General features: G+C 47.2%; 1 protein-coding gene and 1 pseudogene across 4 annotated transcripts; both read right to left on the bottom strand.

Moving 5' to 3' along the window:
* Positions 1–2,182: 2,182 nt before the first annotated feature.
* AEN (apoptosis enhancing nuclease) lies at positions 2,183–27,328 on the bottom strand. Of its 4 annotated transcripts, none has more exons than XM_053581687.1 (4): positions 26,421–27,328; positions 7,879–8,467; positions 4,792–4,992; positions 2,183–4,221 (listed from the first exon to the last, which is right to left on the bottom strand). In XM_053581687.1, exons 2-4 carry the CDS (start codon positions 8,401–8,403, stop codon positions 4,000–4,002), a joined length of 948 nt encoding a protein of 315 aa, XP_053437662.1. In that variant the 5' UTR covers positions 8,404–8,467; positions 26,421–27,328; the 3' UTR covers positions 2,183–3,999. The 4 variants fall into 4 exon arrangements, with proteins under 4 accessions (XP_053437662.1, XP_053437663.1, XP_053437661.1 ...); XM_053581688.1 differs by lacking the exon at positions 26,421–27,328 and adding an exon at positions 15,568–15,588; XM_053581686.1 differs by lacking the exon at positions 26,421–27,328 and adding an exon at positions 13,450–13,550.
* Positions 27,329–46,830: 19,502 nt separating this feature from the next.
* On the bottom strand, positions 46,831–48,330 carry LOC128569010 (keratin, type II cytoskeletal 8-like; annotated as a pseudogene).
* Positions 48,331–52,240: the final 3,910 nt, after the last annotated feature.

Raw genomic sequence — 52,240 nt, forward strand, 5'->3', positions numbered from 1 at the left:
TAGTTGTCATTATTGTGTTTAGCAGGCCTGGTCTGGGTTCGAACTCCCACTCCCAGTGTTATGTGGCCAGCACCCTAACCACTGAGCTACAGGCACCGAGCCTACAGTTGATGTTTGAACAATGGATGAACTGCTTAGGTCCACTTATATACAGATTTTATTTTCTTTAGGGAGGGGGGAGATGGAATCTCACTGTTATCTCGGGGTTGAGTGCGGTGGTGTCCTAGCTTCACAGCAACCTCAAACTCTTGGGCCCAAGCGATTCTCATGCCTCAGCCTCCCAAGTAGCTGGGACTATAATAGCCTGCCATAATGCCCTCTATTTTTAGTAGAGATGGGTGTTTTACTCTTAGTGAGGCTGGTCTCCAACTCCTGAGCTCAAGCAATCTGCTCACCTCAACCTCCCAGAACGCTGTACAGATTTTTTTCCCCATAAACTGGAAAACTTTTTGGAGATTTTTGGCAATTTGAAAAAACCTTGGAGATGAACTATGCTCAATATTACTAATGACCAACTAGGGAAATGAAGATTCAAACCATATTATCACCTTGTACCCATTAGTATAGCTACTCTCAAAACCTAGAAAATAACAAGTATTGGCAAGATTGAATTGACATTGAAACCCTTATGCTCTACTGGTGGGAAGATAAAATGGTATCACCACTATGGAAAACAGTATGGTGGCTGGGCGCTCATAGCTCAGTGGTTAGGGCGCTGGCCACATACACAGGGGCTAGCAGGTTCCAACCTGGCCCAGGCCTGCTAAACGACAACTCCAACAAAAAAATAGCCGGGGATTGTAGCAGGTGCCTATAGTCTCAGCTACTAGGGAGACGGAGGCAAGAGAATCTCATGAGCCCAAGAGTGTGAGCTGTGATGCCACAGCACTCTACTGAGGTCAACGTAGTGAGACTGTGTCTCAAAAACAAAAACACCAGTATGGTGGTTCCTCAAAAAACTGAACATAGGGGCGGCGCCTGTGGCTCAGTCGGTGAGGCGCCGGCCCCATATACCGAGGGTGGTGGGTTCAGGCCCGGCCCCGGCCAAACTGCAACCAAAAAATAGCTGGGCGTTGTGGCGGGCGCCTGTAGTCCCAGCTGCTCGGGAGGCTGAGGCGGGAGAATCGCTTGGGCCCAGGAGTTGGAGGTTGCTGTGAGCTGTATGAGGCCAGGGCACTCTACTGAAGGCCATAAAGTGAGACTCTGTCTCTACAAAAAAAAAAAAAAAACTGAACATAGAATTACCATTAAATATAGAAATTACCTTACTGGGCATATATCCAAATGAACTGAAAGCAGGGTCTCAGAAAGGTATGTAGTATTTGTACACTCTTGCTCATAGCTGCATTATTCACAATAACCAAGAGGGGGAAGCAGTCCGTGTTGTTCACCAACAGATGAATGGAAAAACAAAACATGGTATTTACAAAGGGTTTTTCAGCCTTAAAAAGAAAATTCTGACATGCTACTATATGGATGAGCCTTGAGGACATCATGCTAAGATAACCTGGTCAGAAAGAGACATACTGTGATTCCATGCATGAGCTATCTGGTCAAAATCACAGAACAATAGAACGGTGGATACCATGGTAAGGGGTGGAGGGGATGGGGAGTTTCAGTTTCACAAAATGAAAAAGTTCTAGAGATCTGCTGCACAAATATGAGAATGTACTTACCACTACTTAACTGTAAACTTAAAATCAGTTAACATGTAAATGTTATGTGTATTCTACAACTAAAACAATTCAGTGAGTACAGCCCTCCAGAGAAAAACAAGAAACTTGTGCTCTATAATAGGGTAGTTACAAAAGATAAATTATTTATTTTTTGCCATGTGGCAGTGCACCATCTTTGAAGCTGCCCATCTCAAAGGCCAAGGCACCCAGAGAGGCTCGGTGTCCCAGGCCTCCACAAGTCCCCAACAAGCCACCCTCCACCCCAGCTTGAAAATTCACAGAAAGGGGCGGTGCCTGTGGCTCAAGGAGTAGGGTGCCAGTCCCATGTGCCGGAGGTGGTGGGTTCAAACCTAGCCCCGGTCAAAAAAAAAATAGAAAATTGGGGCGGGGCCTGTGGCTCAGTCAGTAAGGCGCTGGCCCCATATACTGAGGGTGGCGGGTTCAAACCCGGCCCGGGCCAAACTGCAACAACAACAACAAAAAAAGCCGGGCGTTGTGGCGGGCGCCTGTAGTCCCAGCTACTTGGGAGGCTGAGGCAAGAGAATCGCTTAAGCCCAGGAGTTGGAGGTTGCTGTGAGCTGTGTGATGCCATGGCACTCTACCGAGGGCCATAAAGTGAGACTCTGTCTCTACAAAAAAAAAAAAAGCAAGAAAAAAAAGAAAATTCACAGAAAGGACTTCACTCACTTTTCTAATCGAATTTTATTCCAGAGCAAATGGTGTTACAACAAGGCTAACTTTAAACAGCACATTTCCTCACAGGGAACAGCTCCATCTTCCTTCAACCCTCTGACCCAGCTTTGAGTTTGGCATCACTACAGACTTTTAAGGAACACAGAACAAAGTCTGGGAGCCAGGCCAGAAGTGGTGAATGACTCAGCCAGCTCCTCAGCGTGCCCCCAGGGCGGGAGCCAAGGACTGCAGTCTGTGCAGAGTAGAAACCCTGGCTGAAGGGCGGGGCAGTGTGATCCCAGCAGTGTCCTCATTATCCCTCTTTACTTATTGTCATCGCCTACAACACAGTGCAGGACCCTGACAAGAAGTCTGTAGGTGGCGGCCACAGACAAGACACAGGGATAACCCTGAACCTCCCTGCTGTGTCCTCACCCCAGTCCACATCCCACCTACTGAACCACCAGGCAAGCACAGTTTTGCCAAGGCCATGGCTGCTCAACCTGAGGGCTTGGGCAGTGTTCAGGTGTTATCCTGAAGAGGCCAAAACTAGTCCCTGGAGTGCCAAAAGCAGCCCGTACTGGCTGTACCCCCATGTGCTCGGCACAGGGCCACATGCTTGCCTAAGGTCTCAAGCTAAGTGGCAAGCAAAGATGGGGCTTACAATTCTGTGTAACCTGAGCTCTTGGTTCCCCCCAAACCTCAAAACTACCCCTAAAGAAACAAGGAAACAGAACCTTTTCAGAAATTAGAAGAAAACCCAACAGCCATAGTGATCGTCAAAGAGCTGAGGGGGCAGCACATGAGGCTCAGGGACCCAGCACAGCTGACAACGCCCTGCCCCATTCCCAGGGGACATGTGGAGGCTGCTCCCCTTAGAGATCAGTGGCCGTACTCTTAATAAATAAATAAAAGTCAGGCCCATTTCTGCACAGGGGCCATGAAATTCCAACCATTGTCTTGTTTCCCAGGCTTTTGGTTAACAGAGCGTAGTGCTGGGTGGACAGGGGACATCTCCTGATTTGGGCCCAAACAAATACAAGCTTTCTTACCCAAAGCTTATCTGCTTTCCATCCTTCCTGACTTCTGATACTAAGTACATGAAGGGGCCAGCTCCCTACCGGGGCCCATGGCCTCTGTTATTCCATCATAGCCTAGCAGAGGTGAAAGGCCACATAGAACATCAAGTTCCCACAATGGTAGGAACCTGAAAATGACTCTGGAGGAAGAGGTAGGTAGCACAACATGAACAGAACTTTACCAAGTCACTGAGTTAAGGGAACCCCAGGATACTGACACCCCACCCAATACCAAAGGCGGGGGGCATTATCCTTTTAGATAGCACAGCCTATGACTCAGGTCATTTGGGGTGGGGAAAGCCAGTGACAACCTGGGACAGTCTGGTGGGTCCTAAGAAATAGTCTACCTGACTTCTCCATGGAACTTATAAAGTGCTATTAGCAAAACCACAGGTGTCAGGAGACACAACCAACAGATGATCCTAACGCCTCTGGCCCTGGGGCCAGCTGTCTGTATCCTACCCTGCCCAGGAAGAAGCACCCAGGACTCTCCTGCCAGTATCCACCCCACACACACACTGGGAAGGGCAGCCAGAGAGCTCCCTGTCCTTTCACTCCCTTTCATCCTGGTCCTATGTCTGCCTCCCTCCTCCACCACTGCCTAGGGCCAGGTCCTCAGGCCAGTACTGGTCCTCCATGTACTGCTCCATGTCTGTGCTGCTGTCAAGCTCTCTGTCCTCTGCGTGGCCCCAAGGACGGCTGGCCTCCTGCTGTTCCCACTGCACTTCCACCAGCCGGTAGAGCTCCATGGCTGTGGTGGCATCTTCCACAGATGAGTGCCCGTGCTGGCCCACCTGCGGATGAGAGCCGGCACACATCATTGCCTATAGTCCTGGTGAGAGGGATGTCCCCCCAGGAAGCAAGGCCTAAGAATTCCTACCCGAGGATGGGGGTGAGAGAAGAGCTGGGGCCTCAGCTGTGCACCAGAAGAAATCTAGCTTCTCTAAGCCTGTTTTCCTTGAATGTAAGAAATACTAAACACCATCTCTTGCTCTGCAGCCTTGAAGAGCAGGCGAACAATGAATGTGACAGAGGGTAGAAGAATTACAGGCTCCTTCTGCTTCAAGGCTCTGACTGGTTGAAGAGATGGGGGACCATTCTACAGGGACGTGGGGACAGAGCCTGGACTTAGGGGAGCAGACCTAGAAGCAATCAGGCTGGGAGAATGTGGCCCCGGCAGTACACACTGGGGAAGACGACTGTGGGAACAGCCAGGGCTGCCTGTGCCAGGGGAGTACTTTATGCAAGGTCCTTGGACTGGGGCAGGGAGAGTGACAAGGAAGCTGGAGGCACAGCCCATTGCCCTGCCCAAGGACCACTCGGCTTGGAGGCCACCCCCTCCCATCTGCTCTCATCCCACACACCTGGATCTTCTTGTGTAGTAGCTGCAGGGCCAGGTCCTTCAGAGAGACCCGGGCCCGGGTGTGGGGGCCTGGTGGGCTGAGGAGGTTTGGAACGTAGGTGGTATCCCGGGTCTGGCTCCGAGGGTGGACATACTTGAGGGCCTGGAAGTCATTGTGCAGCGCGTGCCCTACCACCACCTTGCCCTTCAGGAGCTTAAGGATCTGTAAGTGGAGAGAGGAGTCAGGAAGGCCCCACTGTCAGGCTGGCAGGAGAAACCCCAAGTTCCCTGGCCAAGAGTTGCACGGATCCCTCTGGAACAGTGGTTCTCAACCTTCCTAATGCTGCAACCCTTTAATACAATTCATGAAGTAGCAATGAAAATAATTTTATGGTTGGGGGTCACTACAACATCAACTATATTAAAGGGTAGCGGCATTAGGAAGGTTGAGAACCACTGCTCTGGAGGAACAGAGGACCATGAGCTCCACGGTGCACATGTTGCCCCAGGTTTGAACCCACACCCTTCCATTGAAGTCCCCCGCACCTGTAGGGGACTCACAACAGCAATCCACAGGGTGGCTGGAGGATTACAGGAGGTCCCAGAGGGACGAAGCCTACTAGCTACCAGACATAAGCAACTCTGGTGGCTCAGGCTCTGCTCCCAGCTTAAGGATTGTTACCAGCCTTCCCTCACCACCCAGCTCCTCATGCTGCAGATCTCAGCTCCACTGTCACCCCCTCTGGACGCCTCCCCCATCTATGTTAGGACCCTATCCTCAGGAGACTCATCACATTTTCTAAGTGCATAAGACCTAGCTACCCCCTCCCCTGCTGTAAGCTCCACGAGTGCAGGGACCATATTTGACTTGGTTAGTGATACTCCAATGATAGCACTTATTGATAATAATTTATCGATCCAGAAGGTGATTAATAAAAACCTGTTGAATGAAGTCAACAGAACCATGCTTGGCACAGGTAGACAAACCTTAAGTGGCAGCTCTTATTAGTATTAAGGGACACAGTCTCTGCCTTCCAGATTCTGTCCCTTTGTGCTCTGCATACCCACTAATCCTTCTTACCTTCTAAGCCTGCTTTCTTGCTCAGCTGGCACATTCCTCACACCCCATAGGAGGCCATGTCCAGGGCCATGGGCCCACCCCCTCCCCCAAGCCCTGTTAGCTGGCCTTGGGCTCTCCTTATCACCAGCTGCTGGTCTCCAACTCCTACCCCTGCTGGCAGCATACAGTTTACTGCGAGCCCAGCTTTTGTAGCAGATGAGTAAGATAAGTTAAGACTTTATGATCGGGACATGACACACAGATCACACGCCAAACTCCCTTCCCACCAACCATAAGAGACCAAGCATACTGGCTCAGAGCCTGGACAAAAAGTGGCCCTGCTCTCCAAAGCACCACCTGCCAGGCCCACAGAAGGGACAACAGACACTTCTCCCCCCATTCTTTCTATTCCTGACTAGCCTGCTCGATAAATAATCTCCAAGTCATTTCAGAGGAATACTTAGGCCCTAACATTATGTGAAAAAGTAGGACACATCATGATACATACCATGATTTCCCAAACTTGCCAAACTGCAAGAATCCAGAATTATTAAGAGGCAGATTTGTTATGACGCTTGTTTTGAAAATGCACATTGTTCCATGCAATTGATTTATTAGGACATGGGCGGCACCTGTGGCTCAAGGAGTAGGGCGCCGGTCCCATATGCCGGAGGTGGCGGGTTCAAACCCAGCCCCGGCCAAAAACCAAAAAAAAAAAAAAAAAAAAAAAAAGAGGTGATTTATTAGGACATAATTTGAGAATAAAGCATATTTCACCTTAGCTTAGGTATGATTGCATCCTTGGGAAGCATTGAGTAAATCCAGACAACTACCCCCAGCTGACCTGAGCCAAGTGGGAACACACAACACACACCCCCCCCCCAGACTTTACCCAGCAACCTCAGAACACTCATGCAATGAGGCACCCCCACCCCCACCTGGCACTGCCACTGTCTGACTTCAGGTAACTCTCCTTCCACAACCTCACAGTTACTCAGGCTGCAGCCATTCTGACTCTTGCTTCCACAAGCAAACTTCAGGTCCTTTTCAAGCTAATATGCCACACTTACTGGTGTCCTCTGCATTTCTTAGCAATTTAACATGTGCAACACTGTGCTACCATTTTTATTAGGTTTCTACCTTTTTTTTTTTTAGAAATAGTCTTACTTTGTCACCCTCGGTAGAGTGCCGTGGTGTCACAGCTCACAGCAACCTCCAGCTCTTGGGCTTAGGTGATTCTCTCGCTTTAGCCTCCCAAGGAGCTAGGACCACAGGCACCTGCCACAAAGTCCAGCTATTTTGTTGCAGTTTGGCTGGGGCCGGATTTGAACCCGCCACCCTCAGTATATGGGGCTGATGCCCTACTCACTGAGCCACAGGTGCTGCCCGGTTTCTACCTTTTTATATTTAGAGTGTCACCAACAAAGTCTCTTAAGTGTGGCCCCCGTACCTCATTTCCCCTTCAGCCCTGTGATTTTATGGTGCGAGTCTGCTGAGTACAAGTTTTAGGAAATCAGAGCTCTCCCCAAACCTACAGACCTACTGGATCAATCTCCAAGGAGAAATCTGGGGATAAGGACCCTGGACTGTTAACAGGGTTTTAGGTGTGTCCTATGGTGAAGCACATTTGGCAGTTCTTGGTATGTGAGTGTGGTCCCAACTACTAATTAATTTTCGAAGCACTGAAAAACAAGAAAATATGCCAAAACATTAACACCGGAAGGTGACATGATTGTGGGCCTTACAAATTTTATACAGACATGGAAAATTTTATAACAGAAAATAAAATTTTAAATGTTAGCTGTTTATCACCTGACAGTTGGCACAGTCTTTCTATCAACATCATCTTGTGTTAACGCCCCAGCAATCATCATCCGGAGGTAGTCGAGATTTTTATCCATCCTATTTTATGGAGGAGGAATTTACTATTTGGAGCAGTCAACTGACTTCTCGGGGTTTCCTCCCCACAGGGGCAAAGTGGCAACTCTTCCAGGGCTGCTTGCCCCAGCCTACCACACCTTCCAAACAAAACCCCAACCCTGCCCTCACCTCTTTCTGGGCCACCTGGAAGGGGATGGCCTTGCGCATGTGCTGCCGAGTGATGCCGCTCCAGCGAGTGCGGTAGTCAACGATGGGCATCTCAGGCCGGATGTACTTGTCATAGAGGACATCACCGTGGTAACTCACCACGGAGCAGCGGGCCAGCTCGCTCACTCGGCCTCGGGGGCCTGTGCCCACCATCTCACAGTCGATAGCCACGTACTTGCTGGGCAAGGGCCCTGAGGCTTCCCTGGAGACAGGACTCCTGCCGCACTGGGGGCTGCCAGACTCAGGCCTTGGATGCTGCTTCCTGCTGCTGGCAGTGACCCCTGACGAGGTGGGCAGTGGGGAGGCCCCTGGCTCTGGAGGCATGCTCAGCAGCCCCTGCTCCTGCAGCAAGGCCTTCCGGGCCATGAACCGCTGGTGCTGTCGGCTTCCCGTCTTGTGCCGTCTTGGAATGACATCCTTAGCATTCAGGCTGGCAAGAGTAGAGCATAGGCACTGGGCAGACTCGGGGGCTTCCCCAGGTACCATCCCACTCAGTCCACTGCTTAGGGCAAGGGAAGCCAGGTAGATAATCTCTCAGCTGGGCAGCAGCCTGGAGAGAGAACACACAGGTGAGGAGTGTGACAGGTCACCTCTCTGTGGTACTTCACCGTGGGGCTGCAACAGAGCCCTGCATTGTAGCTCAGGGCTCTCAGGCTGTCCAGGGCCCACTGCACTAATAACTGCACTCCTGACCATAAACACCACGTGCAGGTCACTGTTGTGCTACATGGACTCGCTCTACTTTCCCAACTGAGACAGGGTCCTGGCAGGCACTGCTTTAGGTACTGCCTTGGACACTGCTGCAGTGCTACCTACCTGAGTCAAGAAGTCTGAGTTTGAAACTGCCTTCATCAAAACCGGATGGCACAGGGCAAGTTCCAACGGGTTAGAACCAAGATGGCGGAGGAACACATCCCTTCCCTGAATATTCCAATCCTCATTTAACCTAGTTAAGTCTTGTTTAATAGGAAGACCAATAGGAACCAGGGGCCAGTTCTCTTTTGCAAGAAGAACATGCCTCTGCTGTCTGTGGAGTAGACAATCTTTAGTTTCCGAATAAATCTCACTTCCACATTACACTGTCAGGTTGCTCCTGAGTTTTTTTTTAGAGACAGAATCTTATTTTGTCGCCCTCTTAGAGTGCCGTGGCATCACAGCTCACAGCAACCTCCAGCTGTTGGGCTTAGGCAATTCTCTTGCCTCAGCCTCCCGAGTAGCTGGGACTAGAGGCACCTGCCACAATGCCCGGCTATTTTTTTTGTTGCAGTTTGGCCGGGACTGGGTTTGAACCCACTACCTTTGGTATATGGGGCCGGTGCCCTACCCACTGAACCGTAGGCGCTGCCCATTCCTGAGTTCATTCTTGCACGAAGCTAAGGACCCACTTAGACTTCTACTTCTCCCAACATTGGAAGCCACTTTTCTATATGACAATGACCTCAACAAAGTATTACTCCCATTTTACATGTAAGACCTCTGAGGCACAGAGAATAACAAACTTGCTCAACTAGTTAGTAAGACACAAAGGTTGCTCCAAATTCATCCAGGTTTTTATGAAAGATTAGAAAAAAAGAGAGAGAGAGAGACAAAGGTTGAAATGAACCCAGAGTCCATACTCTCAACCTCACTTTTGAGAAAGTTATGATTATAAGAAAATAAAGGTAACCGAAACTGTATACCCCTTAAAAAATCCCTATATAGGGCAGTGCCTATGGCTCAACAGAATGGAGCGCCGGCCCCATATGCCGGAGGTGGCAGGTTCAAACCCAGCCCCAGTCAAAAACTGCAAAAAAAAAAAAAAAAAAAATCCCTTTATGAAATATGAAGGCATAGATCCTCAAAAGAACCTAGAGAAAAAATTTCATAGGCCACTCACAATAGTTGTAGTTTTTGTTATGTGTTAACCAATGAGGTAATTTATTTAAATGACCTTGTAATTCACTCAACATAACAGCATCTACAAACATTTGAAAGTCCTGATCTAAAGCACCCGGGCAGATTTTTGTGGTGCCCTCCCACCCAGCTGACCACACCTCTCCTGAGTGTGGGATGAGAGGAGATTCTCACGCACACCACTGCTTCAGCTGCGCTGTCCGTGGGAGTCTGCAAAGCCCACATAATAAGGTCATCACCCAACAGCAGAGGCCACCCTTGGGAAAATCTTATCTCACTTGTTATGATGCCAAGCCAGTCTATAGTTTTTAACAGTTCAAAACCCCAGAGCTTTGGCTTAACCCTACTCTTCCTGAGTTACCCTCACTTGCTCAGTCTTAGTTTCTCCAGTGTGCAAAATGGTCCTAGCATCTCCCTTCCTGAGTGAAGAGGAAATGATACAGCTGGGATCTGGATACGTTATCCATAGCAGAGGGCTCAGTAACTATCTGCTCCCTTCCCCACAAAGAGGTTAAGACTCTTGCCTGTGGTTGGTAACCAGCTCTCCCAGGCCAGAGCAGCCTCTGCCTAGACTCTCCCCTCTCCTAATCACAGGCCTTTCCCAGCCTCCCTTTCCACCTACACCCCTACTGCCCTTTCAGACATCAGCTAGCGTTCAAAACAGCCCCTACTGGAACATCTTATCCCACACTGGCTTGCATCAGGCCAAAGCCACACTGAAGCTCTCTGGGTTTCCACTGTGCCAGGTGGGGAGGGAATCCTAGATTCCAAGAAGTTTAGTCTCACCCCAGAGAACGAAAAGGGAAAAGCACAGCTGGATCAGAGGTGCTAGTGAGGCAGAGCAGTCTGGACAACAGTTTTCCCTGGAGGCTTCCCTGAAGAGGCTAAGTCTTTGTGAATGCAAAATAGTGACCACACCCCCCAAATGGAAGGGAGAGAAATCAGTGTCCACAGGACAAAGGACTGATAAAGGAATAACTCAGGGCCAGAGAAGAGCCACCCCCCATGTTGCTTACAGCTGAAGGCACTGCTTCCTTCTCCTTTGTTCATCCTCTGCCCCCAACTCTGGTGGCCCTTCCACAAACCACCTCTATCCCAAGCTGGTGTCCCCAGACAGGTTTCCACTGGTCAAGTGAGTTTAAAGCCGCGGAGGCACCTAGGAAGGTCACTGAGATATCCCACCATAGCCCAGACCCAAGACATTGATAGTCTAGCTGGGAAGCAAAGAAAATTCACTCCTCTGTACTCTTACAGTACAGAGGACTCTAAGTTACCTCCAGTACAACTCCGGGCTCTCTGAAGGCAGAGACAGAGCCTTGATTATCTCTGTCCCTTCCCCAACAGCCAGCAAGAAGCTGGCACCCAGCATGTCCTCCTCATGAACTAGGCCTGCTGTGTGCCAGACTGTTGGGATTACAAAGCCAGAGTGACCATCCCCAGGGATTCCTGGTTCCATGGAGAAAGGTGAGTAGTCAGAAAATTGCCTGCCTCCTTGGGGTCTGCTCAGGATAGGAATGATGGACTAGGGGAAAAGACACCAACTTGGTTCAGACAGGTTCTGGGACAGGAGGAAGCACTGGGCTAGAAATAGCAGGCACAAAGCCGAGAAGGCAAAGCATGTCCACTGAGTAACTGAAAGGCAAGGAGACAGCGGTGAGGACACAGGTGGAGGGGAGAGCCAGAGAGAACTGCTCCTGGGTGGTGGGTACAAGTCTGGACTTAATCCAGAGATGGATGCGGAAGGATCAACAAGTTTTAGGGAAAGGATGAAAGGATGAAAACTCCCTTACAGGAAGAGCTCTGGAGAACTCGAGCAGTAGCAGCAGATTAAGAGAAATGGGAAGGGAGGGAGGGGTAAAGTGAAGCGTCAGGTTTGGTGGTGGTAGCATGAGGATTCCCAGTACCCTGGGCCAGGGTGAGGCACCAGTGACCCATCCTGACTCATCCACTCTGCTTGCTCATCCTATCCCTCCTCAAGACACCCTCCCCTTATTAACAAGTCACATCTTAGTGGCTCCAGTCTATAATCCTAGCACTCTATGAGGCCCAGGCAGAAGGATCACTTATCCCAGCCTGAGCAAGAGTGAGACCCTGTCTCTACTAAAAAGCAGAAAAATTGGCCGGGTGCCTGTGGTCCCAGCTACGCTGGAGGCTGAAACAGATGGTTCACTTTAACTCAGGAGTTTGAGGTTAGATTGATGCCATGGCACTCTAGCCTGGGCAAGAGAGTGAGACTCTGTCTCAAAAAACCCAGTAAAACTTAAAACTGAAAAATTCAGAACCTCAAGTTATCTTAGCCCAGCAGTGGGAGAACAAAGCCTAAGACAACCAATGCTGACCCCTCTAATAACTGAGGACAAGAGGGAGGCTTTCCCTTCTCAAGGCCCCTTCTCGGAGGCTACAGCCAAGGTAAGGTTGAGTGGCTTTCCTGACTCTGCTGGGAAAGTTTTAAAGCCAGAAATTGCTGGGTGTGGTGGCTCACTCCTGTAATTCTAGAACTTCGTGGAGGTGGAGAGGAAGACTTGGGGTCCAAAGTGACAGGGGGGGGTGGGGGGGGAGGGCTAGAAATGAGGTTCCCTGAGAAAGGGTTTCTGTGGCCACTTGTTTTGTGACATAAAAGCAGCCCTTTTTCATATTCCCTGAACTTGCTGACAAGTCAGAACCAATTATCAAGGGCACACCTTCCCCATCTTGGGGACTCAGTGGAGCTCAGGGAAGCTGGGGAGCTTTGCTCAAACAGCACAACCCTTTCAACAAGGACAATGACAATTTCTTACCCCAGCCTGGACCCAAGCTGTGGGGTCACCACACCTGACACCAGGCTTTCAGGTAGGAGTTCCTGGCCTAAAGGAAGGGTCCCAGCAGCGCAGTTCACGGTACAGAGACCCCAAAGGAACCACGAAGTCAGAATCACCGGTGGTCAGGGCCACCACCCTGCTGGCCGATTAGGAAAGCAGCAAGGACCCTGCTCCAGCACTAAACAGGCAGATGGCCTGGGGCAAGTCACTGTCCCTTCGCCATAAACCGAGGGCTTTGAATTAGGTCAGGGCTTCCCAAAAACAGTTAATTACCAGAAACAAGACGGCTTTTCTGTTAAAAAGCCGATTTTCGGACCCACCCCGACACCGCCTTAACTGCCATTCTAGGCAATGGGGCCCGAGAATCTGTATTTTTTAAAAGAACACGCGACCCCCCCACACACACACTCAAGCCACGATTCTGCTAATCGCCCAAATTTGAGAAAACACTTCTCGATAAGGTGCCCTGTGGTACTAAATAAGTTGAAAGGACAAAAGTCCGCGGAGAGCCCGGCACGCCCTCTCCCTTGCCCCAGCCAGCGTCCTCCAAGCGCGAGGGACGGCCTGACCTCACTGGGAAGGACTCGGGGTTGGTTACCCACTGGCCGCGGCTGCCGGGCCGAGTTCCACAGCCCAACACCGCCCCCCAAGCAGACAGGGACGGGGCTGGAGCGGCACCCAGGGCCCGGCCCACACACCTGCCGGCCCGAAGAGCCTGGTTAGCAGAGCCCGGGCGCCCCCGCCGCAAGCCAAGGATCGCCACGGCTCGGCACACGCCGAACTAGCCCGCCCGACCCTGCAGTCCCGGAGCAGGGTCAGGGAGCAAAGCCCCGGAGCTCACCAGAAACCCGGCGCCTCTTCCGGCCCGCACATGGGGTCGAGAGTGCGCGCGGCTAGCACTTGCCGGGGCAAGCCCGGATCCGGCTGCCCGTCTATTGGCTTACCAGACAGCAGTGCCCGCCTATGGACTCCTTTGATTGGCTGAGCCTGCTTCGGTGCTGGTAGGCGGGCGAGAACACAAGGGGAAGGGCTCTTGCAAGGGGCGTGGCGTGTGCGCGTGGTGGCTTTTTCCCTGGGGAAATTTTAAAGAGGCCGGGAACCCAGGGTCTGGGGTCGGGAGTTGGGGGTTGGAGTGGGGAGCGAGGCTTCTTGCCCTCTCTGCCGGCACCCACCCCACCCAATTTCACTTCTTCCCGCTCCCTGGGTCAGGAGTGGGCGCCTGTGAGCTTCTTACCACCAAAGGCTGAAAATCAGAGTACACTCTGGTCTCCAGAATGGGAACAGTGACCCCTGCCTTCTTGGGGGGTTGTTCTGAGTATTCAGTAGGCACTAGATAAAGATTTTAAAAGTCTCAGAAGGCTGAGGCAAGAGAATCGCGTAAGCCCAAGAGTTAGAGGTTGCTGTGAGCCGTGTGACGCCATGGCACTCTACCCGAGGGCGGTACAGTGAGACTCTGTCTCTACAAAAAAAAAAAAAGATTTTAAAAGTCAGATTTCCTCCTTCGGCGCTACTATTGTTTTTTTGTTTTTGTTTTTTTGTTTGAGACAGTCTTACTTTGTTACCCTCAATAAGTACTGTGGCATCATAGTTCACAGCAGCCTGGAACTCTTGGACTTAAGGAGTCCTCTTGTTTCGGCCTCCCGAGTAGCTGGGACTACAGACGCCGGCCACAAGGCCTGGCTATTTGTAGAGACCCAGGGTCTCACTCTTGCTCAGGCTGATCTCGAACTCTAAAGCTCAGGCATCTTGCTGTGAACTAAGATGCTATGGCACTCTACCCAGAGTGACAAATTAAGACTATGTCTAGGGCAGCACCTGTGGCTCAAGGAGTAGGGTGCTGGTCCCATATGCTGGAGGTGGCGGGTTCAAACCCAGCCCCCACCAAAAACCAAAAAAAAAAAAAGAAGACTATGTCTAAAAAAAAAAAAAAAGAAGAAAAAAAGAAAAGAACGTTGCATATAATAATAAATAATTATAAATCACACAGTAAATGTGAACCGCTTACTATTCTTGCTCTTACCATGTTTTAGTGCATTGCCTATTACCCTGCTGCTGCATAAGGAACTCGAGGTGTTTAGTGCTTAATCTGTGTAACTCAGTGCCAAGCCTGCAGAATGAACTTAACACCTGGGAGTAAAGTATTGCAAAAGATTAATTTAAAAAGTAGCAACGCAGGCTGGCAGGTGTAGTGGCTTGCACCAGTAATCCTACTACTCTGGAAGGCCAAGGTGGACAATTGCTTGAGCTCAGGAGTTCAAGACCAGCCTGAGCAGGAGCGAGGCGCTGTCTCTAAAAATAGCCGGGGTGTTGTGTCAGGTGCCTGTAGTCCCAGCTACTAGGGAAGCTGAGACAAGAGGATTGCTTGAGCCCAAGAGTTTGAGGTTGCTGTGAGCTAAGATGCCACAGCACTCTACCCAGCGTGACAAAGTAAGACTATGTCTCAAAACAAACAAACAAAAAAAAAAAGAAAAGAAAAGAAAAAAGAATGTTGCACCTAGACAGCGCCCATAGGGTGCCAGCCACATACACCCCGGGTGGCAGGTTCAAACCTGGCCCAGGCCAGCTAAACAACAACAACTGCTACGAAAAAATGGCTGGTGTTCTGGCAGGCACCTATAGTCAAAGCTGCATGGGAGGGTGAGGCAAACAAATCACTTAAGCCCAAGAGTTAGAGGTTGTTGGGAGCTGTGATGCCACAGCACTCTACCAAGGGTGACATAGTGAGACTCTGGGGAAGGGAAGGGAAGGGAAGGGAAGGGAAGGGAAGGGAAAGGAAGGGAAGGGAGGGGAAGGGAAGGGAGGGGAGGGGAGGGGAGGGGAGGGGAGGGGAGGGGAGGGGAGGGGAAGGAAAGGGGCTTGGCGCCTGTGGCTCAAGCGGCTAAGGCACCAGACACATACACCCTGAGCTGGTGGGTTCAAATCCAGCCCAGGCCCGCCAAACAATAATGACAGCTGTAACCAGAAAATAGCCGGGCATTGTGGCAGGTGTCTGTAGTCCCAGCTACTTGGGAGGTGGAGACAGGAGAATCTCTGGAGCCCAGGAGTTGGAGGTTGCTGTGAGCTGTGATAGCACAGCACTCTACCCAGGGTGACAGCTTGAGGCTAAAAAAGAAAGAAAGAAAGAGAAAGGCACATAATATTAAATTTAAAAAATCCATGTGAGCTGTGATGCCACAGCACTCTACCCAGGGTGACAGCTTGAGGCTAAGAAAGAAAGAAAGAAAGAAAGAAACATAATATTAAATTTAAAAAATCCAGATTTAGTAAGGGGAGATTTTTTTTTTTTTGTAGAGATAGAGTTTCACTTTATCGCCCTTGGTAGAGTGCCGTGGCGTCACACAGCTCACAGCAACCTCCAACTCCTGGGCTTAGGCGATTCTCCTGCCTCAGCCTCCCAAGCAGCTGGGACTACAAGCGCCCGCCACAACGCCTGGCTATTTTTTTGTTGCAGTTTGGCCAGGGCTGGGTTTGAACCCGCCACCCTTGGTATATGGGGCCAGCTCCCTGCTCACTGAGCCACAGGTGCCACCCTAGTAAGGGGAGATTTTTATTGCAGGGGTTGGAGCAGGGGTGGTAAGGGAGACGGCTTTGGCTATAAAATCTATTCTATAAGCTCTCAAGAGTTAGGCAAAAAGGATTTTTCTTTTTTAGGGAAGAGTTAACCAGGTTAGACAAAACAGAGTGTGGTGTAGTGGAAGGAGCAGGAGGGACAGGAAGAGACAGCAGATCAGAGAATGTTTTATCCTGAGGCTAACCTATTCTCAAGAGTGCTGTTAAGAGGGGATTTGTGCTTGTTTAGGCAAAGGATGGGCCAAAATTCTGGGGAAGGACAAAAAGCTTAACCAAAGTTTGGTTACAAGCCACCTAAGTGATCAATGAGCCAAGCAGTTCAGCTAATCCCTTATGAGAAAAAGAATGGGAATTTGGAATGTCAGTATCTGGCCTTGTCTATTTCTCCTTATGACCACACTTCCAAAGCAAAAGTCCATTGTACTTCCACATAAGCCTGCAGCAAAGAGGAAGGGGATGACAACCAACACAAAAGTAGAAATAAGGAAGCTTTCTAAGAAAGGCCAGAGGCCCTCACTGGGAAAGCATTAGGCTTCAGTTGCTCAACTGTTGGAACAATTATTAATGTAAAGGATAAAATGAGAACAGTGGCACATGTGAAAGGCAGTGCTCCAATGAAACCATCAATTATTACTAAGCAGTATAGTGGATTAATCATTGAAATGGAAAGATTATTTTTGATTGGTTAGAAAGATCAAAATAAGTATAACATTCCCATTAGCCTAGTTTTGCTGCAACATTAGATGAATGTTAACCTTTAATATTCTGCTTTGAAGGTGGCGCCTGTACTCAGTGGGTAGGGCGCCAGTCACATACACGGAAGCTGGTGGTTTGCACCCAGCCCAAGCCAGCTAAAACAACAATGAGAACTACAACAACAACAACAACAAATAGTAGGGCATTGTGGTGGGTGCTTGTAGCCCCAGCTGCTTGGGAGGCTGAGGCAAGAGAATCGCTTGAGCCCAAGACTTTGAGGTTGCTGTGAGCTGTGATGCCATAGTACTCTACCCAGGGTGACTATGTTTCAAAAAAAAAATTCCGTTTTGAAATTTCATCTATCTCCTATCTAAACTGTGAGTTGTTTGTATGTTCTGTTTGAATTAAAAGCACACAAGTTTCTGTAACTTATTACAGTACAGAAACATTATTATTATTATTACAGTATTATTCTATCCTGTATTATTATTATCACATATGAGCCATTATAGTGCATTATTATTATCATTACCACGTATACACTTTTCATCAGGGATCTAAGTTACATACATCCTAAAGACATTCTCAGGAACATACTTTGTCCATAACCTGGGCACTGGCTTGTAATCGCAAACTGAATCTAAGGCCAAACAAACCAATGGTTAAATCATGCCTGCAGGCCATAGATTTACTTAACAGATTAGGCCAAGTCCAGGTTTCCTGAGCTTGTGTGTCTTCTGGCTATGGTTATGCACGTTGTCTCAGAATAACTTTTAAAAATTATTTTACAGGACAGCTCCTGTGGCTCAGTGAGTAGGGTGTCGGCCCTATATACTGAGGGTAACGGGTTGGAACCCGGCCCAGGGCAAACTGCAACAAAAAGTAGCCAGGCGTTGTGGCGGGCGCCTGTAGTCCCAGCTACTCGGGAGGCTGAGGTAAGAGAATCGCCTAAGCCCAAGAGCTGGAGGTTGCTGTGAGCTGTGATGCCATAGCACTCTACTGAGGGTGAGAAAGTGAGACTCTGTCTTTAAAAAAAAAAAAATTATTTTATAGAGTTTGGTTTTTCCATCAACAATCTAAATCCTGACCTTATGGACCCTACCATTTCCCCTTCTACATTTTCCTTTATTTTCATTTTTATTCACTTTGTCACCCTGGCTAGAGTCCAGTGGCATGATCGTAGCCCACTATAACTGCCCATTGTAACCTTAAATTTCTGGGCTCAAGTTATCCTCTTGCCACAACCTTCCAAGTAGCTAGGACTACAGGTGAGTGCCACCATGCCCAATTTTTAAAAATTAAAATTATTATTGTAGCAATGAGGTCTTGCTCTGTTGCCCAAGGTGGTCTTTTTTTAAATTTTAAAATACTAAGGGGGTAAACATGTTTTTGTTACATGTATAACTTGTATAGAGTTTAAGTCAGTGCTATTAGTGAGTCCATCACTGAATAGTGTTCATATCCCAGGCTGCTTTGAACTCTTGCCTCAAGTGATCCTTCCACCTTGGCCTGCCAAAGTGCTAGGATTACAGACATAAGCCACTATGCCCAGCCACCCTCCAACATTTTCATCTAGAAGCATTTGAGAAATACAGTTTGATCTGTTTTGCACTTACAAATAATTATGCCATAAAGTGGGCATTCTGCCTGCCATGTTTACCTGTTTTGAGGACTATTTGGGGGTGTTTGGGGATCCTTATGGTGCTGAAACTGGTGCAGACTTGAAACGGAGTGTTGATCTTCTCTATTTTTAGAGCAATTGTTCCCTAAGCCTGCTCCTAGATTAGCAGCATAGGTTGTACCTGGGAATTCATTGTACCTACTGAATCAGAAATTCGGGGTGTGGGGCAGCAGTATTTTAACAAGCTGATTAATAGCTGATTCATAGTTGATCCTGATGCACGCTCAAGTTTAAGATCCATTGTGTTAGAGAGTATGAGGCTGACAAAACTCTGGGTCCTAAATGTGAATAACTCACTCATTTTATCCAAGCAGCTGCTCCTCTGTTAGCACTCTCCATCCAACAGTGGCTGGACTTTGGACCTGCCAGGACACAGCCTATCACCAAGACAATTACAGCACCTTTATACCTTTCCCCAACCCCCAAACATTTCCAGGAGTCTTAGGCCCAGGTAAAGTCTCATACAGCTAATTTTTTTTTTAAATGGCATATTGCAGGGATTTGATCCAGGGTGATTTCATTCTCTGTCATTGCTTGTTCCATTCTAGACTACAGTTTCTTTCACATATAAATATAATCCCTAAGTAAGTTGTCCTCAGTCTTTACTGAATATTTGAAGCTTCTAAAAATGCAGCTGCTTGGATCACACCCTGAGATGCTGGTTTTACTGGTCTGAGGTGAGGCCTGAACCTGGCGATTTATTAACCTTTCCTGGTTTTATTAGTTTGTCCCGAATACGAGAACTGCACTAAAGCAGAGTTACCTACATAGCCCAGCAGAGGGCGCTGCCTCCCTGTTCATCCAGGGAAACAGGAGGGAACCTACTGCCTACAGTCAAGAAGTGTGGGCTGGAAATCAGGCTGCTGCATAAACCTGGGTGATGCAGTTAAGGTGAGGGGACCCAGTGCCCTGACCTTTGGATTGACGATTATTTTGTGTTCTGAGACTCCTAGAAATAGTGAGCAAGAGGTAAGTCACAACCTCTCCAGGCCTTGATCTTTCTTTTCTTTCTTTCTCTTCTTCTTTCTCTCTCTTCCTCTCCCTCTCTCTCTCCTTCCTTCCTTCCTTTTCTCTCTCTCCCTTCCTCTCTCTCTCTCCCTCCATCCCTCCCTCCTTCCTTCCTTTCCTTTTTTCCTTTTTTTTTTTTTTTTGCAGTTTCTAGCTAGGGCTGGGTTTGAACCTGCCACCTCCAGCATATGGGACCAGCGCCCTACTCCTTTGAGCCACAGGCACTGCCCCCTTTCCTTTTTTCTTTCTTTCTTTTTCATGAGCCCTAAATGAGAAATTGAGATTTCTGCATTTTTTTTTTAAATGGGGAGGGACTTCACCTATATTCATTCTTCCTATATGTTTTGAGCTCCCTGAGATGGGCAAGATTTATCTGGGGGAGGGGAAGGATAAACATTTAAATGGGATAAAACTCCTGCATGATTGAGGACACTAATAGAAAGATGGTGGTTTCCATTTGTTCTTACTTTAGGGACACAGACCTGTGGTTACCCAAGGCTGGTGAAGTGGACAACCATGAAAACTATGAAAGAAGCAAAAGAGACCAATATTGATTATGAACATCTGCCATTATGTATTGTGACACTTTGCCTGCCTGATTATCTAATGGCCTAGCAGGGCAGATGTGATTAATTCCCTTTTACAATTGAGGAATTTGAGGCTCATAGATGTTAAGTGACTGTTTCAAAGTCACATAAACTAGCAAGTGGTGGAGCCAAGTGAAGCCAAGGTATGTGTGACATACCAGGACTGCTCCCATCAGTAGGGTCTCTCTTACCTACCTCTCGAACCAGGAGTGTACCCTACTTCCCTCCATGATGTTTTCTTTTTTTTTTTTTTTTTTTGTAGAGACAGAGTCTCACTTTATGGCCCTCGGTAGAGTGCCGTGGCCTCACACAGCTCACAGCAACCTCCAACTCCTGGGCTTAAGCGATTCTCTTGCCTCAGCCTCCCGAGCAGCTGGGACTACAGGCGCCCGCCACAACACCCGGCTATTTTTTGGTTGCAGTTTGGCCGGGGCCGGGTCTGAACCCCCCACCCTCGGTATATGGGGCCGGTGCCTTACTGACTGAGCCACAGGCTCCGCCCCCTCCATGATGTTTTCAATGAAGTGGGGTCCATTGAGAGAGGGAGAGACCCTCATGAGCCCCAGCTTATGAGCCCCAGCTCCTCTCATGAGCCCCAGCTGCTGAGGGCTGCCTGGGAGAGACTGGACTCCCCTCCTCTCTTGTTCTCCAGCTCTGTTCCTCCCACCCATCCCAGGTCTCTCTCCCCCTGTGAAGGACAGACACCTGCTGAAAGACACCAATTTGCAGACTTTTCAAGTGTGAATGAGATTTCTAATAGGACTGGCCAGTCCACTGGCTTTAGGCAGGGTTAGGAATAAAGTGAAATTTTAAAAGGCTGGAAGAGAGAGAAGGGAGCAGATGAGGCACCCACAGCTTCAGCCATTAGGTGGAAGTAAAGGACTGACTTGGTTGAGCGAGGTCAAGTGCCTTGCCAGAGGTTACACAGCTAGTCAAAAGGTGGAGGCAGGGTGAGCTCAGCTAATGGTTGCATTTGTAGCATTCCCTAAAGTACAACTCCCAACCTGGTGTAAGTTTGTAAGGGGCTTTAGTGTTCTGCACTGTGTGGATGGAAAAGGAGGGTGGGAATATAGTTGGAAAAGAATAAAGAAGATATCTGAGTTTGTTGTCTGATCACTACTGCTGCCACAGAGGGGGATGGCCCCTAAGCACAGTCAGAGGACTGAGCTTTCCCCATTTTGGTGACACCTCTGGACCTAGCAGCACTGAGGCAGATTCTGGGGCCAAGAAGTTCCGTATACACAAGTCTACTCCCTCTGCCCTGGAGAACAACAGACAAGTTCCAGGCAGGCCAGAATCAGGTGTATCCTCCACCTTGCTGCCAAGGCACCATGTATCTGGGCACTTTGGTAATAAGTGGGTGTGTGTTTGTGTCTACACACCCTGGGGCTCTCTCCCGCCAGAGACAAGCAGTCTCTGAGCCCCTGGATATGGGGTCACAAGTTCATCCCATTATAGATGCCCAGAGACGGTTGTTGGGTGAACGAGTGAGTAATTTAGGGGATTCCCTCCCTTTCCCCTTTGCTCAGTGATATGGAAGCAGCGCACTGGACCCTGATGACAGAGACTGTGCTCCCCCTTCCCCTCTCACACTGTTGTCTGTCCAGGTTTCTGGAAGAGTCTGCCGAAGGATGATCGGGGTGGTTCCCTGAGGTGTTTTCTAGAAAACACAGAAGGTATAGAAAAGAACACCTGAAAGGATAGCCTGAAAGGGGGGCTGTCCCCCAGCTCCTGCACCCCGCTGCAGTGGCCGGCACCATGTGGCAGACTGGGACTTGTTGTTGAGTGCAGTAAGACAACAACAAAATCACTAGTCTTCCAGACGGGGCCAGCTGGTCCACTCCACATCCAGGCCAGTTCTGCAAGTTTGGTGACTACCACCCTCCTCCTCCTCCAGCCTTAGGCCTGCCAGCCAGTGTTTGTCCCTTCTCCCATTGTCAAGTCCATCTCCTCTCCCTCACCTCCGACTTCCCTGGAGTCTCCACTTGAGAGGAGGAAGAAATTATTTTCTTACTTTCTTTTTCTTTTTTTCTGAAGCATTCTGTTTTCTATAATGAATGTGATTCCTTTAACAATGGAGATATTTTTATTATTATGAAATCATAGCTGTGTACATTAATGTGATCATGAGGAAATTATTTTTAAAGAAAAACAGGCAGGAGGCTCATTTCTCTACCTTTTCTTCATTAATCATAAAGCACTGTACTATGGGGGAGAAGAGAAAGGAGAGAGTTTCAGGAAATGGTGACCCCTCCCTGCCAGGTCCCAGCCTCCCCACCCAGAGGTCTACAGTCATGGCTATAGTGAACATTCCCCCAGTGCTTACTGAGCCACAGCTCTGAATGAAGTCAGGTGAGCAGAATAGAAAAGAGAGGAAAAAAGGAAGTGACTGTGGGTAGGGGCAGGATGGCATTCTGGCCCATTGCCCCTTGCCCCCAGGCACAAGCCTGGGCTCCCGAGTTAATTTCTCCTGCAGTGTAGCGCTGAGGAAGGAGGGGTGAGACCCCTGCTGCCTGGGCCAGCCACTAATTGCGCTGGCAGGGCACATCCGCTCCTTAATTAGCAAAAGCCACAATATCCTGGTAGCTCGGAGAGCGCAGCCCTAATTGTATTTTGTAGCAGCTGAAGGATAATTACTCTTCCCTATTGGTGCTGCTTTCAATTCTTTTTCTTTTTAATTGCGAACTCTTCCTTTTGAGCCCAAGACTCCATCCTTTGGTTTGTTCTCTCCATCCAGAGCGGGGAAGACTTAGGAGCAGGACGCAGAGAAGACTGGCAATACCCAGCTCCGAGGCCCAGCTCCTTTAGCTGTCAACCTGAGACAGGGCACAGTCCAGAGAAACCCAAGAAACTCTTTTGTGGAGGATGTAAAGGGGAGGTGCCCTTCTCCAGGAGGCTGTTAAGACCCTCTTCAATCCACCCCCCAGGGGGGTGTGCTGGCTTTTCAACTCCAAGCTGCAGGGAGCTGAGGCCACCCACCTCACTCCATCCCGACTCTTTTTTTTTTTTTTGTAGAGACAGAGTCTCATTGTACCGCCCTCGGGTAGAGTGCCGTGGCGTCACACGGCTCACAGCAACCCCCAACTCTTGGGCTTACGTGATTCTCTTGCCTCAGCCTCCCGAGCAGCTGGGACTACAGGTGCCCACCACAATGCCCGGCTATTTTTTTGTTGCAGTTTGGCTGGGGCTGGGTTTGAACCCGCCACCCTCGGCGCCCTACTCACTGAGCCACAAGCACCGCCCCATCCCGACTCATTTAACCCATTAAGGAACAGAGATGGATTTGTTGTCTTCAATTTCTTTTAAAATAAGAACCCCATGTCTATTTGCCACTATTGAGAGAGAGCTTGTACATCATCTTTGATGTGTTGTTTCAGAGAAAAGGACCTGAGGGTTATATTAGAGAACAAGGCTAACTTTTGTTTTTTGTTTATTTATTTATTTATTTATTTTGAGACAGTCTCACTCTGTCACCCTGGATAGAGTGCTCTGGCATCACAGCTCACAGCAGCCTCAAACTCTTGGGCTTGAACAATCCTCTTGCCTCAGCCTCCTGAGTAGTTGGTACTACAGGCACCCGTCACAATGCCTGGCTAGTTTGTCTATTTTTATTAGAGAAGGGGTCTCACTCTTGCTCAGTCTGGTCATAAACTCCTGAACTCAGGAGATACACCCTCATCGGCCTCCCAGAGTGCTAGGATTACAGGCAGGAGCCACCACACCCAGCTGAAAACAAGACTAACTCGGGTACAAGGTATTAACAGGAGAGGTTAGCACCTTAGGCATTCCTTGCAAAAGACAAGTCTTTCTTAAGGAGCTTGCAAGTAAACTTCAGGTAGTAATAGACAAGCTAAAATGTATCAAAGAATTTGGAGAGAATGTTGGCATCTCTCTGGACACCACCTTGCAGGAGTGTCCCTGAGCAACCCTAGCTCTGAGCCTACCACCCAAGTCCCCGCTCTGCCGTGAGCTCACCGTGAGAGCAGAGACTTCCTTAAACTGGTTGGCAAGTAGGCAGAGTTCAAAGATACAGTGAGATTGTGAGGTATGAGCAGGATAAATCCTTTTCATTGGCTTTTCCTTACAGATCCATGAAGATAAACTTGAGCTGACTGTAGCCCCAATTTTCTTTCTTTCTTTCTGTTTTTTTTTTTTTTTGAGACAGTCCCACTATGTCACCCTTCGTAGAGTGCTGTGGTGTCACAGCTCACAGCAACCTCAAATTCTTGGGCCTAAGCAATTCTCTTATCTCAGCCTCCCAAGTATCTGGGACCACAGGTGCCCGCCAATGCCCAGCTATTTTTTTTTGTTGTTGCAGTTGTCATTGTTGTTTCAGCAGGCCCAGGCTGGGCTCAAACCCGCCAGCCTGGGTGTACGTGGATGGTGCCCTACCCACTGAACTATGGGCACCGTCTCTTTTTTCTTTTCTTTTTTTTTTTTTTTGTAGAGACAGAGTGTCATTGTACCGCCCTTGGTAGAGTGCCGTGGCGTCACACGGCTCACAGCAACCTCTAATTCTTGGGCTTACGCGATTCTCTTGCCTCAGCCTCCTGAGCAGTTGGAACTACAGGCGCCCGCCACAACGCCCAGCTAATTTTTTTTTGTTGTTGTTGCAGTTTGGCCAGGGCTGGGTTTGAACCCACCACCCTCGGCATATGGGGCCGGCACCTTACTCACTGAGCCACAGGTGCCGCCCCTCTTTTTTCTTTTTTAAAAGAGTATCTTAACAGCTCAGCGCCTATACCTTAAGCAGCTAAGGCACCAGCCACATACACCAGAGCTGGCAGGTTCGAATGCAGCCTGGGCCTGCCAAACAACGATGACAACTACAACCAAAAATTAGCCGGGCATTGTGGCAGCTGCCTGTAGTCCCAGCTACTTGGGAGGCTAAGGCAAGAGAATCACTTAAGCCCAAGAGTTTGAGGTTGCCCGTGAGCTGTGCTGCCATGGTACTCTACTGAGGGCGACAGCTTGAGGCTCTGTCTCAATAAATAAATAAATTAATTAATTAATTAAAATAAAAATAAAACAGTCTTAAGCTGTCACCCTGGGTAGAGTGTCGTGGCGTCATAGCTCACAGCAACCTCCAACTCAGGCTCAAGTGATCCTCTTCCCTCAGTTTTTCTATTTTTAGTAGAGACGGGGGTCTGGATTTTGCTCAGGCTGGTCTTGAACTCGTGAGCTCAAGCAATCCACCCACCTTGGCCTCCCAGAGTACTAGGATTACAGGCGTGAGCCACTGCACCTGGCCAAGTAGCCCCAATTTTCTAAAATTCTTCAACTCTGGACTCTATCTGAATGGGGGGAAGATGTAAGTAGAAAAGAAAGAAAGAAAGAAAGCTGCTATAGTCTTAGAGAAATGAACCTTGAGAAAATGACCTGCCCTTGAGCCTACTGACTCCCACTCCCCACTTCCAGTTCTTTTCCTCTGAATTTAGACCTGTCCCCTTAGCAACGCCTGTTTCCATGGTTTCCTTCATGACAATGATCCCCAAACTCCTCCTCTCTTTTGCCTCGTGACAGTAATGGGTGCTAGGGATCCTCAGTGTGGCCACTTCATGTATCCATGGTAACAAGGAACTGAGCCTTCATTTATCTTTTGTGAAGAGGGTTGGGGAATATGAAGCTTTTGTTTTGGGATGTGGAGAGAGGGCCCCAGGGCTAGAGCTGCCATTCAAATAAAGATGAAGTTTAGCAACTTGTCTTAATACTAGTCAGTGGGATTTAGCTTAAACATTTGTTGAGCCCCACTTTTAGTACAACTGAGAGTGGCAGAATCAAAGCCATACAAGACATAGCTCCTAATATTGATGGGAAAATCGTCTAGCATTGGGGCTCATGGGCCCAATGCGTACTCTGACACAGGTGGTCCCAATAAAGGAGGTGGCTCCTTTCTTTTTTAGAGACAGGGTCTCACTCTGTTACCCTGGCTCAAGTGTAATGGTGCGATCATAGCTCACTGCAGCCTCAAACTCTTGGGTTCAATCAATTCTTCCACCTCAGCTTCCTGAATAACTAGGACTACTAAAGGCACACACCATCATGCCCAGCGAATTTTAAAATTTTTTTGTGGAGCCGAGGTCTCACTAAGTTGCCTAGGTCACTCCTGGCTTCAAGCTATCCTCTTGCCTCAGCTTCCCAAAGTGCTGGGATTACAGGGGAGGAGATGGCTCATCATAGCACCATTAGATCAGGCATCTGTCCACTCCCAGTATCCCCTCCCCAGAGTGAAGAACCAAGAAAAGACCAACCGAGCGTGTCTGCACTCACCATTAAGGCTTCTTCTGGGCTGTTGTCAGAGAGTTTCTGTCCTGGAAGGAAAAACAACTTTGACCTTCTTCATCATAGAGACATGGGGACTGATGCCAGCATCCCTGGATAGGACCATTTGGTGGAGGGAGAAATGAAACAACTACCACCAACACCACAGATCTTCCAAATTCTAATGCCATGAAGAACTGGGATAATCTCCAGTCCCAGCAGCATCATTGCCTACCTGCAAAAAAGCCCTCCTGGGAAGCCAGGGGTCTGCTCTTACACTGAATTAGAAGTTCACCATATCCATTTAGACAGTTTTCTACTAAAATTCAGGCAAACGAGCAGCTGTGTAGAATGAAAGTGGAAAAACAAACAAAATACCAGGAGATGCTAAAGCTGAGCAGAGTGAATCCAAAAGTGGAGTTATCTATTCACCAAAGGTAATGTAGCTCTTCAATCTTCTAGCTTTCCATCTGTGTCCTCCAAAGTTTTCACCAAATCCCTAGCGGTGAAGATCAATTCTATATTTCTAGGAGAAATCATAGAAATGCCTAGACCCTCAGTGTGCCTATAACAATAATCTGCCTGATATATCCTAAAATGAAAAAAAAAAATCGTAGAACAATGTATTACGTGGGTATGCTCAAGTAAGCTATGAATAACTAGGTAGAAAAGTTCATCCTTATAGATTAATGCAATCTAGACCCCAGGTCTTGGGCCCCAGGACTCAGAATTCTATCCTTTCCCACTGAATGGAATGAAGGCGTATTCAGACGTTCTGGGTATCCTGCTCACTCAGCTAGTCAGAAAAAGGTAAATGGCATTTTCCTATTGGTTGACAAGGCAATGCACACCAACCAATGAGAGAATGCATCTTCCTTTTTGGCAATTAAGAGCTCAATTATATTCTGGAAAGGAAAGTAGGCCCTCTGTTCACAAAGAAAATAAGTAGGAAGATAAAAAAAAAAACCACAACTATTGTTGCTTTGGGACAGTATTGATGTGATCAGTGATAGCTGCCCCAGAGAATTTATAAAGGAAAGCACTTCTTTGTGAAAAAAGTACAAAAAGCAGGCCAGCTGTCTAGTTTAGTCCAAAGGAAAGTTTCTATAGCAACTTGTGAGAGAAAAGCATTTTAATGTAAATGCCCCCCAAACTGTATCTAGCCCGTCCACTGAAGACATTTTTGGCCTTAACCTTCAATTGAAATGATATGTTTTAGGAAAAATCGTATTACCAATAGATGAAGAAAAAGGTAAAGAGGAGAAAGAGAAAGATGTCTGCGTTTACTGATGTAGGGCATCACAGATAAATGCCTGAAACATGGAGATTTTCTCCATCCTCGTGTTGTGAAGTGTTAGGTCAGTTTAAAACAAGGTTTTGTTTGGGAAAGAGAATGCTCACATTTCTCAACAAGAAGTTTCCTAGATGAAATAGTACACAGAACACAGGTTGTTCTGGTAACCAACTTGCTATCAATTTCCTCTGAAATCATTTCTGAGAATGTTATTACTGCCTTTGGAAAATTATGGGCAACATAATTTCCCATCCAGATGTTACAAGTGAAAACAGGCAGGGTAAGGCTGACTGGTGAAAAGTGGAGTCAATATTTGTCAATCAAGGAAATGGGAAAGATCAGATGAGTAGAAGCTTTAAATGCTGTATTTGCTAATTATGAAGGCAAGGTTGGGGAGGAAGAAAAGAGGGACTCTTGGAGAATCAAATGCTAGTGATACTAGTGGCTATTTGCTAAGGGAGACATATTTCTACCTACCTGTGCTCTTTGTGAATTGTGGAGCAAGATGAGAAGTGGGGGAAGGGGAGGAACGCAGAATCCCCCTTCCCCCTCTCTACAGTAGACACTCTGGGGGTGACTGTCCAAACCAAGGAGAAATCCTGTCTCCAGTAGACACTGGGCCAATTTCCCTGTCTCCCCCCTGTTCGTCCAAGAAGAGAATTGTGTCTTTCTCATGTAATGGGGAAAAGAAAGGGAAGAGGTGAGGCTAGGAGATCTACTTCTCTGTAAAGGACTAAAAAAACAAAAACACTCCCTCCCCCACACACAACCCCCATGTGCCTTTTGGGAATTCCAGAAGGCGGGTGCCTCCTCAGGAGATATTTTAAAGAATCAAGGTGCTCAGTAGCCAAAGCCCCTCCATTCACCGTAACCAAGGCAACAGGAGGCAGCCACCTCCCCCCCATCACTGGTTGCCTGGAAACCACGCCAGCGCCGGGTCCTGCCGGCTCTCCTCCTCCCCCACCTCCGTTAACTCTTTTGTGATAGCTTCTCCAGCTCAGCAGCTTTTTCCCTCCCTGGCCAGACAGACATCTCTGCTTCTCATACAAAAGCCACTTTGGGCTTCCTTGAATAAAAAAATGCAGACCTTAGTGTTCATTTTGGACAGATTTCCTCTATGCCCAAATGTTGGGACCAGATAAGATAGCCTTCTTGCCTTGGCTTCAATATCTTACCCCTCCACCTCAAGTGTGTCCTTCATTCACTCCCATTAAGGTGTACAGAGCACTTGTGGGGTGGGGTGGGGAAGGTAGACGGGGTAGGGGGCGCTGGGGCGGCGGAGTGGGGAGGAGAGAGGGAGAGAGAGTAAGCATGAGCACAGGACTTAGATGTGGAGATTTTTCCCGGGATGCCAGTGCGTGGGGTTCCCAGTCGACCCTGCCCGGCTGGCCCCTGGGCTCACCTCTCGGCAGATGAGCCTCTCCTTGCCTGCACTTGGAGCCAAGTGTTTTCACTGGTCGTTGCAAAGTCGAGATATTTAATAGAATGCCTAGAATTTGATACCTAACCCCCTGGAGAAACGGGGAAGATGAGGCACTCCTCCTTCCGCGCACCCTATCTCACCTCCTCGCCTTGTCCTTGTGCGGTCTGAGGCAGTGCGAGCCCGGGCGTGCGGCTGGGACAGCAGGCGCTCTCAGACTGGGGCGCTGTCCAGCCTTAGGTGCTGAAGCTGGAGGCTCGGGTTTCCTGGGGAAGCCTCTAGGTGCCTTCAGCAGCTTGATTCTGACCTGAAGAAGGCAGCGAACCTCAGGGAAGGCGCTAGTTCAGCAGGGAAGAAAGACGAGGCCGGGATACGACTGAACTAGATGCACTTTTTCAGCAGATAGGGCACCCCCAGGACGCAAATCCCCTGCACCTCTCCATTCCCTCCCCTGATGCTATTTGCCACATTTGAACAAGGTAGGAAGAAGGGCCCTTTGCGCTGGAGTGCTGACCCAGTTGTCTCCTGGCACTTTCCTCACTTTTCCTTAGGCTCTGGGTTCTCCGGCTGCTTGCAGGCAGAGCTCTCACGCTCCTGGCGCGCAGACGGTGGCGGGCAAAGCAGGGAGCAGAGGCCTGGAACACCCACGCGAGCCGCGTCTCTGCGGCCACCATCTGCTGCCCCTGAGCCCTGGGGGCAGAGCAGCGCGGGAGACGCGGCCGCGGCGGGACGAGGGAGGGTCTCCCCAGGCTGTGGAGCCGCCTTTCTCTGAAGGGACACCGGATCACATGAGACCTGCTGCAAGCTGGGTTTCAGGGTTGCCCGCGAGTGGGTACGAGAACTAGAGCCAGAAGCCCCCACCACTCGAGCTGGCTGAGCACCCGGCGGGAGCACACAGCTGCCCGGTTCCAGGGCCGACCTCTCTCGTCTTCAGGAGCGGCAGCAGGAGCGGTTCCTTTGGCCACCGCCTAGCCTGGCCGCCCGCTCCCCGGGCCCTCCACAGCAGCCTCTGGCTCAGTCTCCCGGACCTTAGCTCCAGTCCGGCTGCTCCTCCAGCCCCTAGTCTTCGACCTGGGGGAGGGGGCTGGAAGAGGGGAATTGGCTGGAATTTTACCTGGCATGGGTCGCTACGACCAGGAAGGAAGACCACTTGCTCTCCATTTCTTTCTGGAAGAAAGCCTCCTCCCCACTCAGCCGCTGGCTTCTCCCCCCAAAGCAGGCTGCAGAGCAAGGGCGCGGGCAGTGGGCCGGGGTTTGAGGAAGCTATTTTGAGAAGCAGCCCTTGAATACTTGCCTCTCCTGGCCATCGGTGGGGTCCTGAGGCCGTGGCTGCGCTTCAGAGTCCCGACTTGGTTCTCCCAGTGTAGATACAGCCGCCGCGGTGCGGGGCTGGGAAGAACAGCAGCTTTAAAGCGGAGACCAACCCACAGGTGGCCTGTCAGGGCCGCGGGTGTTCCCAACGTCATCCTGAAGGCGAGTGGAGAGAGGGAGTGGGAGGGTCACTGCGCTTCACGTCAAAAAGTCCCCAGTGTCCATGGCAACAGCCCGGGCAGGAGTGAAGGCGGAGGGATGCAGACGGGGGCCAGCAGCCCACAGCTCTCTCCCCTGCCGGGATCCCGCACTGGGCCGGGCCAGGGTGCCGCGTCAGCAGGCGCTGCAGCCAGCCCAAGATCGCCGCTCTGTCCTGGTCCTCGTCCCGCTGCCCCGGCTGATCCGAGAGGGCGGAGGGGGGATTTAGGGGAGCGCCTTATCCCTGAGAAGTGCCCGGGGGAGACAGCAGATGATCACTCAGAAACCTTCATTTCCACGGGCACATTTCCTATTCTGCCCCCACCCCACCCAGCAGGGCAGACCCTGTTCACCTGACACGTGAACGGGTTCTCCCTGAATCAAGGATGTGAAGCGCGCCCTTCTCACCCACCCATCCCCGACGGTGCCCGAACAACCACCTTCAGGCCGCGTTCACGCAGAATCCCCTGCCCCGGCTCCTCTCCGGCACACTCAGACAAAACCACGCTCCCCAGCTACCCCTACTTGACCAGCAAATGACAAACCCGCTGGGGATCTGGTGCACGTCTACGGTTGCAAACTAGTGGCTGGCCAGCTACATGGGATGCAGAGGTGTTTACTGAGCTCCCACAGTATTTTAAAATTTCGAAGTACTTGTTTATCAACACGATTGGGAGAATTCACACAGAAATCTGGATTGTCCGCGTCTCTTGCTTGAATAGGGCTGGCGTTCTTCATGCTGTGAAGCCCTGACCACTGTAGACTGGGGTCCAGCCCAACCTAGGCCCTCCTGCCCTTTTTGTCAGTGTCACCAGGGCCATGTTATCAACCTTATCCTTTTCCTTTCTCTCCCCCCCACCATACTGTAGAGAAGAAGAAAGCAAAGCAAACGCCCGGCAGGGGAGAGAGGTGCACCTACCCCTGGGCACCTACCCCTGGGCACCTACTCCACTGCAGAGCTCACTGCTAACTTCATTAGCGTTACTTGTGGAGCCCATAAGCATGTGAGTTTTCATCCCCGGGGTCCCCCCACACTTGGTTCAGCAGGAACGGGCAATGGCTTCAGTCTGGCTGCAAATCTTACTTCCCTATGGGCTGGTGACCTGTAGGTCCTGCTCTGAACTGACACACAGACACCTAGCCACCAACATCTGGACAACACAGGCAGCACCGTAGTTCCTTCTAATAAGGCTAGATGCTTTTTTATTTTTTTCACATTTCAAAATATGCAAGCATTTGGAAACATTTCAAATATTATATGTTTCCTTTTTCACCCATATATTTGATCACACAGGGCATTCTTCTTTATTTTATTATTGTAAAGAATAATATCTTGGGCGGCGCCTGTGGCTCAAGGAGTAGGGCGCCGGTCCCATATGCCGGAGGTGGTGGGTTCAAACCTAGCCCCGGCCAAAAACCACAAGAAAAAAAAAAAAGAATAATATCTTGTTCTAAATATAAAAACATTTCCAGGGTGGCACCTGTGGCTCAAAGGGGTAGGGCGCTGGCTCCATATGCCAGAGGTGGTAGGTTCAAACCCAGCCCCATCCAAAAAACTGCAAAAAAAATTTTTTTTCCCATAACAATGGTTCATATTTTCTTTCTGGTAGCTTAAACATCACTGTAAAACATATTTTTGTGAACACAACCAACTAACCAACATAGAAATAAAAACATTACCAACAGCAGAGATGTGTATAGCTATGTCTCACGTACCTCATGCTTTTTCTCTCACAAAGTCACACTTGTCAGGATAGTCATTAAACGTGCATTTTTTTTTTTTTTTTTGAGACAGAGTCTCACTACATAGCCCTCGGTAGAGTGCCATGGCGTCACAACTCATAGCAACCTCAAACTCCTGGGCTAAAGCAATTCTCTTGCCTCACCCTCCCAAGTAGCAGGGACCACAGGTGTCAAAACGCCCGGCTATTTTTTTGTTGCAGTTGTCATTGTTATTTAGCTGGCCGGGGCTGGGTTCGAATCCACCATCCTTGATGCATGTGGCCAGTGTTGTAACCACTATGGGAGCCAAGCCTAAACATGCATTTTTAATATCATAATGTACTAATAAAGGAGAGGAATTAACCCCCCACACACATCCCTAGAATTCCCTTTAGGAATTTATATGGCTTCTATTAATATAGACTTATTTTCCTATCCAAATGTCTGGAAATTTTGGTTGAAAGCAAAGGTAACTAGATCCACTCCAAATCTTGGCCAATGTGGACTGTTTTTTAGCCTATACAGGAAAATTAGGGCAGGACAAAGATTCCACATTTATCTCTTGGGAGAAAACTGTCAGGTTTCTAGGTAGTCTGTGGAGTCCTCCAATTCTTTGGCTTAGTTTGCTCCTTAACAGAGACATGTTTCCAGAGTTCCGGGGTATAGGTGAATATTAACGTTGTTAAGTTAATGCTCCATTCATTATCTTTATAAAACACTTTACATTTCAATGAGCATTTTACCTGATGTATCTTACTTGATTCTAGAAGCTGCCCATTTTATAGATGAAGAACCAGAGTTTAGACTGTTTAATTCACTATGAGTTACCAGTGCTCTTTTTTCCCTTCTATTTTTTCTAATTTTATTAATATTTATTTATATTTTAAGAGACAAGATCTTGCTCTGTTGCTCAGACTGGAGTGCAGTGGCATGATCATAGCTCACAGCAGCCTTGAACTCCTGGGCTTAAGCCATCTTCCCACTTTGGCTTCCTATATTAATAGAATAAAGGACTAAACCCATACATGGTTTTGTATATAGAAATACTAAGAATCCACAAAGAAACTATTTAGAGCTAGTAAACAAATTCAGCCAACTTGCAGGAGATGCAAAATATATAAAATCAGTTCTGGTTTTATACACTAGCCGTGAATAATCTTAACGTGAAATCAAGATAACAATTCCATTTGTAATAGCATAAAAAATACTTGGGAATAAATTTAGTGAAAGAAGTACAAGTCTTATACATTGGAAACTACAAAGCATCACTGAAAGAAATTAAAGAAGACCTAAAATAAATGGAAAGATATCACATGTTCACATATTGGAATACTTAAAATTGTAAAGGTGGCAATGTTCCCCATTGGGAACAGATTAGATACACACCTAAATCCCAAGACATCAAACTTTCAGCTGCCTTTTGCTTTGTTTTTGCAGAAATTGACATGCTGATCATAAAATTTATATGGAAAGGTAAGGGAATAGCCAGAATGTTGAAAATGAAGAGCAAAGTCAGAGGATTCATACTTCTTAATTTCAAAACTTACTGCAAAACTATAGTAATCAAGAGTGTGTGGTACTGACATTAGGATAAACATGTAGATTAATGGAATTAAATTGAGGGTCCTGCAATAAACTCATACATTTATGAGTTTATTTATGGTCAACTGATTTTTGACAAGGGTGCCAAGACAATTCAGTGAGGAAAGAACAGTCTCTGCAATAAATGATGCTGAGCAACTGGATGTCCATATACAAAAGAATGAACTTGGACCTGTAGTTTACACCATATATAAAAATTACTCAAATGGATCAAAGACCTGTATATAAGCACTTACACTAAAAACTTGTAGAAGAAAACATAGTGTAAGTCTTTCCGAACTTGAGTTAGGCAATGGTTTTTAAAATACGACTTTTAGGGTGGCGCCTGTGGCTCAGTCGGTAAGGTGCCAGCCCCATATACCGAGGGTGGCAGGTTCAAACCCGGCCCCAGCCAAACTGCAACCAAAAAATAGCCGGGCGTTGTGGCGGGCGCCTGTAGTCCCAGCTACTCGGGAGGCTGAGGCAAGAGAATCGCTTAAGCCCAGGAGTTGGAGGTTGCTGTGAGCTGGGTGAGGCCACGGCACTCTACCGAGGGCCGTGAAGTGAGACTCTGTCTCTACAAAAAAAAAAAAATATGACTTTTAAACTGCAAGCAAAGAAATTATTGAACTCAATCAAAATTAAAAATTTTCATGTTTGAAGGACACTACTAGGATTATGAAAAGGTAAGTTACAGGGCAGCGCCTGTGGCTCAGTCGGTAAGGCGCCGGCCCCATATACCGAGGGTGGCGGGTTCAAACCCGGCCCGGGCTGAACTGCAAACCAAAAAATAGCTGGGCCTTGTGGCGGGCGCCTGTAGTCCCAGCTACTCGGGAGGCTGAGGCAAGAGAATCGCTTCAGTCCAGGAGTTGGAGGTTGCTGTGAGCTGTGTGATGCCATGGCACTTTACCGAGGGCCATAAAGTGAGACTCTGTCTCTACAAAAAAAAAGAAAAGGTAAGTTACAGAATGGGAGAAAATATTTGAAAATCATCTACCTGGAAAAGGTCTAGGATATGTGAACAAAGAACTTGTACAACTCAAAATGGTCAAAAGATTTGAGCATACAATTCTGCAAAGACATACAAATAGGGCGGTGCCCTGTGGCTCAAGGAGTAGGGCGCCAGTCCCATATGCCAGAGGTGGTGGATTCAAACCTAGCCCCGGCCAAAAACCAAAAAAAAAAAAAAAAAGAAAGAAATACAAATAACCAAAACATTCACTGTCATTCTAGGGAAATGCAAATCAAATCCACAATGAGATAAATCCACTAGAATGTCTATAATAAAAAAAGAAGGAGAATAAGAGTGGTGAAGATGTGGAGGAATGGGAACCCTTAGACAATTCTGTTAAGAATGTAAAATGGGGGTGGTGCCTGTGGCTCAGGGGGTAGGGCACCCACCCCATATGCCAAGGGTGGCGGGTTCGAACCAGGCCTCTGCCAAACTGCAACAAAAAAATAGCCAGGCATTGTTGAGGGCACCTATAGTCCCAGCTACTGGGGAGGCTGAGGCAAGAGGATCACCTAAGCCCAGGAGTTGGAGGTTGCTGTGAGCTGTGACACCACAGCCCTCTACTAAGGGTGATAAAGTGAGACTTTCTCTAAAAAAAAAAAAAAAAAAAAAGAATGTAAAATGGAATTTCAGTTATTTTGGAAAACAGGTTGGTAGTTCCTCAAAATGTTAACTACAGTTACATACGACCCAGCGATTTCACTCTGATCTTGGTACACACCCAAGATAATTAAAAACATGTTTGCACAAGAATCCATAGTTCATAGCAACATTATTTTTAATAGCTAAAAAGTGGAAATAAATCAACTGTCCATTAACTAACTAATAAATGGATGAAGAATGTATCCATGCAGTGGAATATTATTCAGCCATAGAAGGAATAAAATCCTGATACATGTCATAGCAGGGATGAACATTGAAAACATTATACTAAGTGAAAGAAGCCAGATGCAAAAGGCCACATACTGTATGATTCCACTTATATGAAGTGATTTCCACAGTAGGCAAATCTACAGAGACAGGGAGAAGATCAGTCGTTTCCAGGAACTAGAAGGAAGGGAAAATGGGGAATGACTGCTCAGTGGTACCAGCTTTCTTTCAGGCGATGAAATGTGCTGGAATTAGATGGTAGTCACAGTTGGCCAACCTTGTGAATATGTTGAAAACAACTGAATTGTATCCTTTAAAAGAGTGAATTTTATGGTATGTACATTATGTCTCAATTTTAAAAGAAGAATAGTATTTTGAGAAACAATTAAAAAGATATTTTAACAGATGCACTTATTCACAGTATCCAAATAAACTTTTTAGGTACCTAGAAATAAATCTAATAATAATTTGCTACTTATTGAGGAGATTCTAAAATTTTACTGAAGGCCATAAAAGAAGAAATAAATGAAGAGACATTGCATATTTTTGGATTAGGGCAATGACATTAGAATGCTAATTTTCCTAAACTGATTTAGGAATTTATTGCAATTCTAATAGAAAGCCAGGGTTTGTGTGTATGTGTATGTGCGAACATGACAAATTGATTTAAAAACTTATGTGAAGATAAAGAGACATGAATAGCCAAGAGAGTTATGAGAAGTAGGGAAGTCTCCCTAACAAATATCAACACTTATCAGAAAGCTATCATCATTAATACTGTGAGAAATAGTCATAGAGATGTTAAAATAGACTAACAGAATAGAATGGAGAGCCCAGAAACAGACCCATGGATATGAGGGAAACTAGTCTATGGGTGTTTGACAATTTAAACATTTACATGGAAAATAAAATAAAATTAGTTCTTAACCTCATACTCTATCCAAGAATAAATTTACATTTTAGACTAAAGACAAAAATGTGGGCTGGTCATGGTGGCTTACACATGTAATCCTATTACCTTGGGAGGCCTGATTGGGAAGATTGCTTGAGGCAAGGGGTTTGAGGTTGCCATCAGCTAGGCTGACACCTCAGCACCTTAGCCTGGGCAACAGAGTGAGACTCTATCTCAAAAAAAAAAAAAAAAAAAAGAAAAACAGCTTTTAGAACAGGAAAATGTATCGTAGGGTATCTTCATGATCTCAGGACATTAATGATGTCTTAAACAAGACACAAATAAAAAAGATAAATTCAAGCAACGTTAAAGTTAAAAACTTTAGTGGGGTAAAATTAAGTCAAAATCAAGTTAAAAATTGGGAAAGATATTTTCAAAGCTTATCAGTAACAAGGAATTACTGTCTAGGATTTTAAAAATCAATTTAAAAAGGAAAATAAAAATATATAAATCAATTATATGAATTGTATAGATCAGTATGTATAAACCAGAAACAGTATTCTATCCATAGTCACATGGAAGGTTCACTGCCACACTGCTTGTAAATAGTAAGACACGGAAGTAGCTTAAACATACATGGGTAGGAGAATGGATAAATAAATTGAGATCTATTTATGCAATGAAATACTGTAGTCTTGAGCGGCGCCTGTGGCTCAATGAGTAGGGCACCAGCCCCATATACCCAGGGTGGCGGGTTCAAACCTGGCCCCGACCAAAGTGCAACAAAAAATAGCTGGGCGTTGTGGCGGGTGCCTGTAGTCCCAGCTACTCGGGAGGCTGAGGCAAGAGAATTGCCTAAGCCCAGGAGTTGGAGGTTGCTGTGAGCTGTGACACCACCACAAAGTGAGACTCTGTTTTTAAAGAAAAGAAATACTATAGTTCAGTGAAAAAAAATCCTGCAGTGCCAAAAGAAAAAGGCATATATTTTCTGTTAAAATGTGTATACTGCTGGGACAGGGCAAATTCCGATATCCCTCTGTCCGTCTATCTGGAGGGAATTTACAGGAGGCTGGGATTAAAAAAATAGCTGGGTGTGGTGGCTCACGCCTATAATCCTGGCACTCTGGAAGGCAGAGGCAAGTAGATCTCCTGAGTTCAGAAGGTCGAGACCAGCTTGAGCAAGAACAAGACCCTGTCTCTACTAAAATAGAAAAGACTAGGCAGGTGTTGTGGCGGGTGCCTGTAGTCCCAGCTACAGGTAAGAGAATGGCTTGAGTCCAAGAGTTTGAGATTGTTGTGAGCTATGAGGCTAGGGCACTCTACCCAGGGCGACAGAGTGAGACTCTGTCTCAAAAAAAAAAAAAAAAAAAAAAATCCTTAAAAAATTAATAAATAAATATGTACACCTTTTTTGGTTGGTGTCCTCTGTATAGATCAATTGACTTACAGCTCTATATGTGTTGACATCTAGAAAATATCACGTGCAATGAGAAAAACAATTTACAAAAAGATTCACAAACTATAATGTGCATGTAAAAAAAGCACACACAGGGCGGCGCCTGTGGCTCAGTCGGTAAGGCACCGGCCCCATATACCGAGGGTGGTGGGTTCAAACCCGGCCCCGGCCAAACTGCAACCAAAAAATAGCCGGGCGTTGTGGCGGGGGCCTGTAGTCCCAGCTACTCGGGAGGCTGAGGCAAGAGAATCGCTTAAGCCCAGGAGTTGGAGGTTGCTGTGAGCTGTGTGAGGCCACCGCACTCTACTGAGGGCCAAAAAGTGAGACTGTGTCTCTACAAAAAAAAAAAAAAAAAGCACACACAATATTATTATAGATGTGAAAGGTATATGTAGATATAGTAAATGTTTTTTTTTGCAGTTTTTGGCTGTGGTGAGGTTTGAACCCACCACTTCTGGTATATGGGGCCGGTGCCCTACTCTTACTCCTTTGAGCCACAGGCGCTGCCCCAATTTTTTTTTTTTTTGTTTTGAGACAGAGTTTCACTTTATTGCCCTCATAAAGTGCTGTGCTGTCACAGCTCACAGCAACCTCCAACTCCTGGGCTTGGGTGATTCTCTTGCCTCAGAATCCTGAGTAGCTGGGACTACAGGCGCCTGCCACAACACCCTGCTATTTTTTGTTGCAGTTTGGCCTGGACCGGGTTCAAACCCGCCACTCTCGGTATATGGGGCCGGCGCCCTACCCACTGAGCCACAGGCACTGTCCAATATAGTAAACATTTAATAACATGGATAGCAAGCTATGTATCTCTGCCTTCATTTGGAATAAAAAATGAACAAAAAAAGAAAGATATGTATCAACTTCAGAATAGTAATTACCTCTGGCAGGGAAGGGAGGAAACAGGGTAGTGATAACTGTAATCTGTATCATTTTATTTCTTGCTAAAAAGCATCTGAAACAAATGTGTTAATGGTTAAAATTGGGAGGTAAATATATAGCTATCTTTTCATATTTTCTATATCTTTGAAATATTTAATAATTTATTTTAGAAAGTAGACACAATCTCTGCTCTGCTTGATGGTAGAAATTGATGTTCGATCTTGGGGAGTCATTTAACCCCTGCCTCACACCTTCCCTGGGCTCAAAAGGGGAGGTGACCCTTCTTTTTCTACCTGATAGAGTTTTGGTGACAATCAAATATGCTCGTCCACAAGAGAGCACTTTGAAAACTATAAATTCTTCTCAATGCGCGACACTATTGTTATCATGTAAAATGAAATGGCAAAAACATAATGAGCTAAGAACAGCTCAATCTGAGATTTACAACTACAGCTCACACTAAGTTTGAATTAGGTTATGGATAAAGAGAAAGTACTCAATTTCCTCTTCATGTTTCCCCAGGGTGTTCTAAGCAGTGCAGATAAAGGCCTCTCACCCAGGGAGGGAAGCAAGAAGGTCCTGGGCTTAACAGTGAGCATAAATCACTCCTTTGGCAGTCGACTATGCTATCCATCAGAGTAGCCTTTTAGTGGAAAATGCCAGAGGCAGCAACCGAAAGCAGCTTGTACAAGTCATCAGTTAGTTTGTCACCCAGGCAAATCATTTGAGAGAGGATGAAGGTGAGTTCTTGACATTCCTGGGACAGGAAGACCTACAAGACTCACCTCTGAGTAGCTCAGCTTCTCCTACCCTGGTGAAGGTAATTGATGAGTTAATTAATATGCACAGGAGATTCTGAGCTGTCTTGAGAAGATCAATTGCTTCTGAGCCTCACTATTATTACTAAGATGATCTCAGTCTTTCAATTGGATTGGGAGAAACCAGTTTCCTGGGGAGATCTCGATAAAATCATTGTTTTCCTATCATCAGGTAGAAATCTTGTTAAGTGCTCCAAGAACTCTTGGTTTTATGGGTTCGTGTTCTAAAGCCCCTGGCAGCTTTGACTAGAATTTTATTCTAAAATAACATTTCCTCTCCATAAAAAATGTCTTGTTGCTCCAGGCTTTAAGGCTCAGTGACCTTCATGAGTTTTTGACTGCAGGGGACCCAGGGGTGAACTGGAGGTTTGCAATTTATGTCAACGAACTCCTGAGCTCAAGAAATCCACCAGTCTCAGTCTTCCAGAGTGCTAGGATTATAAGCATGAGCCACCATGCCCAGATGAAGCAAGATGCTTTTTATACTTTTTAGACAAAGAATGATAAATTTGATAATAAATGACATGAAAAAGGGGATCTGGCTGGGCACAGTACATTTCTAGGGGGTCACTAGGAGATGTATGGAGGGTGTAAACATAGGGAAAGATAAGGATGACTTCATTAAGTACATTTATTCAGGTCCACGGCAGCCGCACTCTCAGTCTGGTGATAAGGGCTATTTTCTTGCCCTGGTATGGAGAAGGTGCCTCTCCCAGGGGAATTTTTATGGCTTGCTGCCTGCAGGAGGAGACAGATCAGCTAGACCTTTCTGAAACTACAATTTCTCCAATGTTTTCTGCTCGACACAATCAATATACCAATTCAACATATTTTGGGATGGGACATCCTTCACTCTTTCAATATTATATAGGTTTGGACAAGTATGTTAAAAATCCTTTGTGCTCCATCTCTTCTTCTTTCCTCCTCCCCTAACTCCTGGCAAGCACTGATTTTTTTTTTTTTTTTTTTTGCATTTTTTGACCGGGGCTGGGTTTGAACCCGCCACCTCCGGTATATGGGGCTGGCGCCCTACTCCTGTGAGCCACAGGCACCACCCACCACTGATCTTTTTATTGTCTCTATAGTTTTGCCTTTTCCTGTATGTCAATGCAGTTGGAATCATACAGTATGTAGCCTTTTCAAATTGACTTCTTTCATTTCGAGATATTCATTTAAAGTTTCTCCATGTCTTTTCATAGCTTAGCAACTCATCTTTTTTTAACATTTTATTATTCAGTACAAAATAATATTCTATTGTCTGAATGTAGCATAGTTTATTTATCCATTCACCCATTGAAGGACACTTTGGTTGCTTCCAAGTTTTGGCAATTATTAATGTGAATAAAGCTGCTGTAAATATCTGTGTCTGGGTTTCTGTGCAGGTATACATTTTCAGCTCTTTCAAGTAAGGAACGTGATAGTTGAATTATATAATGGTGAGGGTACGTTTAGTTTTGTAAGAAACTGCCAAACTGGCTGTACCATTTTGCATTCCCACCAGCAATGATTGAGAGTTCCTGTTGCTCCACATCCCTGCCAGCAGTTGATGTTGTTGGTGTTCTGGATTCGGGTCATTCTAATAACAGGCATGTACTGGTGTCTCACTTGATCACAGGAGTCTGAGATTGCAGTGAGTGCAATAAATGTTACCTCTTATTACAAGTGAAACTGTTGGGAGTAACATTTAAAATTTGACAGATAATACCAAATTGTCCACCTAAAAATGTTAACTGCTCTACATCAAACTCATTTATTTTGAGTCCCCATCCTGCCTCAGTGCAAGAAAAGTGCAATCTAAGCCATTTGTTCTTCTCCTGCCCATCAGAGCTATGCAAACTTTTTAGGTTGTTTCAGATGCCAAGGTGCCCAGACCCATTTGAAATCTCACCATCTCCCTAAGGGCACTGCTGGTGAGAGTGTCTAGGTCCTTGAGAACCACAGACCCCAAGAAATCCCACTTCTCCAGCATCATGTTCCCTCCATCCCTCTTGAAGTCTCCTCATACAGTCTCTGTTCTCTGCTTTAACATTTTTTTTTTTTTGAGACAGAGTCTCACTACATAGCCCTCAGTAGAGTGCCACGGCATCACAGCTCACAGCAACCTCCAACTCTTGGGCTTAAGCAATTCTCTTGCCTCAGCCTCCCAAGTAGCTGGGACTACAGGAGCCTGCCACAACGCATTTTTCACACAGGATGGGAAGGGCTTTGACTATTGATGGCTTCTGCTTTCTTTCCTGTTTTGAGGTGAGGAGTGGCACATTTTGCCTGGCTACCAGAATTGAGGAGGCAGGAAAGAAAGCTATGGGCTAGTAGAAAAAATGTCATCTTTCAATATATTATCCTGCCACCATATTTGTTATTATTATTCTACAGACTTTAGTTTTTCCCAGCTCCCTTTGAGTATACACTGCTCTCCACAGCACGCATTGTGCACCCATGCCTTCTGCACACACGCCTCACACACACGCTCCCTTTAATAAGACAGTGGGGCCCATCAGAGCAGTTGCCAGCCAGAACTCTCGCACCTCTCTGTGGAGCAGAGATCATATTCAATAGCTGCTAACTAGGCTCGCTTGCCCTGTCAGCTCTGAGTTTGTCTTTCCTGTAGGATCATCAAGTTGCCTGGCAACCACCAGCAGGTCGGCCTCTCACATGGTTTTCTTAAAGAAAATGGCAAAGCCCTCATTCCTACTGCAGTCCAGGCCAGGCCTAATTAGTGCGAACCAGGAATCAATCATCCAGGGAAGAGGGCCTGGTGCAGAATGGTGGAAAGGGTGTAAAGTGCACTGAGGTAGGGCTTGAAACGGGCACTGGGCACGGGTGTGACAGTAGATATGCTTTCCTAAGGCTCTGTGTCTAAAAATCGCCCACAGACAACGTAACCACCCCTCTTACTACCTCCATGAATAAATGTCAGTGGAGGCAGAGCAAGGCAGCACTTTTTAGGTTCCTATCTGAGCTATGATTGAAGAAATAGGGGATCTTTGACCTACAGAAGATTCTTTTCAAGGATGGGAAACATGAGTGTCTTCAAATACAGTAGAACATTCATAGTTGATCACTTCACTACACCGACCACCTCCTAAAGTTGACCTAATTTTCGAAGACTGGACGTGCACCACATGTACTAAGCCCTAGTACCTTATGTTGACCATTACCATGTATTGACCAGTTTGTTACAGTCTCTTGGGTGGTCAACTTACAGAGGTTCAACTAGCTGAAAGTGCAGAAAAGGGACTGGGGACTGGGTTCCAGTTGTGCATGAGAAGGAAGCAAAGGTGGGCCCATTCAGAGGGACTGGTTTTAAAAATGTAAGTGATTCAGAAAGGAAAGGAGTTGTCTTGGGGCAGCCAGGAGTTCACTGCAGCAAAGGCAAGCATGCTGGGGAAAGGGTGAGTGCAGCTGAGACTGCTGCCTTTGATGTGTCTGTCCAGCATCTCAGCTTGGGCAGGTCTGCATTCCTACATGGACACGAACGGCTCTGGGCACTGTTTCTGCCCCGCTGTCCTAGTCTTTTCAGGCTGCTATAGCAAAAGACTATAATCTCTAGCTTATCAACAACAGAAATTTAGCTCTGGGGGCTAACAAAAGTCTAAGGTCAAGGCGCTGGCAGATCCAGTGTCTGGCAAGGGCTCAATTTCTGGTTAATAGATGCCTTCCTAGCTGTATCTTTACATATGGAAAGAAGCTAGGCCATTCTCTAGAGCAGTGGTTCTCAACCTTCCTAATGCCACGATGTATTTTCATTGTTACAAAGGGGTCACGACCCACAGGTTGAGAACCGCTGCTCTAGGGCCTCTGTCATAAGAGTACTAATCTCACTCATGAGGGTTGCACCCCCATGACCCAATCACCTCCCAGCCCCAAATAGCATCACATTGGTGATTAGATTTCAACTGATAAATTTTGGAGAGGATGCAAATATTCAGGTCATAGCACACACCCGTATCCTGGGCCCTGAGGAATTGTCATCCTCTGGCCCCCATTGGTAAGTGTTGGCTGCTGATCTGTCAGTGTCCTCTTCATGCACAGGAATCACACTCCAATTCTCTCAAGGCCAAAGGTAATTTGGGGGCCATGGCTGGCATGGCTGAGGCTACTGGGGGCATGGAGTGGGGGCTAGGGTGGTCTCAAGGGATGGGCAATACACAGGACTGACTCACTCTTGCTGAAACAGGTGGCAGCAAGAGCATGGGACAGGCCCAGGGATATAAGCAAGAATTCTGAAGTCAGACTGTATAATGGAAAGTTGTGGAGTGGGTAAGAGAAGGGGGAGGGTGATGACTGGGGTGCCAAGCAATGTCAAAATTCATTTCTGATGTTGGGTGTGTCAAGTAAGGCAGGAGAAACTAACTTCTGAGGGAGCAGCTGCTATTACACAGCAATGAATGATGACATTTGGTGTGCGTCCACGATGTGCAGGGTGTTGCCATTTCATCATCTTTAACCATCACAGCAACACTCCGCAAGTGAGGAAACTGAGACACAGGAAGTCTCTGCGTGACCTAAGAAGTGGCAGAGAAAAGGTGCGTGTATGGATGTGCCCTCTCTGAAGGTTTACCTTGCTGCTGCCTCCACCCAGGCAGACAGAGATCCAGCCACTGAGGATACTTGTGTACACATGGCCTGGGCCCCTGGTCGGAGGGACAGGGTTGTTACACTTGAGGGCTTAGCATTACTCTGCTGTTTCTTTTTTTCTTCGTGGATTTATTTATTTTTCTTTTAAACTTACAAACAGAGGGATAAGGGAAAGAGAGAGGTCATGGATAAAGGGCCTTCAGCATACAGCTTCGTGTTTTACAAATGCATGCACCTGTATAACTATCACCCAGGGCAGGACATTTCCAGCAGCCCAAATGGTGTTTTTCTTAACACAAATCAGAGCTCTGTGGGAACAGCTAAATATATACATTAATGGGTCATGTACTGCTGGATAGAGCCTAATAAGATTTGCTAACATAGGTACTGTGCTATGGTTTCCAGAGCCCAGAAGGTGATGAGGAGATTGTACTGCAGATAAGGTTCTGAAGCTCAGCATTCAATGATTAATGGTCCCTAGGCTGCTGCTCTGATTTGGTCTGATACCGTAAGAAGAAAGCATTGTTTAAACTCCCTGTTCCAGTCCCACCGCCACGTTGCTCTGTTATCTCAGGGAGGCCAGAATCGACCCATGTTTAAACTCCCCGGAACCTTACAGAGGGCCCTCACCCCCACCACTTCATGTCCAGAGAGCCATCTCTTAACGACCAAAGATATACTCCTGACATGTTACCTGGGAACCCAGCAGGTTGCCTTGCAGCACCTGGGGCTTGGGGGGTTCTCATTCTCTCCAGCAGGTGTTCCAGGACCCCCTGCAGCCCACCGCCTTTGAAGAGGTGAACAAAGAGGCCCTGGTGACCCTGTCTAGAGGATGAAAGTGCCAGATGGCCTGGCAGGTGTTCCAGCTGACTTAACAACCTTATCAGATGCACCGTGGGGCCCAGCCCCCAGCAGACAGTAATGATCTATGAAGGTGGCAGGGGAAGGTGTCCCCACTCCTCCCTTCCCCCCTTCCATCTCTTTGGCCTTCCTCAGTTTGGTCAGAGGGCCATCAAATAGTTGTCAACTGCTGTCACTCTGTCCCCACTCTGTCACTCTGTCCCCACTACACCAGATCCCTGTCAGAAGCTGCAGGCCAGGCCCTTAGAAGGACTTTGGCTGCCTCCCAAGCTCACCACTTATAGACAGACTATCAGGGGAATGGGCCATTGGAAGTACCCCAGCTGACCAAGTGGCCACTCTAGTTAGAGTAGCAGGGGTGACTGGTCTCACCATGGTCACACTGACTGCTCTGCTTTCATGGTCTGGATCCAGACCTATCACTTCTTAGTTTATCAGCTCAGAGATGTTCAATGGGTTGGAGGGAAAAAGAGAGTAGCTTTGGGTGTCCCCACCCATAGAAGGGGTGGCCAAACTTCACCTACAACTGCTACTACGGTTATTCGTTACATATAAAAAATATCAAATTTCCATTCCAAATGCCCAGCTAATTTAAAAAATTATTTTAGAGATTATTTTAGAGATGTATTCTACATTGCCCAAGCTGGTCTAGAACTCCTGGCCTCAAGCAATATTTCCACCTCAGCCTCCCAAAGTATCGTGATTACAGATGTGAGCCACTGTGCCTGGCCTGTATTAAATAAGGTCTTTCACAAATATGATGGCTTCCTTCCAGTACCCCACATACCAATTTCATAGATGAGAAAGCAGGCAGAGAAAAATGGCTTGCCAAGGTCACATAAGCCCAGAATGCAGGGATGGAGCTGATATTCACACAGAAGTTACAGCAGCCAGTCTGGGGTGGGAACATGGAGATGAAACACAATTCTCATTTTCAAGGGGCTCATAAACTTATTGATGAGATGAGGTGGTCCAGCACGGTAAGAATCCAATTAATGAGTTTACATTTGTTGAGGGCTAAATGCGTGCCAGGCAATGTGCTAAAAGCTTCCCATGCATTCACTAATTTTATTTCCCACTGATACTATAATGTAGGTACTACAATTATTATCCCCATTTAACGGATGGGTAAACCAAGGGACAGATGAAGTAAGTGACTTGTGCGTAGGAGTATCAAAGGCTGAACTGAACCAGTCTCACTCCAAACATCCCCCACCTTTTGAATGAGCTCTTAGGGAAAACTTATAAGCCAAGGATCAGGCCAGGAAAAGGGTGGTGAGGGTCTATATTTCTTTTCTTTTCTTTTCTTTTTGAGGCTGAGGCTTTATTTTGGAAAAAGCAAATTGGTTTTTAGTTGGGGGTGTACGGAAGAGGCGGGTAACCCAGGTGGTAAACTCCCCAGAAGAATGAGCTGAGGGATGGGGCTGAGCCTCAGGTGGGTCTCCCATTCCATGTGCCCCCTGGCACAGCTGCCTCCCCCACCGGCTCTGTGACAGGGTAGACTGGAGGGGCCGCAGTGGCAGCTCACTTGGGCAGGACATCAGAGGACTCAGACACCAGCTTCCTGTCTTGGGTCTCAATCTTCTTCACAACCACAGCCCTGGAGCTGGTGCGGCTGAAGGAGCCGGAGCCCCCACCAGAGCCAAAGCCGGTCTGAAAGGAGCTCAGACCATAGCTGAGGCCAAAGCCTGTGAGGCCCCCATAGGCTGAGCTCAGGCCACCTGAGTAGCCACTGGTGGTCTTCGTGTGGATACTCATGTTCTGCATCCTCAACTCCAGCCGGCTCTCCTCGCCCTCCAGCAACTTGCTGTAGGTGGTGATCTCCATGTCCAGGGCCAGCTTGATGTTCATCAGGTCCTGGTATTCACACAGCTGCTGAGCCATGTCCTGCTTGGCCTGATGCAGGGCGGCCTCCAGCTAGGCCAGCTGTTGTTGGTATCCTTAACAGCCAGCTCCCCACGCTGCTTGGCATCCGCAATGGAGGCCTCCAGGGAAGCCCTCTGGCCTTTGAGAGCTTCGATCTCATTCTGGAGCTGGCTGATATTCCGATTCATGTCGGAGATCTCTGTCTTCGTGTGCCGCAGGTCATCCCGGCTCTTCCCAGCCTGCACCTGCAGCTCCTCGTACTTGGTCTGGTACACGCTCTCAGCCTCAGCCTGGCTGTGGTTGGCGATCTCCTCATACTGGGCACGGACCTCAGCGATGATGCTGTCCATGTCCAGGGAGCGGCTGTTGTCCATGGACAGGACCACAGATGTGACCGAGATCTGGGACTGCAGCCCATGGATCTCCTCTTCATTCAGCTGCCTGAGGAAGTTGATTTCGTCAGTCAGCCCTTCCAGGCGGGACTCCAGCTCCCTCTTGTTCATGGATGCTTCATCCACATCCTTCTTGATGAGGACAAATTCATTCTCCATCTCTGCGCGCTTGTTGATCTCCTCCTACTTATTCTTGAAGTCCTCCACCAGCCCCTGCATGTTGCCAAGCTCTGCCTCCAGCTTCAGCTTCTCCTGGCCCAGTGTGTCCAGCTGTCCCAGAAGGTTGTTGATGTAGCTTTCATACATGCTGTCCATGTTGCTGCGAGCGTCTTCTGCTGCTGCAGGAGGTTCCACTTGGTCTCCAGCATCTTGTTCCGCTGCTCCAGGAAGCGCACCTTGTCGATGAAGGAGGCAAACTTGTTGTTGAGGGTCTTGATCTCCTCCTTCTCCTGAGTGCCGCGGCCTGAATGTTGGGGTCCTCCTCCAGATTGAGTGGACTCAGCAGGCTCTGGTTCACTGTGACGGCTGTGATGCCCCCCATACCTCCAGCCCTGGCGTAGCCTCCACCCAGACCCAGGCCGGTGCCCAGGCCACTCTGGAAGTTGCCGCCGCCCACCCGAGAGAAGCTCAAGGAGCTGATGCGGGCACCGGGCCCACTGCTGTATGAGAGGCTGCTGAAGGCCTGTGGGGCAGAGCTGGACACCTTGTAGGACTTCTGGGTAACCCTGATGGACATGGTGAAGCCTGGAGTAGAGACAGGTGGGCCAAACCAGAGATTCGAGAAGGAGCGAAAATCTGCTTCTAGATGGAGGGTATATATTTTAGGAGAAGGAATTCCTTCCATTGCTTTACCTTCATGTAGGTCAAGCATGGGAATAAGCTTATCACTAAAGAGCTACTCAAGCTGCTTGAGTGCCAGGCAGGCTGGAGGGGAAATTCAGTCTCTTTTTGTTTTTATGGAAAGTTTCAAACAAATACAAAAATAGAGAGGAGAGTAGGATGAACTCAATGTCTCCAAAAACTTTTAGTTTAAACCACTTCATTTCTCAAGGGAAAGCTTAACTGCAAGAAATCAGAGGCGCTTGAGGAAGCTCTGCCTCCCCTGTGGTGTGGGCAAGGGTGAGCAGGCACTGGCTGTGTGGTGGGTGAGGAAGAGTTGGGCTGAACCCTGAAGGGGGACAGCATCTGGCAGGCCGAATAGAGAAGCAGAAGGCCTGCAGTCCACTCAGAGGTGGCTCCACAAGCCATTCCAGCCATGAAGCTGGAAACAATCTGAAACTTAAAACTCCTCTTCTCTTTATTCTTTTTGTTTGTTTTATTTTGAGACAGGGTCTTGGCTCTGCCACTCTGGCTAGAGTGAGGTGGCATCATCATAGCTCACAGCAATGTCAAACTCCTGGCCTCAGGGGATCCTTCTGCCTCAGCCTCCCAAGTAGCTGGGACTACAGGGGTATACCACCATGCCTGCAGAGACCGGGGTCTCACTGTGTTGCTCAGGCTGATCTTGAATTCCTGGCCTCAAGTGATCCTCCTGCTTTGGCCGCCCAGGGTGCTAGGATTACAGGTACGAGCCACCTTGCCTGGCTAGAGCTGATCCATTTTTTTAAAAAAATTGAGGTGTAATCTATATACCATACATTTCACCATTTTAAAATGTACCATTCAGGGCGGCGCCTGTGGCTCAAGGAGTAGGGCGCCAGTCCCATATGCCAGAGGTGGCGGGTTTGAACCCAGCCCTGGCCAAAAACCAAAAAAAAAAAAAAAAAAAAAAAAAAAAAAAAAATTAAAATGTACCATTCAGCAGTTCTTAGTATATTCACAGTTGTGAATAACCATTATCATTATCTAATTCCAGGACATTGTCATCACTCCAAAAAGAAATCCTATACCCACTAGCAATAATTCCCTATTCCCCTCTTCCCTTAGCCCCTGGCAACCACTTGCCTACTTTATGTCTCTATAGATCTGCCTGTTCTAGATGTTTCATATAAATGGAGAAATACAATGTGTGGCCTTTTGTGTCTGGCTTCTTTCATTCAGCATATTTTCAAGGTCCACCCATGTTGTAGCATTTATCAGTACTTTATTCCTTTGTAATGCTGAACAATATTCCATTGTAGGGATATAGTGCCTTTTATCTATTCTATTGATAGACCAGGGTTATTTCTACATTTTAAATAATACTGCTATGAACATTCAAGTTCAAGGCTTTTTTTTTGTGTGTGTGGTGTCTTTGAGACAAGTCTCATTTTGTCACTCTCGGCAGAATGCTGTGGCATCACAGCTCACAGCAACATCAAACTCTTGGGCTTAAGCGGTTCTGTTGCCTCTGCCTCCTGAGTAGCTGGGACTACAGGAGCCCACCACAATGCCCTGCTATTTTTAGAGACAGGATCTTGCTCTTGCTCAGGTTGGTTTTGAACTCCTGCGCTTAGGTGATCCCCCTGCCTAGGCCTGCCAAGTGCTGGGGTTACAGGCATGAGCCACAGCGCCTGGCCTCATTGTAGTTTTGATTCACATTTCCATGATAACTAACGATGCTGAGGATTTTTCATGTGTTTATTGGTATTTGTATACCTTTTATGGCAAAATGTCTATTCATATCCTTTGCCCATTTTTAAATAAGATTGTCTTTTTATTGCTGAAGTGTAAGAGTTTTATATTTTTGGTACTAGATTCTTATCAGTTATATATGATTTGCAAATGTTTTTTCCCATTCTTTATGTCATCTTTTCACCTTTTTGTCCCTTTTGAAGTACAACAGTTTTTAAAAAAAATTTTTGATGAATTTCAATTTATCTATTTTTCCTTTGGTTGCTTGTGATTTTCATGTCATACTTAAGTCAAGGTAACAAAGAATTACACTTTTAAGAATTTTATAGTTTTAGCTGTTACATTTAGATCTTCGATTAATTTTGAGCTGATTTCTTTTTGAGTCTAGTTCCCCATCCTGTCCCACTTGGGGCCACAACCACATAGTAATGGTATTGTAGTTGTTCATCCGTTAGCAACTGGTGCTGAAGCTTCCAGCTTCAATCGCCAGACCCAGAACTGAGGTAGCAGGCCCCAGACATTTCCATCTGAGTAGAATTTGGTAGTTTAAACTAATCCTCTTATGTGCTCTCTCCAATAACCAGGTCAGAAAATTGTCCAACTTTTTTTTTTTTTAGACAGAGTCTCACTTTGTTACCTTTGGTAGAGTGCTGTGGCATAATAGCTCACAGCAACCTCAGACTCCTGGGCTTAAGCGATTCTCTTGCCTCAGCCTCCCAAGTAGCTAGGACTATAGGCGCTTGCCACAGTGCCCAGCTATTTTTAGAGAGGAGGTCTCCCTCTGGCTCAGGGTGGTCTTGGACCTGTGATCTCAGGCAATCCACCCATCTCGGCCTCTCAAGTGCTGGGATTACAGGCATGAGCTACTGCGCCCAACTGTCCAACTTTAAATATAGGAGACTTGGAGAGGGTGAGTGAGTTCTCTAAAATTATGCAGGAACCCAAACAGCAGAGTCAGAATTTAAACCTTGAGGAGAAAATCCCGGAAAAAGGGAGATGGAAACCCTGGGTCATAGTCATGGCTCTGGCACTTGTATTTGTGTGATGTTGCACAAGTCAGGTCTCTCTGGGGTCTCAACTTCTTTTTATCCTTTTTTTCTTTTTTCCTTTTTGAGACAGTCTGACTCTGTCACCCTGGGTAGAGTGCTATGGCATCATAGCTCACAGCAACCTCAACCTCTTGGGGGTTGAGCAATCAATCCTCTTGCCTCAACCTCCTGAGTAGTTGGGACTACAGGTGTGCACCACTATGCCTGGCTAGTTTTTTCTATTTTTAGCAGAGACTGGGGTCTCACTCTTGCTCAGGCTGGTTTTGAACTCCTGAGCTCAAGTGATCTATTTGCCTCAAACTCCCAGGGTGCTAGGATTATAGGCATCCCCCACCCCAGTCTGTAGTTTCAATTTCATCATCAGTAGGTAAGGGATTTGTCCTCAGGCAATTACAGTAATAATAGTTTACTCTCTGTGTAAAGTGCTTTGTGTAAGGCACTTTACATATAACACCTCTCATTCTTTCAACCTGGTAAGGCAGGCATAATCTTTGCTTTCTCATATGAGGAGATGGAGACTTTCAAGCTAGTAACTCAGGACACTCAGGTTTGAAATGAGAAGACAGGGCCAGAAGTCCAGGCTCTTTCCTCTCCACGCTACTTATCCTTTTTGAGCTTCAGTTTCCTCATCTGTAGAATAAATAATAAACATTCCTTCCTCACAGATGCTGTGAAGCCTGTGGGAGCAGCCATTAATTCATTTATTGAATTTTTATTGAACAGTTACAAGATATCAAACCCTGTTGTGGATAAGGATAGAACAGAAAATAAGGCAAATTTCCTGCTCTAACAGAGTTTAAGTCCAGTGGTGGTAGTGGTGGTGCTGTGTGTGGGGAAAAGAACAAAGAAACAAAGGGGAGAAAATACAGATAGTGATGAGTGCTATGAAGAAATAGCATGATGGGTATGGAATGAGAGAAGCTGCTTAAAGAGGTGACATTTGTACTGAGGTATGAATAATCTGAAAGAGACCAATGCTGGAAAATTTAGGGTTACGCTGTCCAGAAAGAGGACAAAGCAAAGGTTTCAAGGGTTAAACCAGCTTGTAAGTGACTACATAAGACAACATAAATA

Source organism: Nycticebus coucang, chromosome 2 (genome assembly GCF_027406575.1).
Source record: "Nycticebus coucang isolate mNycCou1 chromosome 2, mNycCou1.pri, whole genome shotgun sequence".
NCBI lineage: Eukaryota > Metazoa > Chordata > Mammalia > Primates > Lorisidae > Nycticebus > Nycticebus coucang.

What these genes read in the sequence shown, in the direction of transcription:
- AEN (XM_053581687.1), bottom strand. Translation starts at nt 8,403, where the DNA reads ATGGTACCTGGGGAAGCCCCCGAGTCTGCCCAGTGCCTATGCTCTACT. An exon ending in TCCAGGTGGCCCAGAAAGAG is followed by an intron (nt 4,993 to 7,878) that starts GTGAGGGCAGGG and finishes CTCCACTTACAG; the next exon opens with ATCCTTAAGCTCCTGAAGGG. An exon ending in TACTACACAAGAAGATCCAG is followed by an intron (nt 4,222 to 4,791) that starts GTGTGTGGGATG and finishes TCTCATCCGCAG; the next exon opens with GTGGGCCAGCACGGGCACTC.